Below are 71,860 nucleotides of genomic sequence, written 5' to 3'. Positions count from 1 at the left end.
GAAGACAAAAATCATAAAATAAAATAAATATCTAGGGCCACCTGGGTGGCTCAGTCGGGTAAGTGTCTGACTTTGACTCAGGTCATGATCTCAGGGTCCTGGGATTGAGCCTCACATCAGGCTGCCTTCTCAGTGAGGAATCTGCTTGCCCCTCTCCCTCTGCCTTTCCTCCCACTCATGCTCTGTCTTAAAAAATTAAATGTCTGAAGAAGTAAATCAATTTTCCATCAGAGATAAACAAGGGCCTCTTACACTTTCTGTGTTTGGAGGTCACCATCAGCCCTGGAGCTGTGGTGTTCTCAGGCCTAACTGCATCTGACAATCACCTGGGGAGCTTTTTAAACTCCCAATCCCCAGGATGTGGCCAGACCAATTAATTCAGGATCTCTCAGGAGAGACCCAAGCATCAATATTTCTGAAGTTCCCTGGGTAATTATAGTGTTCAGCCTAAGCTGAGGATTCCTCTCTGGAAGAAGGTCATCATGAAGATTTACCTTTTTCAACATCCTTTAAATTATTGTGTGTGTGTGTAGAGGTTCCTCATTGGTCAATTTTCCATAATTGCTGGGGAGAGCAGGAAAGATTAACAACTAATATTTGCATAATTAAAAGTGTTCTCATGCCAAAGGTCAAGGCTAAGAGCTTTTTATAAGCAAAAATCTATCACAAAACATGTAGATCCAACCATTTCCCCCTCATATTCTCATTTTTCTTTGAGGTTCCTCTAGTATACTGTGGGTGTTACAGTGAAGCCTCAAACCAGCGTCATCTTTCTGGTTTTGCATTGTGCATTGAGAGGCCTAGTTTTCTACATAGTTGCTATTTTTAGTTGAACTGTGAAAATCCAAGAAAAGCCCTGTAAAAGTGCACTGATTAATGTGGAGATGGTTTTGAGTGGTGTCGAGAGTGGGAATGGTGAGAACTTCAGGATGTAGGAAGACTAAAAACCAATTTATTGGGGCACCTGGGTGGCTCAGTCAGTTAAGCATCCAAATCTTGATTTCTGCTCAGGTCATGATCTCAGGGTCCTGGGATGGAGCCCGGCATCAGGCTCCATGCTCAGTGGGGAGTCTGAGGATTCTCTCTCTCTCTCTTTCTTCCCCTCCCCCTGCTTACACACACCCTCTAAAATAAATAAATAAATCTAAAAAAAACTTATAGTGCAAACTTTGATGGCCAAGATTTGGTTTAAATGTACTTTTCCCTAATTTTTTTTAAAAAAGCTCTGTGATAGCAAGGTTATGAGATTCCATTATATCATGCAATTATGGTCACTATTTTTGAGATTATACAATAGCATAATCTAGAGTAACCCCCTTTAATGCTGAAATTTCACTGAACACATCACTCACATGGCTTGAATGATATTAAATATAATGCAATACATGGTGAATTTGGAGGTAGCTTAAATTCTCCACATTTGCCATGTTCTCTGTTTTCTAAAGTCTTTTTCTTAAGTTTCATAAAGCAGTATCTACAAATGGTTTTATAAAATCAAATAGTACAGAATGTTATATAGTGAAAAGGCAGCCACAAATCCACAGTGTTCCTGTGGAAGGGCAACCACTCTTAGCAGTTTTCAGGGCCTGCTTCCAGAGACAGACTAGAAAGGAAATCGTTTTCAGCTCCATTTCCAAATCCAATCAAACTATCAACAGCCATCTGAGGAAACCGAGCAAAATATCAAGGCAATGATACCACATAGCAAGACAGCAAAAATAGACCTCCCATGCATCCTTCCTCTGAAAGCTACAGAAGGGTGTGCTCCATCAACAGAAGAGGGTAAACCAAACAGAAGGAAAACATTGACTCCAGGAAACAAGACCAGGATGCCAGCTGTGTAGCAAGCCTGGGGAGCAATCAGCCAGGCCCAACCAGGTCAAAAGAGTTCCAGAAGAGAAGGCTCCAGGACAGGTTACAGGAAAATTATCCACTACCTTTGGCCATTCGGAAAATAGAATTGACAGGCAGTTGAATGAGAAAGGAAGAATTTTTGGCGGCTACATATTTAAAAACTAAGCAAATTTAAAAAAAAGGATGAATATTCATTCCAGTGGGTATGAGGAACTTTCACATAAGAAAAAAAGATGTAACCACGGCCCACTACTTTTCCTAGCAGTTAATGATACTTACATGGTCATAGACAAACCAAATAGACTCTTACCTAGAGGGATAGGGTCCCTGGGTGATGGGCATTAATGAGGGCATGTGATGGGATGAGCACTGGGTGTTATATTCAACTGATCAATCACTGAATTCTACCCTGAAATTAATAATACACTACGTGTTAACTAACTTGAATTTAAATAAAACTAAAAACTAAAAACAGAATAATAATAATTAGTAGTAGTGAATAAATATTTATCAGAAATTGTGATATAATGAGAGGATGAGGGAGGTGAACAGTGGTAGGAGGTGTGAGGTGACTAAATCGTCATCCACAGTAATGAGAAGACGACAGAAAACGTCTAAGCAACATAGGATATGAGGTATAAGCATATTATCTAGAAATGTAGACGTAAATGCCCAAAGACATAGCAGCAGGGATCAAGTTTGCGGAGGGGAGAGCTTTAAAAAGCACCGGTACCTTTTTTACTCTGTGTACATGTATCACTTTGAAAAAATAATTGATTTTTTAAAGTCTGCCTGTATATGTAAATTTAAAAGTAGAAATGATACTCAACATTCCGATTTCAGAGCTACCGATTTCTATGGACTCAAGCACACAGCTCTTACTGATACACTTAGAAGAGCTAATTAATGAGGATGGGATATGTTATGATGAATCAACAAAATAAACTGAAATGTCACTGACTTCATATAGTAAAGCAAGTCATGATCCTGCCGAGTCTCAGTTAACTTCTTCAAATGCAAAAGGGAAAAAATATACTTGTTCAGGCCCACCCCAAAAGCTGTTGTGAAATTAAATGAGATTGTGTATGAAAGTGTTTTGTAATGGTAATTGATTTCCTGATTAATTGATTTTTAATTGATTATTTTACCAATTAGCTTATTTACCTATTAGCTTCTTTTTATATAACTCACCATGTTACAGCTTTGCTTTGAAAATAAGACAATAGATTAGGCAAATCAAATTGTGCCTGTGGCATCACCATTAATGTTTCCTCTTTCTGTGTAATGCTTTCGATGCAATCCGCACGATAATGAGATGACAATATCTATATTTTCCTCCTCGGTATAATAAACTAGGTAAAAAAGGATCCTCACATATAGGGACCATGTTTAACTGAAAGCTCTGTTTTTGTCCCCAACCTAACTGGTTGTGCTGTTGACTTATAAACACAGTCTAAAGATACAACAAGGGGTATTTATTCTCAGATGTTTTTTGTTTCTTTTTATTATGGAAAATGTCTAACATATGCTGTATGGGAAGCAGAATAATGGTCTCCCAAAGATGTCTACATCTTACTTCCTGGTACCCCTGACTATGGTAGGTTACATAGCAAAGGAGAATTAAGGTTGCAGATGGAATTGAGGTTGCTAATCAGCTGACCTTGAGATTGGGAAATCATCCTGGACTAAGCCAGTAGGTCCACTATCACCACAAGGGTCCTTAAAAGTAGAAAACATTTCCTGGCTTGTAAGACCCAGAAAGACAACAGCAGGAGAGGACTCCACTTGCCCCTGATGATTTGAAGATGGAGGAAAGGGGCCACAGCTTAGGAACATAGGCATTTTCTACAAGATGAAAAGGCAAGAAAATAGGTTCTCTCCTAAAGCCTCCAGAGAGGAATGCAGCCCCCCCTCCCGGTACCATGATCATAGCCCAGGGAGACCCATGTTGGACTTCTGACCTACAGAACCCATAACATAATAAATTTACATTGTTTTAGATCACTACGTTTGTAGTTATTACATTGAATGTAATGAACAAATTTGAGGACAAGTGACATCTTACAACATTGGGTTTTTCTAAACATGAATATGTGATGTCTGTCCATTCTTTAGTTTTTATTTTGTTCTCCCATTAAGATATATAATAATCTTCACAAAGTTCTTACATATTTTGATTAAATTAGACTCAATTAGCCTGGATTTTGTTGCTAAAGGACTCTCTTAAATCATTATCTTTTTTTTTTTTTGAAATCATTATCTTTTAAAACCTTTTTATTTTGGAATTGTTAGAGACTCACAAGGAGTTGCAAAAATAACACAGAGAGTTATTATTACTTTTTAAGTGGTTGTTGTTAGTATGGTACTGACTTATGTGTATTGACTCTATAGCCAGCAACCTCGATCAGCTGTTTATGATTTTACTAGTGTTTCTGAATATTATCTTCCGATATTCAATCATATTACCTGCAAATAATAAACATTTTATTTTTGCCATTTCAGTCCTTATCTCTTTTTCACTTGTTTTATTGTGCTCTCCAGATCCTGCAGTATAATGCTGGAAAAAAAAAAAAAAAACAGTAAAAGCAAGCCTCCTTGTCCTATTTCTTACTTAATTTTTTTTTATTTCTTACTTTATTTTTTTTTTTTAAATTTTTATTTATTTATGATAGTCACAGAGAGAGAGAGAGGCAGAGACACAGGCAGAGGGAGAAGCAGGCTCCATGCACCGGGAGCCCGACGTGGGATTCGATCCCGGGTCTCCAGGATCGCGCCCTGGGCCAAAGGCAGGCGCCAAACCGCTGCGCCACCCAGGGATCCCTTATTTCTTACTTTAAAGCAGGGTTTCTCAATCTCAAAACTATTGACAGTATATAGGAGGGTTAGCAGAATCCTTGGCCTCTACTCTCTAAAAGCTAGATGCCATCGCATAGCACCTGCCCCTGCAGGTTGTGACAATGAAAACTACCCCCAGGCATTGCCAAATGTCCCTGGAAAAGCGATATTCCCTCTGGTTCAGAAACATCCCCTAAAAGGTAGTACTGCTAACATTTCATCATTAAGTTTGATTTTTGCTGTAAGCTTTCTATAGGTATCAATTGGGGTTTATGGTTACAAATAACAGAAATTGACTCAAGCTAAACTTATCACAGAAGCAACAACAACAAAGAGATATCAGGTTCCTAATATAATCAATGAGAAGTCTCAACAACCAGACATGGAGAATGGATGCAAACCAAGGGAAATTATGTGGAATCCCAGGGCTCAGGGAATGTTCCAAGAACAGCCTAGTGAGGGGACTGGCCAGATGCTTCTGCACCTGCCACCATAGAGAGTCCCACACCAGTCCTGCTTCTTTGTGAAACCCATTTGCAATCAGGGTCACTGGCAGTGCATCCAATCAGCTGGGCTTAAGACTGAATGGCAGGGCTGGGGTGAGGGTGGGAAATATCAGCAGAATCTGGCCTTTGGAGCTTCTAGAGTAGGATATGGTACTAGATTCTCACTGAGGCTCACAGAAAGGAGATTCCCTAAATGTAGAAAGGGGATGCAGATGCTAGATAGCCTAAAAGTGTGTACAAATACTGAGTAAAAGATACCAATATGCACACAATTACCTTTATCAGGTTGAGGAAATACTGTTCAAATCCTGATTTGCTTTTTTTTTTGGTCTGTTTCACATGAGGGTTATAAGGGTTGATATGTCAGCCTAACTAGGCCAGAGTTCTCAATTATCCAATCAAACACTAACTGGGGGCACCTAAGCATCTCAGTTGGTTAAGTGTCTGCCTTCAGCTCAGGTTGCGATCCTGGGGAACCAGGATTGAGCCCCACATTGGGCTCCCTGCTCAGCAGTCAGTCTGCCTCTCCCTCTCCCTCTCCCTCTGCCCCTGCCCCAGCTCATTCTCTCTGTCTCTCCAAAATAAATAAATAAAATATTTGTTAAGGGCACTGAGATATTACTGTGGAGGTATTTTTCAGATGTAGTTAACACGTACAATCAGTTGACTTTAAGTAGGTTACTCTCAATGATTGTGGGTTGGCCTCACCCAATCAGTTGAAGACCTTAAGAGCAAACACCAAGGTGTCCGGTGAAGAAGAAATTCTCCCTCATGACTGCAACATCAGCTCCTGCCTGAGTTTCCATCCTGGCAACCTGCCCTGCAGATTTCAGACTTGCCAGCCTGCACAATCATGTAAACCAATTGCTTGAAATAAGCCTGTGTATGTGTGTGCATGTGTGTATTCTATCAATATACAGATTTGAGTAGAAATATACCCTGGAGAGAATGCTGTTCCTTTAGAGAATGGTGACTGATACAAAGGTATTTAATTTTATTGAATACTTTATCTGCATTTAATGAGAGAATCTTTCTTTTTTCCTTTGAGGCAGAGGAAGCTAGTTTTTCCCTACTATCTGTTCTTTTTCTTCGATAGCAATAAAATCACAGGAGACACATTGCCACTCATGACTTTCTCAAAATCCCTTGCAGCGAGATGTGGCCATGTGACTACATTCTGGCTAATGAGCTGTGATTTGAAGAAGTGTGTGTGATTTTCATGTCTTGCCCTTCAAGGGATGGGGACGGAGGATGGGAGCATGCTCTTTGCTTGACTACTCTTCCCTTCCTGCTAGCTGGAATATATCTTGAAGGGAGCAGCTGGAGCAGCCATCTGGATGACAAGATGGAAGCCATGTGTTGAAGGGGGTAAGGCAACAAGTGAGCTTGTGTGACTATTAATCATGAGCCACCATACCAGCTTTGGACCATCTGCCTAGAGTTCCATGTGAGACATAAAATTCTATCTTGTTAAAGTTGCTATTATTTTAGATCTTCCTGTTCCAAGAGTCAAAGTTACATCCCGTCAACGCAAATTACACCAACATACTTTTTTTTTTACCAACATACTTTATAACATTAAATACTCTCATATTTTTAACATACTTCAAATTCATTTCAGTAATGTTTTTTTTTTATTATTTTTACACCTATTTTTATAGGTGAAATTGGTCTATAATCTTCCTTTCTTTTACTGGGCCTGTCAAGCTTTAGTATCATGGTTGTACTAGCTTCTTAATGCTCATTGGAAAATGGGGTCCCCCTTTTTCTATTTTCTGGAATAATTTATACCATAAAAGTTGTTCAGTCTTGGAAGATAAACTATTTCCCATAAGTGCTTGATGAGGTCGCCCTATGATTTTTATAATTTTTATAATTGAGTCAGATGTTTACATATGGACATAATTCCATTTCTCCTCAGGTCAATTTTTGTAATTATTTTCCTAGAAAATTGGCTCATTTCTTAAATGTTTTCAAACATTTTGGCTCACCCTTTCTCTTTCAATATTACATTTTCTACTTAATCTATAGTTGGATTTCCTCTTTAAGATTTCATTTATTTTTTTAAAGATTTTATTTATTTATTCATGACAGACACACAGAGAGAGAGGCAGAGACACAGGCAGAGGGAGAAGCAGGCTACCTGTGGGGACCCTGATGTAGGACTCATTCCTGGGTCTCCAGGATCACACCCCAGGCCGAAGGCAGCGCTAAACCACTGGGCCACCAGGGCTGCCCCTTTTTAAGGTTTCTAATATGTCTGCTGCTTTGTTCTCTTTTTCTTAATCATTATACCGAAAGATATACCTCTTTATAAAAGCACTTTCAAAATGTCAAAATGTCTGAGTGTTTTGTACTTATCTGTATCATTTTAATTTTGTTGCTTTCTGCTCTAATACTTATTTTATTATTACAACTTTTCTGCAACTATTCTATTGTTATTTTTGTACCAAATGTTTAGATCATTTTCAGTCCCTCTTTTTAAATATATGCTTCTGGGATTACAATTTTCCTTCTTAGTCCTGTTTCAACCTCATCCAGGCCTCTACTAGCCCCTTTATGAGAACTTTCAAAAGTTGCTTTCTTTGGATGGACTCAACTTTCTGGATACAGAGCCTGGCTACTGGTGCTTTGGTTTGGAAGAGGAAGAGTTGTCCTTCATCTGGGCAGATGCCATTCAGCACTGTGGGGCACACTTGATGATAAAGCTTTAGTGTCCCAAGCTCCTGCCCAGGTCCCCTTGTACATAGCTGCAAACTGTTAGCCCTAGTCACATCCAGAAGTTTTAATAGATTAAATAAATTTGTATTCAGTCTCATTATTCAATGTGATATCCATTTTGGCCTCTTCGACACACAAATTCTTTAGGGGCATGTTTTTCAATTTCCAAATACATGATAGGAAGGAAGAGTGGTTTTTTGAGGCAGTCGGGTTTTTTTTACATTCATTTCTTTTTATATTGCACTATGGTCAGAAAATGTAGTCCATATAATGATCATTCTTTTGGTGTTTGTTAACATTTATTCCATGGCCTAAACTAGGTCAGTATTTATTAATGTTCCTTCTCCGTGAAAGAGAAAGAGAGCAAGAGACTTATTCCTCCCTTTGTCCACATGGGGCTTCATGAACATCCATTACCATGAGTTATTAATTGTATTTACTTTTCTCGGTTTATTTTTTTTCTGCTGATGAAGCAGCAGACTTATTACAAATTTCAAAGAGGAAACTCAACTATAGATTAAGTAATATTGAAAGAGAAAGTATGAGGCAAAATATTTGAAAACCTCTAAGAACTGAGACAGTCTTATTCTTGGTCCTCCCCCTTTGGACTCTGCTTCTGGTGCCAGATAAGTGCCCAGCTCACAATGTTCCTGCTCACATTCAGCATTTCCTGGGTTTTTCTCCCTGGACCCTCCTGCTCCTCCCAAGTGGCTGAATCTTAATAGGCTTCAGGTTAGATTTCACCTTCTGGAAAGCTTTATTGGTACCTCTAGATACACTCAGTGCCCTCTCTGTGTGCACCCGCTGAATCTAGCATGGAATTGATCACAGCCTTACCACACTGTACTGTGAAAGCCTGTCTACCAACTGTTTTCTTTAATAGAAAATAAGTTCCATGAGGGCAGGAACTCTGGCACACAATAAATATTCAACAAAAATTTGATACATGAATGTGTAGTAATCGTCACTCAGTAAAGTATTGGAAAACTCCTTGAAAATGCATACCTTTAACTCTGATTGAATTCTAGGTTTTAGGCAGTGAGGTTGGAGTTAGGACTCCAGGATTAGTTTCTAACTGTATGACTTTGGTGTGGACTGAATGTTTATGTCCATCCTTACCCATCACCCTACCACCTTCCCACTCTGCTCCAAATTATTATGCTAAAGCCCTAATCTCCACTTTGATAGTATCAGGAAGTAGGCCTTTTGAGGGGGTGTAATTAAGTTTATACGAGGTCATGAAAGAGGAGCCCTCATGAGAGGATCAGTGTTCTTATAAGAAGAGACACCAGAGAAGTGAGCGTGCTCTCTCTCTCTCTCTCTCTCTCCCATACAAAAACATAACCAGAAAGCATGCCTCACCAGGAACCAAATCTGCTGGCACTTTGATCTTGGACTTCCAGCCTCCAGCACTGTGAGAAATGAATTTCTATTGTTAAGCCCCCCAGTCTGATATTTTTGTTATGGCAGCCCTAGCAGACCAGTACACCAGGAAACAGGTGATTTGACTTAGAACAAGTGTCAATGGAGACGATGGAAAGAGATCTGAGGTCTTGGCCCTGAAGTGCTCCAAATGCTGGTTGACTAGGTTGAGAAGAGGAGGTTGACCCAGGAAAGGAGACAGGAAAGAGGGACCAGGTTGTGAGCTGAGAGGAAACACTGCAAGCTGTGTGGTCTTGGAAGCCAGAGGAGGGAGCCTGAAGAAGGCTGGGCCCAGCAGTGCAGGTGTAGGCTAGCCAGGAGAGAGGTGGTGCTTCCACCAGAACTCTTGCAGTGCTGCATAGAGTAGAGGGGAAATGGGAGCTGGGGAGGAGTGGTGGTGGGAAGGCTCCACTTTGGAGAGATTTTCCAATTAAGGAAAAATAGACAAAGGTGACAGTACTAGAAAAAGAGGGAGGTCTAGAAGGTTGTCTTTGAGTGGGAAGTGAGAGAATGTTTGTGTGCTGTGGGAATGTTCTAGAAGGGAGGGAGCAACTAAAGTTGCAGACGGGATATGAAGTAGTGAGTGGGGTCTGTAAGGGGAAGCAGAAACAACAAGTGAGGCAGGGCAGACCTGCCCATAGAGGGGACCACAGACACCTCACATTGTCACTGGTAGGAAGGCAGCCTGGCTGAAAGACCGGGAAGAGCAAGTCATGCATCCTTTGAAGACATTCCCTTCTCTGCCCACCACCAGGCACCCCAGGCTCCCGGACAGCCTTGCACCCCTTCCCTGGCCCCTCCAACTTCTGCTTTGTATCTGAGACAGGCTGCAAGAAGCAGGGGTAGATAGTGATTTCAGGTGTGCAGTACCACAAGAATTGTAGCAAATGTATGCTGAAGTCAAAGAAAAACTCATCTATTGTATTTTATTTCCATTAAATGACACTTTGAAAGATCAAGGATCCAATCTATACCTATATCTCAGAGATACGTTACCATGAAGATTCTAAAGCTCTTAATTCGCAAGGCCTGATTTCTTAAACTTGAACGATAGCTTTAAAAAAATATAAATGTACTGGAGAGGAAGAAAATTTAGAAGGATTCCCACCTCCTCATGTCTTGGGCATATGGTTCCCCCAGGATAGCTTACCCCTCACCACCCACCCAGACACTGGCCCCCTAAAAACTCTCCAAGAGTCAGACTCCTGTTTCTTTACTTCCAAAATACAGGAAAACAAGAAATCCACAACTCTTACGAAGAGAAGTATGTCAACATTGTCCAAAGTATTTTTCTAAAATCCAAGTCAAATTTTAAAACTATTTTCCCAAGCACAAAATATAGAAAAAAACAATGCAAAAAAGAGTTTATCACATCAATCTACAACCAACCAAGTATAATATGTCATTTTAATCTTAATTTTTATTAAAGGTAAATATTAATGAATCATAAATAAATACATATGCCCACTCCTGAAAAATGACATGAGTCTAATCCCCCTAAAATACAAAGAGACATTTTCAAATATCATTCAGTAACATATAAATTCACTTTTATTTCTTGTCTTTTAGGAAAAGCAAAATTTGACCACCGAGTCTCCTTGGTTAACATCAATAACTTCCAGTCATGGTGCATCTTCCTTGACGATTCATATGACCAGATGTAAAATAAGTAAATTCTCTCCCGACCTGATATTTTCCATAGCAGAATTTAATGAAGGGCCTCACTGCTTCTTTGCTTTATCTCTTTGGGGCCTAAAAGACAGATCCCTTGAGACAATGGACTTGGCATTGACCACCCAGGAGCAGGTGCGTGACAGGAGCTCTGGGCTAGGCTGTGGACATGCCACACTGACCATCCACATTCTGCATGTGTCAGGCACTCATCTCTTAAACCAGAGAATGGAGATAGTAGAATAAATGACAATGCAAAACAATGGGATTCCAAAAACCACATTTGGCTATAAAAGTGACTTGTCTACTTAAATCTTAAGTTGATAAGTCTGACACAGAAGGAATTTTTTTAAATTAAAATCTGATTTTTTGTTTGTCAGTATTGCAATTGGCAGATGCTAGGACATATTCCTGCTTCCTCCTCTCAAGTGCTCACAAGCCCTTCATGGCTCTTGGCCCCACACTGGGGGTGCACAGCTTCACTGCTCAGTTTCAGGGCCAATCTGAGAGCAAGGGGTCCTTTCCTGGTACTACTTGAAAAGCAGGAAAATTGAGAGGAGCTCATGCTTTTGAGTTCCCAGAGGCCACAAGCTACAAATCTTTCCAGCTATATTCAAAACAGAGAATACAATCACATTTCATATCCCAGAAACATAACTGAGAGTTTATTTCAAATGCATCTCAGCCTGTGATAAAGTTCCCTAGTGTTCACATACAGATTTTTGAGTCTTGTAGAACCAACAGAAATAAAAATAAATGACAATAACAATCTATAAAAAAAAAAAAAGCTTCAAAAATTGGTGTTGGAAGGGACCTGACAATTCACTTAATTCCTCTACTCCAGTGCACCACTCTACCTGAGGATATCCTTTGGGAAATTGCCTTAAAACCCATTAAGTGGGGATCCCTGGGTGGCTCAGCGGTTTAGCACCATCTTCAGCCTGGGGTGTGATCCTGGAGTCCTGGGATCGAGTCCCCCGTTGGGCTCCCGGCATGGAGCCTGCTTCTCCCTCCTCCTGTGTCTCTGCCTCTCTGTCTCTCTATGTCTATCATAAATAAATAAATCTTTAAAAAAAAACCATTAAGTAATTATTAGTATATCCTCTCTACCTCGCACCATGCCAGGGACTTAGAGCAAAGAGTAAGCCTGGAGAAGTTTACAGTCTCTGGGAAATAGCTAAAAACATAAGTCCTGATATGAAAACTACCAAAAAATAGTTCTTTAAAAAAAAATCATGAGTATGTCTGGGTGGTTCAGTCAGTTAAGCATCTGCCTTCAGCTCAGGTCATGATGTCAGGGTCCTGGGATCGAGTGTCTCATGGGGCTCCCTGCTCAGTGGGGAATCAGTTTCTCCTTCTGCCCCTCCCCACTGCTTATGACACCTCTCTCTCTCTCTCTCTCTCTCTCAAATAAATAAATAAATAATGTGCTATTTTTTAAAAAATCATGAGAAAACAAATATTTCCAAATGGAAGACATGGAGAAAAGATAAGCATCTTCTCATCTATTTTTAAAACTAGAAGGCACAGCATCTGTTATAGTAAAATGGGCTTGTTAATTATTTACCCTATCACAGAGCCATAGGATCTTAGTGTGGCCAGCCCACGAACCTCACCAAGGCCAGGCTGTCCCTTTCAGCTTGTGTATCAGGGCAGAGGAGTCTGGATGGCACTGCATGCAGTTCTGGCTTATAAGAAACACATCCATAAGTCACTAGGCTGCTCCATCTCTTTCACTGTTATTTCACTCTTTTTAAACATTTTGCTGAAAGTCGAGTCCAGGACAACCTCTAAACAATGTGACTGTGGATTGTCCCACAGTCTTTGTTTCCAAGACACCAGCACACACATGGCACATAGTATGTAACAGGCATGTGACCGATTGTACAGTGTTGACAAGTGACCTCTCAAGCTCCATGCTGCTGCCCCAAGGCTGAGGACACCAGGGGCACACCTGCTGTTGTACATCCCAACTAAGCAAACATCAGGTTGCTCTTTTATTGACCTTTCCAGACTCTTGGGGAGGGCAGATGGCACATGGAAACCAGCTGCCACAGAGCGTGGTGCCTCTACTTAGAGCCTCAGATCACGGCGTGTGCACACACACACACACACACACACACACACATTGGAGAGGCAGCATGTCTGGAATGTTGATAGATGACTTGTTTCACCAGGACTTCAGGTAGTGAGAGAGGTGGAACTGGGGGCTGGACTGGTCTGCAGGGTTCGTGGTCTAGAACCAGACACTTGTTTGGGGGAAGCCTAAGGGACTAGAACAGAATAGGTCAGAGGACTCAGTGACACAGGAGATTCTTGGGAATGCCACAGATGACAAAGGGCCAAGTTCCAGAAGGTCAAATAGGACCAGGAAGGAGCAGATGGAGATGTGCGTCAACACTCAGAAAAGAAGTGGTCCCCAGGCAGAGGGACAAGATGGCAGACCTTTTGGGTGGGTCCAGCCCTGGGTTCCCGTGGAAAACCTAGGATGCCCCATGGGAGGACTCACCAATCATGCCCTGGAGAAGGGTGACACACTGAAAGCCAAGGGATCAGGTTTCAGCCATGTCTGTCTAACATCCAAGGTGTTAATCTTGGCAACAATGGGGACCCCAAAACGTTGTTGTGAGGGTTCACTAGGACAGAACAGCTTCTGTGGAAATGGGTCACAACATCTGTCCACAAAGAAGGTGCTGAACAAATGCTGCTTCTTTAACTTGCCAAGAGAACTGATGCCCCAATCACCTTCTTGACATGTGTATTTACGCTAATTAGTTAAAGCTGTTTGCAAAACCCACCGCCAAGAACCTCAGCTTGACCTTCCTTCCTGACATCCTGGGGTTGGGGGTCACCAGTCTGACCTCTGCAATGGCCTGCAGCTCACGGACAAGAAAGCAGGTACCCAGAAGCAATCACTCAGCTCCCCTGGGTCTCTGAGTTTCCTAATTATGATCTGCTTCTTGAAAAAATTTCTCTAGATGTGAAGTGGAGGATGGGTTGGAAGGCAGCATGATTGGCTCCAGGAGACCAATGGGGAGGATGCAGCATGAGTCCACTTGAACGAAGAGGGTGGCTGGGAATGAGGTTCCAGGGGTGGACATGGAGAGAAGAGGCCAGGTCCACAGGAAGTGGCAACCATCAGACGTGCAGGGTGAAGTGAGCAAGAGGAAAGTTGCAAGGGTGACCCCTGGCCTGAACAGAATGGACATATGGGTAGTGGCAGCCTTTCCTGAGACCAAGAAGTTCCAATCTTGGAGACCAGGCTTGGGAGTCTGGTTGTAGCTGTGCTGCATTGCGTGCACCTTGGCGGTTCTCCAGAGGAGATGTTACTGGGTCTAGTGACTAGCGCTCAGGGAGAGGAGGCCTGACAGGTGTTGCTGGTTTGGATTTTTCTTTCCTCTCTTTTTACACAGAGGGCTATGAGGCTCCAATGGTGTGTCTTAAGAAAAGTAGGAAATAAGTACTTTTACTATAAAAAAAAAAAAAAGAGAGAGAGAGAGAGAGAGAGAGAGAAAAGCAGTATGACACAGTAGGTATGGTGTCAGGCTGAGCATCAGGAGGTCCCTCCAAGTGCTGAGCTGAAGCACCAACTGCAAATCTTGGTTTTCATGCATAAACAGAGGGGAATGGGACCGAGTTCCAAACCCTCTTTATGTCCATAAGCACAGAGATTCTTCTTGCATTTGAAACGGTTTTCTCACCTTTTATTCCAGGTGTCTGGAATAAGCGAGGACCTCGACCCACAGGCCATGTGCGCCCTGACAACAGGAAAGAAAACCTAGAGAATCATAGGGCTTCCAGGGTGAGAACCTGAGACACAAGTGACCTTGTCAGAGGAGACGGTCACCCCTGAGCACGCCAGGAAGTGAGAACAGCCCGAGTCTGCATCCTATATGAGACAGGATGTGTGGACGATGTTGAAAGTGGGCAAAGGTGTCTAAGAAAGAGTTCAATGCTCAACAGGAAGGAGGGACCAGAGGTTCATGAGAGCGAGGACAAAAGTGCCGTCTTTGCAAAGAGTCTGTGGCATCAGGATTCCCACCCAAATGACTGACGTGATTCATCTCAGATTCTCTGAGACAGGAGAGCAGGGGAAACAATTTTCAGCAATTTAATAAAGGGCAGGTATTGCAGTTTGTAAAATTAAGATGGTCTACAATTGCTGTCGCTGTCAAATTAGAATGATGTGTTCTGGGCAGCCCCTGTGGCACAGCGGTTTAGAGCCGCCTGCAGCCTGGGGTGTGATCCTGGAGACCAGGGATCGAGTCCCACGTCGGGCTCCCTGCGTGGAGCCTGCTTCTCTGTCTGCCTGTGTCTCTGCCTCTCTCTCCCTTTCTCTCTTTGTGTCTTTCATGAATAAATAAATAAAATCTTAAAAAAAAAAAAAAGAATGATGTGTTCCCCAGCACAGCACGTATGTAGCTTCTTACTTCAACCAGCATGTACTCAATTAAACTCCAGTCTTCCGTTACTAAACACGGTCCTTGAAATCTGTGCAACAGGTTTGTTGACCAGGGAAACTGCCTCCTGAGCCAGGGCTGGCTTTCAGCAACTAAGTCCCTTCAGTGGAGTCATAACAGACCCATGAGGTGCAGGAGTCCAGTGACACCCTTCCTGAGTAGCCCGTGGCCCGTCCACATTCCTCAGACGTGGGCTGGCCAGGTCCCCGGACACCAGGCAGGGGGCCCCACAGACGGAATTCACCCACCCAGCTCAAGAGAGCAGACATTGCTTTGTAGCTCTGGTTTTGAAAAATGACCCCCAATCCAGAGCATGGCCTTTATGTCTTGACGATGCCATGTATGCAGTTATTTATATTCAGAAAACAGTAGGCCTGAAAAGTCACGTTAGTGATTCTGTGTTTCCTGCAATTTGGCTTACCATCTTCATTCTCTTGGGACTAAAAGCTGGACACTGTTGGGGTGCCTGCGTGGCTCAGTCGGTTTAGTGTCCAATTCTTGATTTCAGCTCAGGTCAGGATCTCAGGGACGTGAAATCAAGTCCCACATCAGGTTCCACACTCAGCGAGGAATCTGCTTGAGATTCTCTCTCCCTCTCCCTCTGCCCCTCCCTCCTGTCTCTCTGTCTCTCAAACAAATAAATAAAATCTTTAAAAAATAGAAATAGGGATCCCTGGGTGGCTCAGCGGTTTGGCCCAGGGCACGATCCTGGAGACCCGGGATCAGTCCCGTGTCAGGCTCCCAGAATGGAGCCTGCTTCTCCCTCTGCCTGTGTCTCTGCTTCTCTGTGTGTGTGTGTGTGTGTCTATCATAACTAAATAAATAAATCTTTAAAAAAATAGAAATAAATAAAAGTTGGATGAAGTTGAGGAAAACAGGCAGATTTCTATAAGCATCAAAAGAGATGGAAGGGAGGTGTCAAGGGGTGTCAAGTGAGACTGGTTGGCATGTAGAAGCTGGAGGGCGGGCACATGGAGGGTATTATATATAGGGTGCCCCCTGCTTCCCAGTGTCTGAGGTCTTCCACTATCAAGAGAGGAGGGAGCGTGAGGTCAAGAAGCACTGCTGTAAAGCACTTCTAGGTTTTCAGGTCACAGTTTGCAGTAAAAGCACACTCTTCATTTACTGATTTGCTGGGAGCCGTGGTGTTAGCTGTGCTTTAGAATCCTCATCTTTTGAAACGAACTGGGGGGGGGTGGAAGGGGAGGTGGGCGGGGGGGGGGGGGGGTGACTGGGTGACGGGCACTGAGGGGGGCACTTGACGGGATGAGCACTGGGTGTTATTCTATATGTTGGCAAATTGAACACCAATAAAAAATAAATTTATAAAAAAAAAGAAGAAGAATCCTCTGCTTTCCAGACTAGGCTCTCCTGTTCACCTCTAAAACCACCTCCCATAAAGGCCATTTCAGTTCCATTCAACAAATATTTGTTGAGGATCTACTATGTGCCAGGACCTGTGCTAAAGATTTGAGGTGCAACTAGGGCGCCTGAATGGCTCAGTCAGTTAAGTGTGCGATTCTTGGTCTCAGCTCAGTTCTTGATCTCAGGGTCATGAGTTCAAGCCCTGTGTTCGGCTCCATGCTGGGTATGAAGCCTACTTGATTAAAAAAAAAAAAAGAAAGAGGGATCCCTGGGTGGCGCAGCGGTTTGGCACCTGCCTTTGGCCCAGGGCGCGATCCTGGAGACCCGGGATCGAATCCCACGTCGGGCTCCCGGTGCATGGAGCCTGCTTCTCCCTCTGCCTAGGTCTCTGCCTCTCTCTCTCTCTCTCTCTCTCTGTGACTATCATAAATAAATAAATAATTTTTTAAAGTTTAAAAAAAAAAAGAAAGAAAAAAAAGATTTACTGTGTCAATGAAGGAAACAAAAATCCATGCCTGCACAGAGCTCTCATTTAAGTGGGTCAAAATAAAACAATAAATGAAATATATTATAATAAATAGATGTTATATATTTTGTTAGAAATTGGTAAGTGCAATGGGTAAGGTAAGGGGATGTGGGGAGGGGCAAGGTAAGCCTCACCAAGAAGGTGATGTCTGACCCAAAGCTTCAAGGACCCAAAGGAGGGAGCCATGAGACTCTCTGAGGAAAGAGTAGTCCTGGCAGAGGGAACAACCAGTGCAAAGGCCTGCGGTTGGTGAAGCGTGTCTAGGCTGCTCCAGGAAGGCAAGGAAGCCAGTGCAGCTAGAAGGGTGGTGCTGCGCAAGAAGGCGAGGGCGGCAGGAAGGGGAGAGCACGGAGGGACAAGGTTAACAAACAGAAGCAGATAACGATATTAAAGACGTGGCTTTTACTCAGAGATGGGGAGCTCTGAGCAGACAAGTGAGATACTTTGATCCATATTTTTGAAGAGTGCTCTGTTTTGTGAGGAGACCCAAGGGGCACCGTGGTGGGAATGGAGACAGCACCCAAGAGCCGCCACAGGAACAGGAAGGCAGGTGCAAGGTGAGGGGCTTGGGCAGGTGGCAGCGGTGAGGTGGTGGGAAGAGGTCGGCTTCTGGAGACAATCTGAGGGTTGAGCCCCAAGCAAAGGAGAAGGCAAAGGAGCGGCCAGGAGGTGGGAGGGGAACCAAGAGCGCCAAGCATCCTGGAAGCTGGGGATGGAGCTCGGCCTGAAGCCAGAGAGACAAGAACCTGGCAATCCGTCGGGCAAGAACCCAGCCCAGACCAGCAACGCGGGTCCTCAGAGAGCTTGGTAAGAACCGGCTGCTGGAGGGGGCATTCAGAAAGAACGGGGGGAGAAATTTAAGACGACAACACATAGATCTCCCTTGGGGGGGCTGAACTGCAAAGGGAACGGAAACGGAGCAGTAGCTGCAGAGAAAAGGGGGTGTCGAGCAAAGGTTGTTGATGGGTTTTTTTCAGGTGGAAATGACAGCAGGCTTGTGTGCTTCTGGGGTGACCCAGCAGAGTGGGGGCCCGTGCGGGTGGTGGGAAGAGCTGGAATCAGGTGCAAACGCAGAGGGGCTGGTGCCACAGAGCCTAGTCCCAGAGCAAGGCCCGGAGCCGGGGCTCAGACCCTGGTGGGTGGGCATGTGGAGTGGCAGCCTGAGCCACCCACGCAATGATGCAATGAGCTCCTGCACCCCACTCAACACAGAGAGAGGCCCGGTGGACGGCCTGGGAGGGGGTCGCACCCTAAATGTACAACCTCTCAGCTGTGCCTGCAACCTCGAGCGAGCGGCTCTGGCCCTCTTGCCACTGGGGTTTCCTCATCTGTAAAGTGGGGCCATCGCTGGCACCCTTCCCCGTAGAGATGCTTCGAGCATTTAAGGATGTAATGCATGTCGTGCACTCATCACAGCACCTGGCAGATGGGGTTCACCATCAGTCATTCGTCCCTGGACACCCAAGAGTGAAGCCACCAGCCTGGCTCCAGTGGGTTCTGGTGCAAAGCTAAGGCTGAGTGTCATTGGAAAAGCATCACTTTGCCTCCCAATTCACACCGTCACAGAGCTTCTTACCCTTACGAGCAGACAAGGTGGCAACAGGAACACAGTCGGAGCTGGAACCCGCATCCCCCAACAGACCAGCTCTGGGGGCTCCGGCACTGATTTTACTCAGATGCCTCCAAAGGCTCGTTATAAATGTCTTCTTGTGTCTAGAGACATTTTTACCGGTTGAGTAGAGGCTTTCTGTCCGAGGATAGAAAAGGCTACAGAGGTGTACATATATCTTTTAAAAGAAATCATCCCAAGATTTGGGGCTGCCCACATCCCAAGAGTGACAGTGGGGCCTCTTTCACTGCCAGGGTAACAGAAGCGAGACTTCACAGGCCTTCCAGGGATGTGGCAATAAAATCCTGCCAGATCCCACCCAGATCCCTCTGTCCTACCAAAGGTTGGGCCCAAGGAACAAGCGGTGCTTACAACGTGGAAAGAGGGATCACAAGAGACCAACTCCAACCCAAAAGGAAAGGAAAGGACCCTACTGGGGAATCCTGGCCATTCCCACCGCCACAGGGCTGGAAGGACTACCCCACTGGGTCGGTCTCACTAGGATTAAGCTTGTCCCCCTGAATTTCTATAGGACCTGCTGGCCAACCACACCTACACCTGTGAACCAGCTGAAGCTTTGAAATACCTGTTCAAAAGACAGGTGGGAAAAAAATAAAATAAAATAAAATAATAAAATAAAATAAAATAATAAAATAAAATAAAAACCAAAGACAGGTGGAGAATGTGGTGATCGTGGTCCCCATCACCTCCCTGTCTTGCATCTGTGTCTCCCATACATTTGCTCCTTCGAGCTGCCCCACTCCCTGGACGACACCTGGTTTGCCCCTGCTGTGTAAAGGGTCCCGTTTAGTCTAAACATTTCCTGGGGTGACTCTGGATCTGTTCTCTTGTCCTTTCACACCTCTTTCGTCCTTGCTAGGTTAAAATTTAATGATAAATAAATAATTAATTTAAAATAAATAAATAAATAACCATGCCCCTTCTAGTCCTGGTGCATATATGTCTTCTCTGATAGTAATATGGTGTAAGCAGAATGTGGGAAATGGGGAGGAAAATCTTTTGTTCCAAATTACAAAAAAACATTGTCTCAGACTGCTGGGCATGTCATAAACAAGTCCATGGAGAGGCACGTAAAGATGTTTGTGGGGCTGCCCTACAGAGTGGTCCACAGTCCAAACCCACCTCATTTACAGAGCCAGTAAATCTCACACAAACCCAGTTCACATCCACCCAACAAAATGTTTTAATCCATCAGCCATCACCCAGTATACCAAGGTAGATCCCAGATTGCCCCCACATGACAGCTCTTGTGATCCTTGCCGGGGCCTGCACCTGTCATCTAACTGCCAAAAGAGCCTGCATACCTAATGCCATCAAAAGGTGTAGTTAAGCCCCCTTCATACCACCCGCAACATGACATAAGATCCAGGAGATATGGCCCTGGTGGCACAGTCACCCAGACCATCACACAGGGCCACAGGTAGATCCCACTCCTGATGATGGAGACCCGGATGATGACAAGCACTCCCTGTAGATGCCCCACAACCACTTACCTCCCCCAGCTCCCACCTCTCCCTCCCCAAGGCCTGTGTCTAGCTAACAAACAGTCTTCTTAGGACTGGCAGATGGGAAGGGGACACAAGTTCAATGTCTTGATACCAATAAGACTAGAGGCAAGTAGGCTGTGGGACATGTTGCACCTCACCTTGAAAATATTCAAAAATTCTCCAATAACCCTTATAACACTCAGCTGTCACCACAAAGGTCCAGGTGAGCTGTAGGACTGCTGAAAGCCAAAATCGTCACCTTGGTCGGATCCTTGATGGGACCAGCCAGGGAAATAACAACAACGCTATCACACAAAATGTCACAGCCACTGTGTCCACAGTGATGGCTGAAACTGGACAGGAGTTTAAGCTTATCTAAAATCATCAGATTCGGGGCACCTGGGTGGCTCAGTCGGTAAGTGCCTGCCTTCGGCTCAGGTCATGATCCCGGGTCTTGGGATCGAGCCCTGCATGGGGCTCCCTGCTCGGGGGGTGGACTCTGCTTCTCCCTCTCCCTCTGTGCTCTCTCTCAAATAAATAAATAAGATCTTTTTAAAAAATAAACAAAATAAAATAAAATCATTAGACTCTGGTTTCCATGGTTTTAGATCACCAATTAGCCTTAGACTATTTATTGGCTGAGCAAGGACAAGTAGGTACCATTGCAAATCCATCTTGTTTCTATGTTCATGTTCCTGGAGAGGTGGGACAATGGGCTAACATCATCCTCCAACAGGCCTCCTGGCTATATAATTTCAAGAACCCCACACCCAAACCATCTGGGATTTCATTAAGGAGTACCTGCCAGTGTCACCTGGTTCTTGCCTTGCGTTGGGCCCCAAGTGGCCATTTTACTGCTGTTTCTATTTGGGCCATGCTTCTTTAATTTACTTGTCGAATTCGTGTCCTCTGGACTACAACAGCCCCACATTCAGCTGATGTTCACACGGAGATTCAACCCATATCCACTGGGAACCGAGTTCCCACATCAGAATTAGATCTGATAGCAAGACGTTGCCATGACCTCCAATGATAGGCAGTGTCTACACCCTTGATGAGCAGATGGCCCAAGTACCATCTATCTATCGTCGTTGGCCCAAGTACCCCTTGATGATGTAGCTATAGGAGAGGAGACCTCCATCCATGTTCCCCCTGAGAAATCAGGAGGATGAAATCTCTCAGGGGGGACAAGAGATGATCTGGGACCACAGGAACAAGCCCCAGATGAACATCATCATGCACCACCGGGAGCACTTCCTGAACTGCTTTTCTTACAGAGCAGAACAAGGGTCTGACCCCACACGAGCCAGACTTAAAAACAGCCGTGGCCATTTCCTGTTGAGGTGGGAACACACAGAGGCTCCACAAACCTGAAAAACCTCAGCTGCAAAAACACGAGCGACTGGGTGGCCTGCCAATATCAGCCAATCAGGACGAGGCACTTTTATGTCCCTTAGGAGCATAAGGGCCAGGAGCGGGAACAGTGGTGGAAATGTTCCCAAACACCCCCTCTGCCCAGGGAAGCGAGGCTAATGGCTCTCTGTGGGTGCTGGGTCTCTTTCAGCTCAAGCTGTCACCCCAAAAAAGCCCTGCTGGTGCCATTGACTTTTGAGTCCCACCTCATTTCTATCGTCGTTGGCCCAAGTACCCAACTGGGGTCACAGAGCCATGCCTATGTTCATGGTCCCCTATGACTGAGCTACAGTCTGAAGAGAAGGCCAGATCCTGAGTCCACCACACCGAGCCCACCAAGCCCAGTGCACACAGGGACACACACACCAGACAGGATGCACACCCAGTGGACCCAGCCCCACTGCCAGTCCCACGAGCTCCCTCATCCTCAACACCCACCCACCATTGTCTTCCAAATCAGGGGTAGCCTTTCCACAGGACCAAGGGTCCCACAAAATCTAGATTTCAGAAAGTGAGCACAGTCCCTGATTCTGCCCCCTGGGAAGGAGGGTTTTCTGAACATGGCCCAGCATGCTCAGAGCAGCCAGGATAAGGAAACACATCTGCAGAGAAGCAGCAGATGATGAGGGATGTTGTTTAAGCTAATGTTGCCATGGCCATTTTGTGGCAAATACGTCCTCCTGGGCTCAGGTAGGAGCCTAGTCCAACACTGGTGGGTTACCCAGCCATGCGAGGCCTTCACTCTGAGCGCTGGTAAAGTCAAGTCAGGTAAAGTAAAAGGTAAGAACCAACCATTCCTGCAACCAGGAGCAGGGCAACTTTGCATGAAATCCCACAGCGGCCGAATGGGTAAAGGCTCCTGCCAAGCAGGACCTCGCTTCCACAGCCTACAGAACAGGCTTCTACAAGCCTCCAGGCAGAAGGAAATAGAAAGTGAGTCTCCACTCCACAAACTCACTTGTTCCTTGGCTGCCTGAGAAATTCAAAGATGAGTTTGGGTCAGGCATGGGCAGCATGCACAGGAAGACAGCCCCCCTTGGCCAGAGCTCATTTCAGCGCTCAGTGTCCGAGGGGTTCCTTGAAGGCATCTTGTCTTAAACACACCTGAGTTCCCAGAAAAGCTCCCAGAATCTTTCACAGGCCGAGCCTTGTGCCCAGCTGCCCTCCAGTGTGACCCTGGACCCCTGAATTGCAGAGCCGGGGTATTTGAGTAAACAGATGGTTCAGAGGAGATGGCATGCCCTCAGGGAGGTCAGCAGTGTGGCCAAGAAGTCTGCTCAATAGGTCAGGCTTTGTAGCCATTTCTAAGCTGAATCTATAAAAACAGAGTTTCTGTCTAGAGATGGCCATTTCTTAGGGGCTATGGCCAGGGCTGTGCTTGCTCTGCCATGAGCTGAGTGCCGAGCTGCTCACAGGGACTCAGTATCCCTGCTGGATCCATGCAGTGAGTGAAGGAGCTGGGGGCATGTTGCTTCACCCCAGTGACACCACTAAAAGTACAAGGACTGGGAGCTCAGGTGGAAGGGACTCTTGGAAAGGGATTGAAGGATGCCACCGTCCGGCTTCCCTCTGAACCCTCCTGGACTCTACTTCCCCGCCAAGGGAGGTGCGATGGAGGGGCAGGCCGAGTCAGGGGCTGCGCCTGGGTTCTGACAGCACTGGATTTTCATCCCTGCCTCATCGTTTGTTGGCTGGGGGGCCTGGGGACAAGGCCCTGCATTTCTGTAAGCTGCTGAGGCCTGGTGTGTAGGATGGGGATGGCGTCACCCGCCACTGCCTGTGGACACTGATCCTGGAAATGGGAAAAGGGAAGGCGTGCATCAAACGCTTAGCACAGTAGTGTAGGAACTCAAGAGATGGCATCTGTTATTGCTTGGGCACCACGTGGTTTCATTCAGGCCTACATGGTCGGTCAGACGTGCAGCGCTACAGGGCATCACCCTTACTGACTCTCCCTCCTCCCGCCTCGCTCTCTCCCTGCACCCCCCACGATCCTCAGCTGAAGATCTTCCAAAACTGTCACTGTGGGTTATCTCCAGCGTGTCCACATGTGCCGCGGGGCTCTCCTCAGACAGCTGGACACTCCTCTCCCAGAGAATTCTCCAGAGCCTGCCAGTAGCTCAGCATGTTGCGAGGCTTGACGAAATGGCAGGCCACAATCTTCTTAAAACGACACGTGGAAAAGGGTAACCCGTTTGGGAAAAAGGTCTGCTCGGAGTGAAGTTCCTCCAGCCTGATTTTCAGCTTGGCCAGGCAGAGTCCCACAAAGACGTCTTCGAGCTTAATGAACGGGACGCTGTCAGAGACGTTGTACACCTGACTTGCAACATCACTGGAAAACACATAGCCGGTGCCCGAGCAAAAGGGCGGGTACTTATCCCATGGGTATTCGTATTTACTGACAAACCACTTGTTGGCCTTGTCCCTAATGGGAAACTCGTTCAGTTTTAAGAAGCCGGTGAAAAACCGAGTGGTTCTGTTTTTCTTGAGAAGCAGCTCGGTCAGGTAGTAGACGTTGACAAACATGTCCGAGTCCGTCTTCATCACAAACGTCGCCTGAGGACAGAAGCGGTGGATCCACTCTATACCCATCATGGTCTTCAGGGTCAAATTGAAGTAAGCGTCCACAAAGTCCTTCTGGATAATGTCGCGATGCCGCTGGCTTTCCTGCGCCACCACTTTCGACAGGTCCTTACTGGCTGTGGCTCCCAGAAGGAAGAAGGTTTTTATTGGCCTCCCATGCACATTCTTTTCTTTGCCCCATGTGTTTCGGATGACCGTGCGAACAAACACCTGTTCGTGGGATGAGGTCACCAGCAGGACAAGGAAGGGGGGATCCTGCCTGCAGTTGATATCTGGAAGCTGGAGGAAGCTGCCTCTTTCTTTCTTGAAAACAAATGGCTGGCCTTTAAAGGGAATCAGACCGTACATGCTAAAATACAAACAGAGGGCTCCCAGGACCACCAGGGAGACGTACATCAATCGCATCTTCAGGTAAGCCATCTGAAAGGAACAAAGTGGAGTGGTCAGACCTCGAAAGAGGGAGAGCATGTTTAGCTTTGCCCTGGGAGGCCTAGATGGGGGGACACACCTGCGTCTCATGGCCCATGTTCTAGAGACTCTGCAGTCTCACTGCATACAGGGGTGGAGGGCTGTGATTCAACAGTGAGCATGATGCCCGACAGCGTCATTCACTCCACAGTATGAGATCGGAGCACAGGGCTCCAGGCCAGTCTGCCCTTCACCCTTGGGAGTCTCAGATTACTCCTCTGAAATATGGGGCCAGATCTCCCACTAGGTCGCTCCAGCTCTGCCCAAACCTGACTCCATAAGCTAGAGATACTGCAAGACTGGAAGCCCTGTGTTCATCTGCATTCTTCTCTGATCAAACCAAGCACCGTTTTATCACACCCAGGAAGAAGCAAGACCAATGTTCTGATCTTTACACTCATCCCCCTTATTTGTAGGAATCACTTACAAGATCCCCAGCAGATGCCTGAAGTCAAGCATATACCTTATATATACTGTTTTCTCCCATACACACATTCCTATGAGAATTTTTAGTTTTTAAGTTGGGCCCGGTAAGAGATTCACGACAATAACTAATAATAAAATAGAACAATTAAAAAATAAAAAATAAATAAAATAGAACAATTAAATTATAACAATAAACTGTAATAAAAGTCACACAAATGTGGTCTCTCTCTCTCAAAATTCCTTATTGTACTATACTCACCCTTGTTGTGAGGACGTGAGATGATAAAATGCCCATGTGATGAGATGAAGTGAGGTGGGTGACGCAGGCGTGAGACGTCGCGTCAGGCTACTCCTGACCTGACAATAGGTCAGAATGGGGACCATCTGCTTCTGGACCGTGGTTAACCACAGGTGACTGAAACCTTAGAACACAAAGCTTCAGATAAGGTGGGAATTCCATACCGTGGAACACTGTCCCTGCTGGCGGTGCTTATTTTATTTGAAGGGTTGCTTCTTTAAATCTCCTGATTCTTCCATTATGCGCCCACACATCTCTGTCATTCTCAGCAAATCCAGGACCATGGTAATGTTATAAAATTAAGAAAGCAAATAACTCACTTTCTCCTGGCTCTGATGAACCTCTAGTTTGGAAGCTAAACCACAAGGTAGATTCCAAGAGGAAACTTGCCAAAGAGCTGTCAGCAGATGCCGCTGGACACTGTCCAGTTCTGGATTCACTTCATTTACCCAAAATGATGATTCCCTTTCTCAAGAGTCACTATAAGGAAAAAAAAAAAAAACAAAAAGAATAGAGCCATTCAGATCAGCCATGCCTCACCAGCAGCACCTCACCGTTGGCTGTGCCAGCATGTTGCAGACCTATGTCACCACCTACCCAGGTGACCTTGAGGAGCATTTGGGTCCCACTCTAGTCCCACTTTTCTCTTCTGCAAAGTGGGTGCAATCAAGACAATTCCACCACATGGTGCACCTGTTAACAACAATAACAGCATGCAAATATTCAAGAAGTCTGTCAGGCCTGATGTGCTAGGACAGCACCCAGGGCTCTGGAAGGGGAACCAATGGAATCATAGGTCAGCCTCAGTCTAATGTCTTGTGCCAATAATTGACCTTCCTACATAACGGTCTGTGGCTAACGTTTACAGAATTTAACACAGGGAAGAGATCCACCAGTTCTCAACTTAGCATCCCGGTCTTCAAAATGTCATCCTGGGAGGAGCTCAGAGGGGCCATCAGGAGAAAAAAAACAACTAAGTGGAAGAAAGAAATCTGAAGGCAAAATAGGAACTTGAAATTTCATTCAGTTAGAATTCTGTTCCAAATACATTCACCACAAAAGTTGTGGAACAGTGATGGAAACTTCCAGGACCAGCTAACTCTCTGGAGGCCAACTTAGTCTGGCTCTGTTCTTCATGACCCCAAGAAGGTCTTGTCCAGCTGGAGCCCCACCTATTTCAGAGAAGTCGCTGTGGGAGGCAACTGGATGGCAAGAATGCGTCTGAGCCATGACTTGCAGGTTGCTGAGAATTCTATTTCCTTCCTTCTTATTTGTGGGAATATTTGCAGGGCCAGGATGTGTGGTTTATTCTGGCTGAGGAAGGGGTAAGGGGAATCAAACTGCATTTACCACCACAACAGATTTTTAAAAGAAACATAAAAATCAAGTCAAGAGAAATATAATGATATTTCTCTATTTTGCTTCCTTTCTCAGATAAGTTTGCTCTTCTTCAGTAGATCGCCTCACCAGTAAACCTTAAAATCTCATTCCCGTAGGACACCTTTTCTCAGGATCCTTCACATGGATCTCAATCCCCAGGGATGGATGCTCAGCTCACTGACTATTGGTCTCTCACTAGACACCAAACAGCACCTATGAGACAGAGCAAGTGGCATGGCCCAACCGGCCAAAGCTCCCTGGGGTCATTTATTTTCATGTGCAGTTGGAACACACTTCCTACCTGAGTGATGTGACCAAGAAGTTATACCTCATATCCCCATTTACACCTTTGATTGAGGCTCTATGTTGTGCTACAAGGACCCCCCTGAAGGGGCTTTGGGGAGGGCACCTAGCATCAATAAGGAACGGAGTGTAGAACAGTACATTTCTAGAAAAGGAAATATTGGGGATCCCTGGGTGGCTCAGCAGTTTAGCGCCTGCCTTTGGCCCAGGGTGTGATCCTGGAGTCCCAGGATCAAGCCCCACATCAGGCTCCCCACATGGGATCTGCTTCTCCCTCTGCCTGTGTCTCTCTCTGTATCTCTCTATCTCTCTCTCTTTCTCTCTCTCTGTCTCTCATGAATATATAAATAAGATCTTTAAAAAAAAAAAGAAAGAAAGAAAAGGAAGTATTTATCCCCAGGTTCTGTCCCTCAAAGTTTGGCTAAGAGGCAGGAACCCTTAGCATAAAGCAGCTCTATGGACATAGCCATGAATAGGCAACTATCTCTGCTATGGAAGCCCCACCTTCACAACACACCTGGCCAGCCTGTGTAGCGTACCCACCCAATCAGGAATGGAACAACAGTTTATTTAGCAGATTCTGGATACCAGGCTTTGCTCTTCCAATCTACAGGCAATAGACACAGACACAGAGCCTCGGAACCGGAGTAGATAAGTATTGTGCATGAATTATAGATCAAGGCAAGCCAGAAGGTGGCAGGCCCCTTCTTATCTCTCCTCTGCTTCCCCGCCCTCCCCAGGAACCTGTGCAGGTGTTACTTCAGTTCTAGGCTGGGGTCACTGTGTGCTCCTTCTGGGCCAGAGTGCCCAGGGGGCCAGAAGCATGCCATCCTAATACTCGAGGCTGTGCATAGATTAGACACTGGACACTTCAGAATTACAGTGGAATAGCACAAAGCTAGAGGCTGTCTGTGAGGAGCCTGGAAGTCAGTGTCTTAACTCCATCAAACAGGCGGTCCCTTCCCAGGCCAGGTGGGTAGGACTCCTGACCTAAGGCTACAGGGCCTGAAGTCAAAGGGATTAGAAGTCCACCTCCCCAAGGGCTAGAAAGCCAAAGTCAGTCTGCAAAGTTAAGTTTAATGAGGCTGGGGGGAGGGGGTGGGGCGGTGGCAGGGACAGGAGAGAACATCCTGGATCTGAAAAAAGGATGATGAATGTAACCTCATAAAATACCATCAAGAGACTTCAAAAGCAAGCCACAGAAAGGGAGAACATATGTGCCATACATATATCTGAAAAAGGACTATCAGTCAGAATATATTGAGAACTTCTATAGATCAATGAGGAAAGCACAAAAACAAAACAAAACACAAAAAAAAAAACCCACAATCTTAAAAACTGAGTTGTAATTCTCCAAAGAAGACATACAAATGGCCAATAGACACATAAAAAATGCTCAACATCACTTGGCATCAGGGACATACAAATCAAAACCACAATGAGATACCACTTCAGACAGTCAGAACAGCTAAAATTAACAAGTTAGGAAATGACAGATGTTGGGAAGGTTGCAAAGAAAGATGAAGCCTCTTACACTGTTGATGGGAATGCAAGCTGGTGCAGCCACTCTGGAAAACAGCATAGAAGTTCCTCAAACCTAAAAATAGAGCTACCTTATGACCCAGCAATTGCACTACTAGGTATTTACCCAAAAGATACAAACATAGTGATCCAAAGGGAGACCTGCAACCCAATCTTTATAGCATCAATGTCCACAGTAACCAAAGTATGGAAAGAGTCCAGATGCCCATCAACAGATGAATGGATAAAGAAGATGTGGTATTACACACACACACACACACACACACAATGGACTACTACTCAGCCATCAAAAAATGAAATCTTACCATTTTCAATGATGTGGATGGAACTAGAGGTTGTTATGCTAAGCTAAATAAGTCAGTCAGAAAAAGACAATTATATGATTTCACTCATATTTGGAATTTAAGAAACAAAGCAGAAGATTAAAGAAAAATAAAAAATGTTTATTTTTTTATTAAAAAAAATAAAATTTTATTTTTGTAAATAAAAAGAAAGGGAGGGAAAAATAAAATCAGAGAAAATCAGAGAGGGAAACAAACCATAAGAGACTCTTTAACTCTAGGAAACAAACTGAGGGTCATTGTAGAGAAGGTGGGTGGGGAATGGGGTAACTGAGTGACAGGCATGAAGGAGGGCACGTGATGAGATGAGCACTGGGTGTTATATACAACTGATGAATCACTAAACTCTACCCCTGAAACTAATAATACACTATATGTTCAAAGTAATTGAATTTAAATTAAAAATAAAATGAATTGTGAACAGATATTTCACAAAAGAAGATATTTAAATGGCCAAAACCCAAGAAAAGACATCACTAATCATCAGGGAAATGCAAATAAAACCACAATAAAGAACCACTACCATCCATGAAGATGACTAAAAGGAAGTGAGATGTTGGAAAGCCCTATTTATTTGGCAGCATCTACTGTGCGGAAAGCTATATGATCTGACTCAGCAAACCACACCTGAGCTCACACCCAACAGAAATGATGTGTGGCCAAGAACGTGCAGAGCACATTGCTGCCCATAATAACCAAAACCTGTGCTCTCTGTCTGGGTCCAACCAAGAGGGAGAAAGCACACAGTAATTCAAAGGGACCACTATAAAGTTCCTCTACAGAGAAAGGGGAACCCTCTTACACTGTTGGTGGGAACTCAAGCTGGCACAGCCACTCTGGAAAACAGTGTGGAGGTTCCTCAGAAAAGTTGAAAATAGAGCTACTCTACCACCCAGAAATTACACTACTGGGTATTTACCCCAAAGGTACAAATGGATCACCCCTTTGGTGATCCAAAGGGGCACCTGCACCCCAATGTTTATAGCAGAAATGCCCACAATAGCCAAATTGTGGAAAGAGCTCACCAACACATAAATGGATAAAGATGTGGTCTATATATACAATGGACTACTACTCAGCCATCAAAAAAATGAAATTTTGCCATTTGCAATGATGTGGATGGAACTAGAGAATATTATGCTAAGTGAAATAAGTCAACCAGAGAAAGATAATTATCATATGATCTCACTCACATGTGGAATTTAAGAAACAAAACAGAATCATAGGGAAAGAGAGAGAAAAATGATACAAGATGAAACCAAAGAGGGAGACAAATCATAAGAGACTCTTTATCATAGGAAACAAATTGAGGGTTGCTGGAGGGGAGGGAGTGGGGATTGGAGTAACTGAGTGATGGGCATGAAGGAGGGCACCAGATGGGATGAGCACTGGGTGTTATATAAGACTAATGAATCACTGAACTCTACCTCTGAAACCATTAATACATTGTATGTTATTTAGTTGAATTTATATAAAATTTTAAAAAAAGAATCATTCCTCTAACAAGGGATCTGAGTGATGACCAATTATCAATAAACAAAGAGATCTCTAAGAACAGAGGAACAGCAGATATAAGGAGCAGCACTGCCTCTGGTGCTTAAGATGAAAACTCAAGGAAAGTCCCCAAATCCAGGCCAGAAATGCAGACCTCTGTGACGAGGACACAGTCTGGTCCACTGACAGGAAAGAAGTCACTATGGGCCCAGAGCCATTTTCAAGATTAGTCAAAAAAGAGCGACTTTAGAGCCAAGAGGTAATACATTAATAAATGACATGAAAGTAAACAAGAAATTTCCATCAATAGTAGAGTGGGTCAATGAAATGTTACATAGCCGTTAAAAAATACAAACTTTTGATATACCCACTATGTATTAATCTGACAGATGTTATGTTGAATGAAAGGAGCCAGACACATGAAAGAGTATGTCCTTCATGATTCCATTGATAAGAAGTTCAAAACCTGGCAAAATATATCAATGATAATAGAAGTCAGAATAGAAATTAGCTTTGGTGGAGGGATTATTAACCAGGAAAGGGCACAACTACCCTTCTGGAGAGTTGGCCATATTTATTTTTGATCTGGATGGTGGTTACATATGTAAAAATTCATTGAGCCGTACTACCAAGATTTGTGTACTTTGCTGTATGTTATTCACATTAATAGTTTCTTTTTTAAATATTTTATTTATTTATTTATTTATTCATGAGACACAGAAAGAGAGAGAGAGAGAGAGACGCAGAGATACAGGCAGAGGGAGAAGCAGGCTCCATGCCAGGAGCCCAATGTGGGACTAGATCCTGGGACTCCAGGACCATGCCCTGGGCTGAAGGCAGGCACTAAACCACTGAGCCACCCAGGGATCGCCCACGTTAATAGTTTTGAATAATTTCCAATAAAAATAAATCTCTGAAAAGGTGATATCTTCTGTAAAATAGGCTGAATTGATTTACCACAAAGTCTGATTTTTTTCACAGTGCATTTCATGGGCCAGTGCATCACATCACAAAAACATTTTGTGTCTGGGTCTTAATTTAGAATGATGACTGAATAACAACCCAAACAAGTCAATGTTATTGAAAGAAAAACATCAGTGTTGGGGCACCTGGGTGCTCAGTGGCTGAGCGTCTGTCTTCGGCTCGGGTCATGATCCCAAGATCCTGGGATCGAGTCCTGCATAGGGCTCCCAACAGGGACGACAGGGATCCTACCTCTCTCTCTGCCTGTGTCTCTGCCTCTCTCTATGTATCTCTCATGAATAAATAAATTAAATTAAAAAAAAAAAGAAAGAAAACATCAATGTTACTTATAGTTCTCTTAGAAACAAGAGACCTGGCTTGTCATTCTGGGCCATAGGAGGGTCACAGGTTTTGGTCAGGAAACAGAAACAAGAGCAACAGACAGGTCCAGGTCATGGCTTTTATTGAGTATTTTTATGGAAAAGGTGACACATGGCAGGTGAACAGATGAGGACAGGCTAGTTTGAGTAATTCTGGCAACTGGCTGTCATGTGGCCCCTAGGCACCTGGTACCTGGCCCTGGGACCATTAAGGCAGAGGAATCACGTCTCCTGAGGAAATAGGGCCAGAGGAAGTGTGGCTCTGGATGGGTTCGTTTGCATATTAAACACCAGGTCCTCGCTGGGCCCTTTCTTATTTCTAAGAATGGGCTCACCCTGGGAGGGGCAGTCCCTCCCCAGACAGAAATAAGGTGTCGAAACATAATATATAGAAAATTAAGAACAGGATTAATATGACTCTGGGAAACAAAGTCGGACTAGCTTTTTCTGAAAACTCTAAAATGTTGACGTCTACTTTACCATTATCAGTTGGCCAGATAAGGAAGACAGTCTCCCCGACCCCCGATCTAAGTGTGAGTTTTCTACGATGATTCTGCAATATTGCATTCATGGTCAAATCAGTACCTACCCCACTTTCTGTTGTAAGTCAGCTCAAGAGGCTACAGAGCAGATTTTAGAAGACCCTTTTTGTTAACTTCAGGTAGCCTGCTGGGATGGAAAGATGGGGGAATTTGAAAAAAGATCTTGTTCACATTTGGCTCCGTCAACACAGTGGTATAAATTGGCACCAGGGTACTTCTGCGCAGCAGACCTGTGTCTTTGTCTCCAATTGAGATCATAATGTCTGCCTCACAGTGTGGCCGGAAAGCACTATATGCAGGGCAATAATTATTTCTGTCCTGGTTCTAATCAAAGTGTGCCTTTTCGTAGTATCGATTCATAATTCGACTCTTCTCTTCAAGCTCCACCTTGCTAGAGGTATTTGGCCCAGTTCCTGGTCACAGACAAGTGGGTCATAGACACCCCACGTGCTGTCCACAGGGTGACCCAAACCCAAAGAAGAGTGGACAGAGTGGTCTAGAAGGTTCCTGAAGAGCCTTACTCTTGGCGGGCTGCTCCCAAACATATGGGATTACCAAGGACATCAACGATGTTGAAATACATTTATCAAAAATCATTTTTAAAGTGTGCCAGAGTAATATATGCCCCTCCTTATGACTGCATCTCACAACAACTTCTGGCTCCGGGTCTGACAACTATCTTAGTTTTGAAGACAGCAAGAGCTGTGCCCCTGTTTGGAAATGTCTACAATTCCTATCATGTGATGTGAAAATATTGGTGATTTCTTTCAGAGACAAAGTCACAGGTTCTACTGTGTGTGGATCAGTGTCTGTTATGGGCTGATTTGTGTCCCCCTCAAATTGGTGTCCTGGAGACCTAACCCCTAGTCTCTCAGAATATGACCCCATTTGGAGATAGGGTCTTTACCAAGTTACAATAAGGTCATTAGGGTGGGCCATAATCCAGTTATGACTGGTGTCCTTATAAAAAAGTGGTATTGGGCAGCCCTGGTGGCTCAGCAGTTTAGCGCCTGCCTTCAGCCCAGGGCCTGATCCTGGAGACCCGGGATCGAGTCCCATGTCAGGCTCCCTGCATGGAGCCTGCTTCTCCCTCTGCCTGTGTCTCTGCCTCTCTCTCTCTCTCTCTCTCTCTCTGTATCTCTCATTAATAAATAAATTTTTTAAAAAATTCTTTTAAAAAAGGGGGGGTATTTAGACACAAACACACAGGGAGAATGTCATGGGAAGATGTAGGCAGAGATTGGGTGATGCTTCTACAAGCCTAGGAAAGTCAAGACGGCCGGCACACACCAGAAGCCAGGAGAGGGGCCTGGAGCAGGTTCTCCCTCACAGCCTCAGAAGGAACCAACCCTGCCCACACCTTGATCTCAGACTTCCAGCCTCCAGCGCTGTGAGACAATACATTTCCATTGTTTTAAGCCACCCACCTGGGGTACACTGTTACGGCAGCCCCAGGAAACCAATATGGTGCCCACATTCATGATGGAAGAAAGTGCTACATTTCAGTTGGAGGTTTGTGAAAATAAGAACATAGGGTTTTTTCCCATCGTAGGTGTTGGATCCCAAGTAATTAGTTCTTCTCTGGTCCTCAGGGTCCCACGCAGCCCGTGGCAGACAGGCTCAAACCCCCGAGTGACGAGGGTCACACTCAGAACTACAGCAGTGTGGCACCTGGAGGGAAGCCAGGACAGTGGAAGTGGGAAGCACTGGGGGAGATGGGTGGCCCCCACATTACCAGTCACTCTGAGAAGGTTCTCATGCCCATGGTTGTTTCTCTCTGGTCTTGCTATCTGGCACGGCCACAGCTGTCCCAGGGCCAGGAGGTCAGGCTGAGGTCGAGCAGTGTGGAACATCTGCGAGCTGCACCCTTTCACCACTTTTTTGGATAAAGTGTACTTTTTAACTATATTTTCTAAATGGTGATAGTGGCTCACAATGTTAAAATTGTTTCCTATTTAATAAAATGAACCATAATTCTATTTCAGCCCTGCTCCCATTTACAAACTGTTTTAGCACCTTCCTGGCTCCTGCAGTGGCTCAGCAGAGGCCCACCAGGAGGAGGCGGTGGCCATGGACTCTCCCACCAGCCGCCCACCCGCCGTGGGGCATCTGCGAGCCAGTGGCCCAGGCCCGCACACGCAGGTGTTCAGAGAGGGCTCCTCTCTGGTGAGAAGGGCACTCAAGTGTCCCACCCCAGTGCAGAACGGTATCTCTCTGCCTTTCACATCATCTCATGAGCCCAACCAGAAGCTGTGAACAGAAACCCCATTTATCATCCGCCTCTCACTGGGCAGTGGCTGCGGGCCAGCATGGCCTCAGGGGGCATCCTGTGCCTGTCTTTCCAGGCTGGTCAATGAAGACAGGACCCTATCCTGTTGGAAGCACTCTCGGCATAGCCCATGGCTGTCACAAGGGAGTGAGCACTGTGTCCTCACCCCAGGCCCTTTTGCTGCCTCAGCCTCCCGAGAGGCTCCCCTGTGGCAAGTAGGGGTCCAGGTTCCATGAAGAAGACAGACCTGGAAGGCCTTAGGGCCCACAGCACGAGCAGAACAACAGCTAGCAGAGTGTGAGAGGAACCCTCTCCTGACCAGGCGCCCGTCAGGGTCCTCCAATTCCTTTCCCAATGAGATCTCAACCTTCAGACATCCGCCCAATTTTAGCTAGAACCCTGCTAGGTTGGTTTGGCCAGAACCTGACCCCTGATGTTTCCTCCTAGGAATCTCTCAAGGGCTTCCCCCACCCCAGCACCACCACCCCCATCTCTCTGCTCCTCAGCTGTACTTCCTACTTGTCTGTGCCCTATTGGGAGTTGAAGCCAGCTCTATCCCAGGGTCTCTCCTCCACTGCAATAATTCCAGACTGAAACCTGGTTTGCTGCTTTATCTGTTGTACAGCTCTGGTTTTTCTTTGACAGGGCAGAGGAGAGAACAGAGGTATGCTGGACAGAGGCAGGGAATCTGGAAAGGCCTGGTGGGTTCCAGAAACAGGATGATGTACACTGGGAGGGCAGCTGGAGACCAGGTAGGGCGGGCCCCAGGTCTGGCCTTTTCTGAGGACACCAGGGAGTTCATAGTCCTTCGCGAGGCCTTATTCACTGAGGAGTCTGGGGTCTGATGGGGCCTCCCTCTCCTACCCATAGTACGACAGAGAAGCTTCCCACTAACTTCGATTATAGCTGCTCCAGTCTGAGGAGCTAGAGCACACAGTTCATACCAATGATCACTGGTCCCAGAGTTGATGAATTTAGAGTCTTAGGGAGGCATTTTCAGGATTGACATTTTAGGCAACCAAATACCACAGACCGGGTGGCTTGAACAACAGACATTTCTCACTCAGAGCTCTGGAGGCGGAAGTCGGAGATCAGGCTGCCAGCATGGTTGGGTTCTGGTGAGAGCCACCCTCTTTGCTCACAAAAGCCAATTTCTCACTGTGTCCCCACATGGCAGAGGGAAGAGAGAGGATGAAAAGAGGGAGGGAAGGAGAGAGGGAATGTGCACAAGGGCTCTCTTGTGTTTTGGGTCTCCTCTTTACAAACACACTAATCCCACCACACAAGCCCCACACTCATGACCTCATCTAAATTTAATTATCTCCCCAAAGCCTCACCTCCAAATGCCACCACATACATCTGAATCTGGAGGGAGGTATAATTCAGTCCATAGCAAGGATAATCTCCAAACATTTACTGAGCACCTACACTATGTGAAAGGCAGGGTGCTGGTCACTGTGAGTAGTCCTGGGGTCTCCTCCGACTCCCTGGGTCATCTTCAGTTACATGAACATACTACCCAGAGGCAAGGGTTAGCCTCCCAGGCTTTCTGCTGTGCTTCCCAGTGGGAAGCACCATTTCTAGACCCTCCTGACTCATTCTCTTCTAACACAGACATGATAACTGCACCTGGCCTGGTGACTTGGACTCTGAAACAGAGAGGTAGAGACATAAATGTGCTTTGGGGGAAGGGGAGGCGTTCAGAGGCACTCCTGCAATCCCCTTGCTCTGCAATCTACCCCCTGCTGAAGCTTTCTCTATTAAGAAAAAAAATGCTTAACTTGCAGCTCTCAAACCTTCAAAAACTGAAAGCACAACTCAAGGTTTTTAAAATCCAGATTTCTTTAAACCTCCACAGCATTCTTTTCTCAATGGCCCAAATAACACTCAACAATCATACAGGACAGTTTTATCCACAGTGTCAGAAGGAACAACAACAACAAAATGATGACCATAGATTTAGGAAGGCCAATCTACAGTGGGCTTTTTTTTTTTTTTTTTTTTTTTTAATTTATGATAGTCACAGAGAGAGAGAGAGAGAGAGAGAGGCAGAGACACAGGCAGAGGGAGAAGCAGGCTCCATGCACCAGGAGCCCGATGTGGGATTCGATCCGGAGTCTCCAGGATCGCACCCTGGGCCAAAGGTAGGCTCCAAACCGCTGCGCCACCCAGGGATCCCTACAGTGGGCTTTTTAAATAAATAAGCAAGCTTTGGATTATTTCAGTAAGCTAAGACCTGGGACTTTTCTTCTAAACAAAAATTAAAACAAATTAATAACATAGCAGAAAGGATACAGCAGAATGTTATTAATGGGGTTGCTGATTATTCTGTGCAATCAACTATGTCAAAAAATCCAGAAAATTTGGAAAAGCTCTTTGATTGCCTGGGTCTGATGAAATATAAGAGGGATAGCATCTTTAACAGCATATAAAACACTCTGAAAACAAATACAAGAGATTTCTCTCAAGGAGCAGCTTCTCCCCAATTATTCCTCACGCCTGTGGCCCAAATGGTAGAGCCATAGACTCTAGGCTGCTTGAGGGCCCTTCCTCCAGAATTCTAGAGGGACAGGAATTCGGCACGCAAACCATAGAACAGGAAAAGGAAGAAAAATAATTCAAACCAGTGAGTGTGACCATTCTGGAAATATGGCCTGCCCGGATTTCAGTTTACATGAAGTGCCCCAAACAAGAAGCAGTGGAAGCAACAGGCAGCGTTTGGGCTGGACTTGAGCTGCACGCAATGTGTCTTCATGGCTTAAAATTTCATTTCTCGACCAACATGTTTAGCTGATCTTTCAGATGAGGACTCAAAGAGCTACTTATCAATCAGCCCATGCCCTGCACAATCTGTTCCAATCCACCTCCATGCCTCTACCCTCAGGCCACACCTGTTCCCTTCAGCCCCATGAACAGACCTGTTTCTTCCCTTCTGTGCAAATGGCTCTCCCGCTGTGCTTTCTGGCTTTCTCCACCTGTGACCCCCGACCTCCACCCCTGCCATGCCATTTCTGCTCAGCTAACTCTAGCTCACCCCTGACCCTGACCAATTCCTCAGCAAAGCCATTCCTTCATTTACTACTCATGGCACCCCCATATGGTATTTAATCAATTTCATTAATGGGTCATACTTTATTATTTCTTTGTGCAAACTTTGGCTAGCATTCCCACTGCTTGATAACCCCAGCACAGAGTAAGAACCATCTTCCACATTTTTGACCATTGTAGCGCCTGCCAACACACAATATTTGCCACATACGACCCCAAAGGAAAGTTCTGAATGAATCAGTGAGAAGATGCCCATGTCTCCGAAAGCCAAATCATGCTTTTTGCAACATGGAGACATTTTCTTACCTGAAAACAAACCTTCACTTTATAGGACATCTCCTTGGGATGAATTTTTTTTCACCAAATATTTCAGTGCCTTAGGTATTTTTGTTTTATGTACATTTCATAAGACTTCAATTATTTCCCAGAAGAAATAGAACCTGGCTTACTTCAACAGAAGAAGAAATACTGAGAGTTTCACCCCCTACTGCTCACACTGGGGAGGCTGAGGGGGTCACCAGCAGCAGCGTGTGGAGCGTCGTTAGGGGGTTCAGACATAACTTCACATGCTTTCTCATGGAAGGAAACAAAAGCTGTGCTGAGAAGAAAGATGGGAACTAATAGCACATTAGTCACATTAATTTGCCTACTGGTCCTGGGAGGTAGTCAGATGCGGAGGAGGATGCAAGATAATTTTCATTGAGAAAACAGTGCATATACACAATAATAAACCATGGCTCTCCAGACGCAAAAGTCAAGAGCATTACACAATTTGCCAACATGGCAATAAGGACTCTCCAGTGCAACTGACCCTCCACCGAACACCCTCCTGACCCAAACACCTTCAATCTCCAAGGCACACGAAGGTCGCCCTCAACCTGCTACTTCCTCTGATTATGGGAAAACTTTCTTTCCATGAATTTTGTCACTCATGGCTACCTCTCAACCCTGACAGACGACAGGGAAGAAGAAGACAACAAAAATCTATCAACGAGCAAAAAGCTGAATCCAAGCATCAGCAGTTGGGTCAGGACAGGCAGGCCCACCCTTGAGGCTTCTACTATTGTTAATGCCACTGTGACCATTTGTCTTCTGCTAGGATGCCCTTTGGACCAGGGTCCTTTGATTTCACTGCAGGAGGTGGAGCCGAAGATTCTGGTTTCACAGTGGATGCTCTGTAACAGGTGGGCAATTTCTACCTCAAGGTGATGAACTACGTTCTTAGGCCTGTCGTTTTATTCCTACACAATGATCAGATAACTTCCTCCAGCATATCTTACTTGTTGATTATCTTCTGGAAGGATTCCACTGATAACCCACAATGAGGAAATGAACTTTGTTTTTCTAATAGAAATACGATAAAACTTCCTGACTTTGCTTGCTGGGCTCAAGATTACTTGGCCTGGCCTGAAGCAGATGCCTCTGCCCAGGCTCTGGCAAAATTTTGAGGCCATGGCACTTGGAAAAGAATCTCATAGATGAAGGAAGATGAAGTCCCCCTTTTCACGATTCAAGCACTGACACCTACACAGTCGCCAAGAGACTTCACTCAACCTTCCAGGACTGTTCAACCCAGACTTTCATTTACAAATATGAGCCATGAAGGGTAAACCAGTCGCTATTTGAGAGAAATTAGCACATGGAAGGGAGATTGGGCAAATATCTTAGTAGTCTTCTTAAGAAAGCAAAATTTTTCCTTGACATGCTAGAAACAAATTTCACAATTACCATTTGTATATAAATATCCTCTGGTTACAAATACTCTTACCAATTCAAGACATCTCCATAGCAGAGAAAGTGAATGTCAGTATACAAAATAACTATTTCACTAGTTGAAAACTGACCTTTTCTCAAAATAGTGAACTTGAGAAAACCTTACTGCAGTGGTGACAAGTAACGCTGAGTCACACCTACTTTTTAGGATTCCCTATTACCAAGGGACCAAGGTGCAAGACAGCTGGTCAAGGCAAAGTCTCACGCCCCTCATGTGATGCAGAGACATTTGTCTACATCTGCTTCCTGCTCAAGACGAATCATGGCAACCACTGCCCTGCTCTCTGACTTAAATCACTCAGCCTTCTAATAAAAGAGCTCAATAGTCACATCCTACTGGGAATCTTTGGAACAGGAATGATGGAATATGGAGTTGCTCTGCTACACCCCCCAGAGCTCCAGGTACCTCAAGGCCTAACGCAGTGGTTAAGAAATAGTAGGAGGCATACAAATATTTGGTGAATAAATGATCTGAAGTGACTACCTGGGCAGTGTCTATGACCATAAAACAAAAAGACTCCTCTTTCACTAGATCAATAAGCTCCAATGCTCAGCTCATTTCTATCTCTCCAAGTGTATCCACACTTAGACCTCCATCCCCATCTGTGTTCTGGGATTCGGGCTTCAGGTCTGGGGGAACTATGAATTTTGTCCTCATCACTTCTAATGACAATAAATAATAAAAAGCAATGCAAATGGTGGTGGTTTTTCTCTTAAGATGACAATCTGCTCTAAGTATGACTGTAAAACAAAAATTCACTCCAAAAAAATGTTTAAAGAACCTTATTTCAATCACCAGACATCTTCTGTCAGCCTCTTGTTTTCTTTCCCTTCCAAATCAAGCTTCAGCAATAAACAGTTTATACTCACCCCTTGTACTGCTTCACCCACCACTTAATTAATTATCTTCAATCCACTGCAAACTGCTTCCACTCCCACTGCTTATCTGAATGCACTCTGCAAAGATGACCAACAGTCTGGTTTGAGTCAGGAAAGACTTAGATTGCGGATACTTATAATCTATTTCTCTACCCTGATCTACCAAGAATATTGTCTTTACCAGCCTGTTCCTTACACAGAGTTTGGGCAGAAGATGAGGGAAGAATTGAGAAATGCTCGAAACGGTAGAGAGTGACTAGAGGAACAGAAAAGAATCAACATGGAAAAAATAAAAATTAAAAATAAAAAAAAAAAGAATCAACATGGAGGATAAGAAGTGCTAGTGTAAAAGAAGGAGCGGCAGGGGCTAGATCAGAGAAACATTTCAAAAATTTAGAGGAAGGGAACAAGGGATCTCAGAAAGTGACAGATACAGAGTGGGAGTAACAAGAATTGAAAATTTTGCCAGGCATTGTGAATGCAGTCATCTTTGGTGTGTCCTTTCAAAGATCTCAGTAAAGGTTCAAATTGCCTTTTGGATATCAAACTGGTGATACATACATATCAGAAAAGACTTTGAAAGTATAATGTCAAGACTGAGCCACAGGGCACAGTGGCTTTTTTGGCTTTATCTTCCATGACCTACTGTGATGTCAGGTGCTTCTGTCCAAGCTTTTCTTCTTGTAACTTCCATACTCTTCGGCTTCTATGGGGTACCCATCATCTCTACTCCAACCTCCCTGATTTTTCTCTGTGGCTCTCCTTTGTTGACTCCTTTTCTTCATCCTGCCCCTAAAATTCAGGTGTGCCCCTGACCCTCTCTTCTGTTTGATACAACCCCGCTCATCCACTCCCATGGCTATACACAAAATAATCCCCAAAGCCATACTGTCCTTCACACTTTTTGCCTAACTCCAAATCCAACTACAACTGGACATCTCACAGACATCTCAAGTTTCACTCTTCTGAAACTGAAGGGCCTTGGAATCCACTCAGTGACACAAGCACCAGACCCATGGCCATTTACAGTTTTATCTCACAGACTCTAGACTTAACCACCTGCACTCTAGCCTCCATGCTATCAATCAGAAGAACATTCCCCAAACCAAAAGTCCAATAGCATTGCTTTTCAGTGGCAGTCCATCACAGCGCACCCTACACCTCTACCACAAAATGGCTTGAAGTTCCGTGAATGTACCATTTTGTCTCACACAGCCTATCTAATAAAGTCCTTTGAATCCCTTCACGTCCAGCTCAAACTTTTCCCCTACAGAGAAGGAAGCTTGATCACTTCCCAGTGAAGAGGCTTGACCAATTCCCTTCTCAGCACCACAGTTCCTTGTACCTACCTTTACTACAACTCTGCCAACCACAGCTATTTTTTTAAATAGCTCTCTCCAACTTTAAGCGATTTGAGACAAGAAAAAAAAATTTTCATGTTTATTTAAATCTCAATATCTTATAACACACCTTTGACATAATAGATGCTCAGTAAATATTCACTGAACATGTAAATATTTACTCTTATGAGTTTGACTGTGTTTCTCTCTGCCAAATTCATATGCTGAAGTCCTAATCCCCAGGACCTCAGAATATGACCTTGTTTAGAAGTAGGGTCATTGCAAATGTAATAAGATGCAGCCATGCCAGGGTAGGATAGGCCCTTAATCTAGTATGACTGGTGCCCCTCTGAAAAGAAATATGGACACACACACACACACACACACACACACACAGAGAGAACACCATGTAAGATGAAGGCAGAGATCAGGGTGATGCTTCCCAAGCCAAGGAACATCAAGGACTGATATCAAACCACCAGAAACTGGTGGAGAGGCCTGGAGCAGATTTTCTCTTGTGGCCCTCAGACCCCACCCTCCACAACTTGACCTCAGACTTCTGGTCTCCAGAGTGTGAGGCAATAAACCTCTCTTGTTTAAGCCCTGTAGCCTGCGGTACCTTGTTAAGGCAGCCCTAGGACACTTATACATTTACTAAAGAATAAATGGATAAAATGACTCAAAGCCATTATTACCTGAATATCTGCAGTGTGCTTTTAGCGTGCTTTGCCAAGCAGCAAACACAATAGCAGTGTTAGACAGAGTTCCGCCCACGAGCAAGGAGTCCTGTCAGGGTGTTCCTCCTCTCTCTGTGAAGACATTGAAAGGGAAAACGGTTTTTTCCACATAATTTTTCCCCACTAGATTTTGTTTCTGTTTGGAGAAAACTCAACAGGGAGGAATAGTTATCAAAGACAAATGGTTACATTAAAAAAGACTTAAAAAAATAAAAATAAAAAAATAAAAAAGACTCAAGAACAGCTCGGTGGAGGCTCTCTGTCCATTCAGCTGTGTCCTGCCCTTCCTTTGGTATTTGTGCCTCATCCTGCCTCCTGGGCCCCCCCTTTCCTCCTTGGGCCCCCTCTAGGCAATCACAGCTCTTCAGTGCATCTATGAAAACCATGTTCCCAGAGACAGAAAAAGAAAATGTTAACATGCAAACATCATCTCTAGTCAAATGCCACTCACCCCCTCGTGTCTTTTGGTTCTTCTCCTTGAAAACCCAGCATGGATGCCATGGATCAATAGGAGAGGCCAGAAATGTGTGAGAGAGAAATTTCACTGACCTAAATAACCCATGCTCAAATGCTGACTGAGTCACTGTCATGTGTGTGTGTCGGGGAGTGTGGCTAAGATTGTCACAGGGAATATTAACAGAACCAGGACCCAGATGCTCAGGAAATCCCCCCTGTGACACCTGAGTTTCTTGTGGGATCTGCTTCCAGTTCACTCACATTCCCTGTGCTCCAAATCTGGCTGAAAGTACATAGCTTTCCCTAAAGATAATTCTGGCAGGAAAACCACAGATTTTAATGTGAAATGATTCACAGTGAAAATATGACACTTTTTTAAAGTTCATTAAAATTGTTAAACATTGGTGGGTTTGTTAGAGAGTCGTCCTGTTCCACTTAACAACACCTCCTCATTTTTTCACTGGTATCTGGCTCTGGGTGCTGGTTGTTACACAACGAGTAGGGACTACTTTTCTATAAAAAAAACAAAACTGCCCCCAAGAGTTTTATTGAGAATATATATTCTATTTTAATAATAAAGAGAAACAAAACACATCAGTTAGAGAAACAGGAACTCAAATTTTGAATAAAATAAGTGAATTACAAGATTTTCAAATCCTACTCATTTTCATTTTAAACCAGTATTTCCATTATTACAACTACATGTACTTCTGAATAGCAATGCAACTGTATACAGACTTAAGAGGAAAACAGTAGGCTATCATCCTAACCATAAAGCAATAAAGGAATTAACATTAAGTTTAATCAAGATTATACTTAGAAATAAAGAAAATTGACTAAGAGGTCAAAGGAGAAATTAAATGTGTAATAACAAAGTACTATAAAATGAAACAAACGAGACCACCACATATCATTCCTTAGGATGTGTTCAAAGTTGCTTTCAGAGGCAAACGCATAGCCTTAAGCATTTTCATTATTAAAGAAAAGAAAATTTTTAAAAACTAAGCTCTCGGGCAGCCCCAGTGGCCCAGCGGTTTAGCGCCGCCTTCAGTCCGGGGTGTGATCCTGGAGACCCAGGATCGAGTCCCACATGTCAGGCTTCCTGCATGGAACCTGCTTCTCCCTTTGCCTGTGTCTCTGCCTCTCTCTCTCTCTCTCTCTCTCTCTCTCTGTCATGAATAAATAAATAAAATCTTAAAAAAAAAAACTAAGCTCTCAAAGAATTTAGAAAATAAAAATTACAGAAAAGAGCAGGGATGATAAAACCAAAACCAGTACTGAATTAATTCAAATATTAAAACAAAATATTACTAAGAAATATGCACATATCCTCTCTTTAAAATGGACTAAGCCCTTGTATATCCAATAAAGGGAAAGGTGGCAGAAAAAAATACAATGAAAAATGAGAAAATAAGATATTGAGAGTCCTATGTTTGGAACCCAGGGAACTGATCAAATCTTAAGTCAATCACTTGCTAGTTATGAGACTCTGAGGATATTTACCTTACTAAGGCTCCATTTTCTCTATATATGAGAAATGCAAAACTTGTAAAATTAGAAAGTAGTGCTAACTACTTCCTAAAGTTTTTGTGAAAAGCAAGTAAATACTTCACAGTTCCCAAGAACTAGTAAGCACTCAGGCAACACTCTAGATCATTCCTAAGGCTTATATGATGCTAGTTTGTTTGATTCATAAATCCCTACAATCTCATCTTAACTTTTCCCAGGATATAATCATTTGATGTAGTCCACTGTACATGATGACATTTGCAATTCCATCTTCAAAATAATGCAATTCATAGAAATTGGTAAAAATACAAATTCTTACATTTGAAGTGGAATTCACATGGTTGTTAATGAGCTGGCGAGGGGGCAGCTGATGTGCAATGATCTGACAAGAGTCAAATGTCCTCCAAAACATATGTCCCTACAGCACAGTTGTGTGCTGCAAGAAGCCTCCTACTAAAATGTAGAGAACTGACCTGTTTAGATCTGACTGCAGAAAGCAAAGATTAAAATGGCAAGAGTGAGACAATGTCTGGGAACAGAGTAATGAAGAGCAAAGAAGAGAATTTAGAAAACATGAGTCAGGAGGGGGGAAATGGAGGTAGAAAGGGTTCAACTGGATACATAGGAGAAAAACCACATTAATGTCCCAACACTAGCTAACAAGAACAACTCCTGCATGCCAGCAACTGTTCTGAGTGCTTTTCATATGATTACTCACAAGTTGTCCCCACACATTTACAAGATGGGCTCCAATGTTCCTTTTGAAAGGAAACCCGTAGAAGTCACCAGCCTGGGTTGTGGAGTGAGTTAATGGTCAAAGTCAGCATCTACAGCCAAGCTAAGGTGCCCCAGGACCCACAGTCCTCAGTCCTACATCTGCTTCTCACTCCCCTTCTCAGAGCCACAGAGAGTGCCCCAGGGACCAAAGATATCTAAAGAAGGAAGGGCCATCATCAGTGTCAATCCTATAGAAGACTGTGGGGTCAGAAGCTTCCAAACTTCCACAATGCAGCTTCAGTGGAGTAACTGTGGCTAAAATCAGGCAGCAGATGCCAATCCTTCAGGAAGAAAAGGAAGGCAATGGGGGAAGGGAGCTTAAACAAAACTACCCATACCAGAAGCCAACAGCTAAAGAGATGAGGGTCCAAAACATGGATGGGAAGGAATGGAGCCAGTTGGTCCAACCAGAAAACAGGACAAGCAAGATGGTGATAAATGATGGTTGATGGAGAAATACAAGGAGGAGAGCACGGCAGAAAAGAAATTAATGCTGCCAACATCTTTCCCAGAAGTAAGGTTTAGGACAGTAAGAGAGTCTTATCTGTTAACATCATCAAAACTACAAAACTTATCAAAACTTAGCATCAACAACAACAAAAACTGATCAAAAATCAGGCAATGGACTTGAATAGGCAGTCCCCCACAAAAGATATTCAGATGGACAACAGATGCATGAAAAGATGCTCAGACATCACTCATTATCAGGGAAATGCAAATCAAAACCACAATGAGATACCACTTCATACCTGCTAGGATGGCTATCACAAAAATAAATTTTAAAGAATTAACAAGTCCTGGCAAGCTTGTGGAGAAACTGGAGCCCACTCTTGTGCTGGTGGGAATGTAAAAATGATGCAGGACTCTGGGAATGTAAAAATGGTGGGAATGTAAAAATGATGCAGGACTCTGGGAAACAGTATGGCAATTCGTCAAAGAATGAAACATGGAATTACTATAAGGTACAGTAACCCCACTTCTGGGTACCATCTAAAAAAGAAACAGGGAAAAAAATTTAAAAAAAAAGAAAAAAGAAAGCAGGGACTTAAAAAGTTATTTGTACACCCATGATCATGAACAGCAGCATTCACAACAGTCTGAAGGTGAAAATAACCCAAAAGTCCATTAAGAGATGAATGGATAAAGAAAATGTGGTCTATCCAGACAGTGGAATGGTTTTCAGCCTTAAAAGGAAGTACTTTCTGATACTTGCTACAAACATGGATGAACCTTGAAGACACATCGCTAAATGAAATAAGCCCATCATAAAAGGACAGACACTGTATGATTCCATTTATAAGAGGTCCCTAGCATAGTCAGATGTATAGAATCAGAAAGTAGAATGGTGGTCGCCAGGGCCAGGGGGACTGTGGGTTTCCTTTTGGCATGATAAAGGTGTTCTGCATTAGACATTAGGGATGGTAGGAAAATATTGTAAATGTACTAAATGTCATGGAATTGTAACTAATGTGGCCAACATAATTTATGTATATTTTACCACCATAGTAAAAAGAAAACAAGGGGTTCATTGAATTGCAAGTTTTGTGAGTAAAATTTATATTGGTATTGAACTCTGGTAAAAATTGTTCAAAAAATAAAAATAAAAACTGTTCATAAAATCTCAAAAAAGGAAAAAAAGAATCAAGGTTGAAGGGAAACCGAGATCAGAGCTAGAAGGCATATGGAGGCCTTTCTATCACTGTAGGGCAAGTTTTCCCAAACCGTGCCCACCAGACACCAAGAGGACCTGTGTGTGTTTGGGGGCAATGCTTAGGGGTGGGAGAGAAGTTGATTGCAAGTTGGGGGACCAATGGATTAAACAAAATTAGACAGGCTTCTTCACTGCAAGACTTTTTGGAAACTTTACGAAGTTAACGTTCAGAGTAAATTTCAAAAAGAAGTTTCATAGGCAGGTAGCCCAAATTTCTTTGATCTCAGAACAGTTTGTGAGGAACACATCCCACAGACTAATGAAGAAACCAAACAGATAAAGAAAAGATTGACCAAGTGGGGTTATAGCTGGGTCAACAGCAGGAGAGGTGGGTCAGCAGGTGAGAGCCACAGACTCTATGAATCTGAGTAAGTAGGAACCAGCCACATGAAAAATGCCTTTCCGGGATGCCTGGGTGGCTCAGGGGTTGGGTGCCTGCCTTCAGCTCAGGTCGTGGTCCTGGGATCCAGAATCAAGTCCCACATCAGGCTCCCTGTGAGGAGCTTGCTTCTCCCTCTGCCTGTGTCTCTGCCTCTCTCTCTCTCTCTCTCTCTCTCTCTCTCTCTCTCTCGGTGTCTCTCATGAATAAATAAATAAAATATTTTTTAAAAAATGCCATTCCAACCTCATAATTCAGCTTCTCTAACCATTTAAACCTCCCCTATTATGCTTGGCATTATCAGTTTTCATTAGCCTGAAAAAGCTCCTCCACATCTTACCTGATGGAATCACGTGCGCAAACCACCTTGCTTTGGCATGCCACACTGTGCTGCAGATGACCCAAAAAAGAGATTCAATGAGACAAGTGTTAATAGCATGTGTTAGAAGTCAGGAAAAAGTGCCCATCAGTCAATGGACATTATAGACATAAGTGCTACAATGTAAATCTAAAACAGGAAGCAGAAGTCTGTCAAAGAATAATGGAGACGATTACTCACTTTGCATATAGTTTAGTTATTTTTCATATAAATTATTTTCTCCCTTGGGAGAGTCAGCTGGAAAAGTGACTCTTAGAAACAAAACCATGATTCACAAGAGAGTCAGGATGGAAAGAAAAAGCTACAGTCCTAGATGATAAATCTTACTTGCTCATTTTGGCGGGTCACCTGATTAGTTAATAACTAGCAAAGAGGGAAATTCAGCATTGTGTCCTTGAGAAAGCCAAATAAGTATCAAAAAATTTCAATTTCAGTTATTTATGGGTTCTCCAGGAAACTCTGAGAGTGCACTAAGGAGCACTGGTGACAGGCTGTACCTATGACATGTTGACCACCACCCTTCCATCCACTTTAGTAAGGCTAGCCCTCTACCACTTATTTGCTTCTTTCAAATTTCTCAGTTCCTTAATCCATGTCTAACTATAATAGGCACATGTTTCTCTACAAAGCTATCAAACACCTGGGCACTATGCCAGGCTTCATACAAAACTGGGGCACTGGGTGGCTCAGTCAGTTAAGCATCTGCCTTCAACTCAGGTCATGATCCCAGGGTCCTGGAACTGAGCCCCTTATCCGGCTCCCTGTTCAGTAGGGAGCCTGCTTCTGTCTCACCATCTGCAAGCCCCCCTGCTTGTACTCTCTTGCTCATTCTCTCTCTCTCAAATAAATAAAATCTTTGAAAAGAATAAGAACTAGGATACTGAACGCCTACTCTGACCTACTGCTCATTGCTTGAATAATATTATCAACTAATATTGCTTAAATGTGTAATAGGCTATCAAGGCATTTGTTTCTCTATTTTGTCCACACTAACATAAAACAGTTCAAACTGGCCACAAATAGACAAGCAACATTCAAATGAAAAGCACAACTCTTGGCATATTCCTTGAAAGTGGTAGCCAGGGGGAAAAACACTAATTCTGTAAAAAAAAAAAAAAAAAAAAAAAACGATTTTGCATGTACATTTAACTGGGGTGGTAAAATTAGTGGAAAGGTAAGGAACTGAAATTCATAAACATCTTATTTTTATTCAGCTCCCTTCCCAAGCCAGAGAAAAGTGAACAGAGGTATAAATAGGAAACCTCAAGGAAATGAGGGAAATGGCCCTCTAGAGTAAAATAAGGTCAAATCTCTACAGCTGCCTTTCCAACTTCCAAAGGGTGAAGAAAGGCCCAACAGAAAGGAGAATTATTACCACCCCCAAAGATAATTGCCTCCAATAGAGCCAGAACTTATCAAAAGTCAAAGGAGATGTAGCAGACAGGTTAAGTGGGTCAACTTAATACTGTAAGAGTTCCTGAAGAAAAGAATAATGGGAATAGCTGAGAAGAAATATCAGCTGAGAATCTTTCAGAATGCAAGATGGGAGTCCTCAAATCAAAACTGCAGCCTGAATATCCATCATCATAGATGAAGGTCAGTCTACACCTCAACACAACCTAGTGAAACTGCAGAACATCAAAGGCAAGTAGAAAGTCTCAAAGGCTACCAGAGAAAGACAAACTATCCACAAAAGCCTGACAATCAGATACACAGAAATCTCCCATGACTGATAATATGTCAGAAGATAATGCAGTGTTACCTTCAAAACACCAGAGGGAAATAATTGCCCATCTCAAATTTTATACCTAGTTAAAATAACATGAAAGAGTGAAGTCATAATTAAAACATTTTCAAACACACAAATAGGAATTTTATCGCCATATAGCCTCACTAAAAGAATTATTAATGGATGCACTTCAGCAAGCTATACAAACCCAGGCCTATATCAAGGAATACAGGACACAACAATGAGAAATTGACCAAATATGTGGTTAAATTTAATTTATGTCTGTAACAATAAAATTTTTCATTTTTAAAAAGTTAAAGCCAAACACTAGGCAACATTTATAAAGGAGAGAGACCATTTGACAATTAAAGTTTACTAAGATCCTTGTCAAGACAGGGAGGTTGATAGAAATACTGAAAATCTTTAAATTATTTATGGTTAAAACACATGACTCAAAATTAAGGATAATCACTAAAAGAGTGGAAATACAGTCTGTAGCTTGAAAACCAACACAGGGTTGGGACTGGGAACCCAACAAAGTTTACTTATTCAACAGGAAACAAATAATAAAGATAACTAAAGAATAAACTTAGTAAAGAGAAAACACAGGAGATAATAAAATTAAGTACAAGTACTTCAGAAATCATAAATAGATTAAATTCACTTATTCAAAAACAGAATTTATCAGATTGCCACAAAAAAAAAATCTGTCCATGAGCAGATTCAAATGACATACCCTAAGTAAAGATACAAAGCCAAGCAGGAAAGACACCTGCAAGAATCAAGGTCAGAGGAAGCCCTAGTGCAGCCACGTGAAGCAGAAGAGAATTCAGGCCAAAAGCATCCATACAACACAGCAGCTCACCGTGTGATTTTATGATATAGATCCTTGAAAAACATGTAAACTTGTTGCAGCATAGTCTCAAAACATATAACAGGAAACCTGACAGTATTATAAAGATAAATTGTATTTTCATACATCTTCTCAGAAAATAACACAAGCAAACCAAAAACAAATGATAATAATGATCTGATGAAGAAACTGATAAACTCTATTCAATAAGTAGGGAAATAGGGAATAAATAAATCAGCAGATTCTCTATAATGTTTCATGTAGATAACTGTATTTGACATTTTGGTTATTTGTGTCTCCCCAGCATATGAGAGGGTTTCACTTCCTAAACTTTCGAAGTTAGACTCAGCCATCTGACTTTTTCAGGCCAGTGCAATAGGAGCTGAAGTGCTAAAGGCTGAGAGACTTCACTGCAGATGCTTGATTCTCTAGCTCTCTTTGCACTGCTTGGGTGAGTAAACGTTGATACAAACATGCCATACGATCCAAGCAGCGTTAAATGATAAATCAGTATATAAAGGACAGCTGCCTCTAAAAGTAGCTTGAATTGGCAATACACTTTGCCTATGTGAAAACAGACTTACAGCATTAAGATCTGAGATTTGCAGGTTGTTTCTATGGCATAATCTAGGCTATTTGATCTGACACAATATTGTCTGCAAATAAGAACAACTTCGTTTCTTTTCTGGTCTTATTGCACAGCTAGAAGCTCAAGTACCATGTTGAATATAAAGCACTGATAATGACACCCTTGTTTTGCTCTTGACTTTAATAATTCTTTTAAGGCTTACCATTAATATGATGGTAGGCATTTCAATAAATGTCTCGGACAAATTAAGAAAGCTCCCTGCTTTGTCAGGAACTAGTGCTGAAATTTATTGATTCTTTTATTTTGGGCTGCATCGTTTGAGGTAATCATGTATTTTTCCCTCCTTTAACTTACTGATGTCATATATTAATAAAAACCTGATGTGTTATTTAGGAACTTTCCATTTGTGTTTAGAAGCAACACTATTTTTTTAAGATTTTATTTATTTATTCATGAGAGAGAGAGAGAGAGAGAGAGAGAGAGGGAGAGGCAGAGACCCAGGCAGAGAGAGAAGCAGGCTCCATGCAGAGAGCCTGATGGGACTCAATCCCGGGTCTCCAGGATCACACCTGGGGCCAAAGGCGGTGCTAAACCACTGGGCCACCCGGGCTGCCCTAGAAGCAACACTATTAATTATTTTATTTTCTTTTAGTGCGGCCATCTGAAGTTGAGAATTTTTCTGTTTCTTATAATAGCTTGCACAATGAAAGGGTTGCTTTTTGTTGTTCCCTTAAAATTTAGTGAAGTTCATCTCTAAATCTTTCTAGGGTTATTGTCTTTTAGGATGGGATCAGGTATAATTCTGATTATAAATTCAGTGTGTTTCAGATGCCTGGGTGGCTCAGCGGTTTGGTGCCTGCCTTTGGCCCAGGGCGTGGCCCTGGAGTCTCGGGATGGAGCCCACGTCCGGCTCCCTGCATGGAGCCTGCTTCTCCCACTGCCTGTGTTTCTGCCTCTCTCTCTCTCTCTCTGTCTCTCATGAATAAAAAAATAAAATTTTTAAAATAATAAATAAATAAATAAATAAATAAATAAATAAATTCAGTGTGTTTCATTGTTATTTTTTATTCAGGACCTAGTTCTTCTTCAGTGAACTTTGTTATTTTTACAAAATGATCTATGTTTTGAAAGGTAACAGCACAAAATTGTTTTTAATATTCTATTACGATTTAAAATTGTCATTTCTCAGGGCACCTGGCTGGCTCAGTCATTTGACCATCGACTCTTGATTTCGACTCAGGTCATGATCTCAGGGTCATGTCAGGCTTCATGCTCAGTAGGGGGTCTGTCTGAGATCCTCTGTCCCTCTCCCTTTGCCCCTTCTTCCTTTGCTCATGCTTGCTCTCTCTCTCTCAAAAAAAAAAAAAAATTAAAAATAAAAGTGTTGTCTCTCCATGGTTGTGCACCTTATTTATTTTTAATACAATTTATTTATGCTCTTTTCTCTTTTTCGTTAAATCTTGCTGGGCTTTATGTCCCTGGTTTTTCTAACAAATAGTTTTTGAGTCTGCAAACACTGCTGTCTGCTTTATTCTCTATTTCACTCATTGCTACTCGTATCCTCATTTTTCCTTTCCTAGCCTTTTAAAGGTTAACTTTGTCTTTTGTCTAACTTCTTGAATTACACACCTAATATATTTTAAATCCTAACTCAGTTGTATGTTTGAAATACTTCATAATTTGAAAAAAAATTTAATGCTTTCAAGCTACATTCTGAATTTGGAGGCAATCTAAAACCCAAGCGTACCCTGAAAGCAACTCTTCATACAATTACAGGATGCACAAAGAGAATCTAAACCCAGCAATCACAATTAGCCACAATTCCAGCTCCGCCTCCTTTGTATCCTCAGGCAACAGCAAAGCAGATAAAACATGATATCCAGAACACAAATTAAAGCTCCAAGCAGAAAAGAAATAATTCTCACATAAGGAGAAAAGCAACCAAGGATAATTCATTCACATTATATCTGAAGGTAGAGCAGAACCTGCCCTTCTTAAATATAATTGATGTAAAGAGAAACAGCAAACAGGCATAACACCACAGAAAAGAAAGGACAGCAAAGGGAAGGAAATGTGGGAAAGACAAATGAAGAAGCCAGTCTAGAGAAAAATATATTCCCAGCAGTGAGTTACAAGTTCTCACATGGGTCCCGGTGATACTCAGTGAACGCCGGGGAAATATCCCTGGATGGGTTGATATGTCTCCATCCCTGGCTCCATCTCCAGATGGAACATGTTTGGCCTTGAGGTTGATTTGGAATATTTCATTAGAAACTGGATTGAAAAAAAAAAAAAAAAGAAAGAAACTGGATTGATTAGTACTATCAACAATGATTTTAAAAGTTAAAAAAATAAAAATAAAAATAAATAAAAAAATAAAAGTTGTCAGCACATGGGCTGCCTGGGTGGCTCAGTTGGTTGGGCATCTGCCTTCGGCTCAGGTCATGATCACAGGGTCCTGGGATCAAGTCCCACATCAGGCTCCCTGCTCAGTGGGGAGTCTGCTTCTCCCCATCCCTATGCTTCTCCCCATCCCTATGCTTCTCCCCACCGCTTGCTTGTGTTCTTTCTCTCTCCCTCTGTCTCAAACTAATTTAAAAATCTTGGACAGCCCGGGTGGCTCAGCGGTTTAGCGCTGCCTTCAGCCCAGGTCGCGATCCTGGAGACCCAGGATGGAGTCCTGTGTCGGGCTCCCTGCATTGAACCTGCTTCTCCCTCTGCAAATGCTGCCTCTCTCTCTCTCTCATGAATAAATAAATAAAATATTTTTAAAAATAAAAAAAATATTTTTTTAAAAACCTGTCAGTGTAATACCATGCACTTTAAGCTTTAAAAACGTTGACCACAGTCCAAGCTACCAAAAAGGAAAAAAAAAAAAAAGCTTTTTACAATTTTACAATAAATGATCTGCGGCTATAAGACATTAAGAACATGAAATCAGCAAAACAAGAACAAAAGCATGAGACGACAATGGGAAAAAAGAGTAAAAAAGGAACCTGCAGAGCTCAGGAACCATATGGAGAGCCAAAGCTCCACAACAAAACAAACAAATAAGGGACAAATAGTAAGAAACAGGGCAGACAGCTGTCAACTTCAATAGGAATGCCCAGGAATGGCTTCAGATAATTGCAGAGAGTCAGAAGTTCAATAAAAGGGTCAGGGACCAAAATTTAGACAACAAATGAAATACCGTGCCCCTGTCATTGGTCACTGTATTCCAGCAATTTTGCTGTTTCACAAAGCTGCTCGGGCACTTTTTTTGGCAATTCTCTTTAAAACCAAGGTTTATTTTTTTTTTAATTCAATAAAAGAAAACTAATTTTGTTGCTTTATCTTCATGCCTCATTCTTGACCCAAAACAATCTTATTCATCATGGTAAAGTGCTCAGCACAAAATGAGCAAATAACAATAACAGTAAAATATAATGGCTGCTTGTGTAGCTCTTAATTACATCCTGGCACTGTTCTAAAGCTTTATCCATATAGAGCCATTTAATCCTCCTACCTCTCCCAACTATGAAATAAGCACTATTAGCTCGGATTTCAATGGAGGAAACTGAGGCACAGAGAAATTAAGGAACATGCCCAGGGTCACACAACAAGTGGTTGGCAGAGCTGGGACCGTGAACCTGGGCATCAGGCTTCGGAGCCCAAGCTCTTCATCTCTACATGAGTATTTACTGAATAAGTAAATGGATGATCAGCTACTTTATTTTCTGAATTCGGTCCCAAATAACTTCTGGTGAAAATTCTGGTTGATTTGTTTTCAAAATGAGTCTCATTACCTGACACCCAAATCTCCTGATCCTGGATTTCCACTGAAGGCCATGTGGGTTGCCAAGATCTCCATAAGTCATCTCGGCCATCCTCTCCTCTGGCCTCTTCAGACACAGACTCAGACATCTCTCGCTGCCTTCAGGCAGAGAAAAGTCATCAGAAGAGGACCACTGGAGACCAGTCACAGAGCTTGAAGGAACCCTGTCCTCAGGCCAGCAGCAAAGGAGAAGAGCCTGGAATTAAGGGTGCTGGGAAGAGCCCTCACCCTTTTGAGGGGCTTTCCTAGGGACAGAAAGAGGAGAAGCAGAAGCGGGGGTGGGGGGAGGAGGTAAGGTGGGGAGAATATTACAGGAGGTCACAAGCCTGGGGTCCCTCAAGGGCATCAGTAAGAGAGAGAAGCAGAAACAAGGCTCCTGGAAGCTCCTGACTGTGGACAGTTATCCCTGTGGACAGGGATGTGGTAGTTCAAGGTGTGTTGGGTTCACATCCCCATCAGCATCCTGGTCATCTGCAGAGAGGCTGACAAGGACCAAGCAGGGTTTCACAGCCACTGGAACCAGGATTCAGGATCAGGATCTAATCCCGGTAGAAAACCAAGTAGAAACTTGATCCAAAGCCCTGTTAAATGGACAGGCATCCTGGAGATGCAAAAGGTTCCCCTGAGGCCCCAGAGCCCCAAGGCCAACTCCGAGCTCAGGAAGGCAGCGATGGAGCCCCTGCAACCCTTCCAGGATTGGTCTGGCCTAATCTGCAGCTGCTAGTGCCAGTCTGGCAAGCCCAAGGAAGGAGAGCCGCCCACTGATGTCCTCTGATGAAAGGATGAAGATTATCATCTGCTCGAGGAAGCTTGGTCAGGTGTGGAGACTCTCATAAAATCAGATATCAATAGTAGTCCTTGTTTCTTCAAAGTACCTACTTGGAAATAATACAAAAGAAATGGTACCCATGTTCTGGAAGGAACTTTGTGAAGACAACACTGTCCTTGTCAATGTTTTGAGATGACAACTTAGTGAAATACCGTTATGATCTGAGTTGCATTTGCAGAAGCTTAATGTCAGTAGGCCACAAAAGTTTGCTTTTTTAATTAACCTAACAAAGGAACTATAAAAGATGAGTTGACTTGAAAAGGGGAAAAATAAGGGGTGCCTGGGTGGCTCAGTGGTTGAGCATCTGCCTTTGGTTCAGGTTGTGATCCCGGGGTCCTGGGATCAAGTCCCACATTAGGCTCCCCACAAAGAGTCTGCTTCTCCCTCTGCCTATGTCTCTGTCTCTGTCTCTCTCTGTCATTCATGAATAAATAAATAAAGCCATTTTAAAAAGAAAGAAAAGGGAAAAATGCAAGACAGAAAACAGGTCTTAAAACATATGCAGCCATTCCTTAAAAGAAGAGATAGATACCAATTTTTTTTTAACCTACTGCACATTACACCTGCAGGACTTATTTATCCCATAACCAGAAGTTTGTACCTTTTGATGCCCTGTACCCATTTTCCCCACCTGCTCTCACCCTGCCTCTGGCAACCACCAGAACATTCTCTTCCCTCTATGAGTTCAGTTTAGGGGTGGTTTTTTTTTAGATTCCACATATAAGTGAGAGCACTTGTCTTTCTCTTTCTGATTCATTCCACTAAGAGGAAGATATTAAATACTTTCTCTGAAATAATTTGCATATTACATGCACCTGTTTAAGAAGAAACATCATAAAAGATGTGCACATACAAGACTATATAACTTCACTAAAATATTTTATCACATGCAAAGATGAGCAGAATCAGTACACATTTACCCACAAATGTGACTCTAGGAATTTCCACCTATAAAATAGTCTACAGCCATCCCCACCCCCAGCACTCACAGGAATATGACACCTCCCCAGATGCCTATCTTCATTAATTCACCTCCTGCACCTCATGAAATAAGGGCAGAAACAGCAAATGAGGGAGATGCGGTTGCAGTGATGTTAATATTTACAACAGGCAAATACATAACAGGGACTTTTGTAAGTTTGTCATGCTAACATAGAGGAAGGGTGAAAAATAACTTCACGACATCCGATTACTGCAGACTTAGAAAGGGGTTTCTATTGGAGGCTGTATTAATCCCCAAGTCAGACACCTAAACAGAAAAAAAAAAAAAAAGTAAAACCAATAGGATTTAAAAAAAAAGTCAGATGCAATATTTACTGCACACATTTAGCCTGCATGACACACACACATGCATGCACATGACTGACACAGATATTATGAGAAAGACTCATTATAAAATCTTAAAGCATCTCTCTCCACTTAGAAATGACCTAAAGAGATATCCTTCTAGTCCTTTCCACAAGGCCAAAACCGCTACTACGGCTTCTTCATGAAGAGACAGACACCCTTTGCAACCTCCCACCTATCAGCGCTCCATAAACCCCACTGCAGGGAAATGCCTGCGCAGACTGCTAGGGGTTGGGCTTTGTTCCTCAGAAGGAGTTATTGATTTTAAGGGAAAGATCTTTCTTTTTTTTTCTTAAGATTTTTATTTTATTTATTCATGAGAGACAGAAAGAGAGAGAGAGGCAGAGACACAGGCAGAGGGAGAAGCAGGCTCCATGCATGAAGCCTGACATGGGACTCGATCCCCGGTCTCCAGGATCAGGCCCTGGGCTGAAGGCAGCACTAAACTGCTGAACCACCCAGGCTGCCCAGGGTAAGATGTTTCTATCCTGTTAATTCTCCCATCCTATGTTTGCACCATGCCCACCCCGTAACACCACTTCCTCAAGTGTGTGTGGTATGAGTAGAGATGATACTTTGTAAATGAATATACTATCAATAGCAAAGATAATAATAATGACCCAATTAAAAACTGGGCAAAGGACCTGAATGGACATTTTTCCAAGGACATCCACATGGCCAACAGGTACATGAAATGATGCTCAACATCATTCATCGTCAGGGAAATGTAAGTCAAAACCACAGTAACAATAACCTCACACCTGTTAGGATGTCTATTATCAAAAAGACAAGAGAGAACAAGTGTTGGCCAGGAAGTGGGGAGGAGAAGGAGACCCTGGTGCAAACTAGCACAGCTACTATGGAAAACAGTAAGGAGGAAAGTAAACCTGAAAGATATGATCCAGCAATCCTAGTATATAATCCAAAGGAAACAAAAACATTATCTCAGAGCCCGTGTAGTCCCTTGTTCACGGCGGCAATAGTCACAATATCCAAGGTACAGAAACAACCTAAGTGTCTGCAGACAGATAAACAAATACAGAAAACAACTGACTGCTACTGAATCTTTAAAAAAAAAGAAGAAGAAGAAGAAGAAGAAGGAACTCCTGCCAATTGTAACTACATGAATCAATTTGGAGGGCAACATGCTAAGTGAATAAAAAGAGCCAAAGACGATAATGCACGATATCATTTATATGCAAAATTTCACAAAAAAAAAAAAAAAAGTGGAACTCACAGAGTAGGAAAGTGGTTGCCAGGGGCTAGGGGATGGAGGCAACAGGGAGAGGTTCTGAGGATGTATGTATAATACCATGAGCATAATTGATAGCACTGTGTCATGCAGTTAAATGTGCTGGGATCCAATTTAAATGCTCTCAACAAAACAAAACAAAACCCAGCAAGGTAAATTAAAAAAACAAAAACAAAAACAAAACAAAAAAAAAAAAAAAAACACTGTTAGACCAAGTTTGATGAAATCTGGTCTGTAACCATCTTCTTTTCCTTCATTTAAAAAGGAACAGGACAAGCCCAGAGAACCCGCGCTCCTCCTCCGTGCAGGGCGGCAAAAGCGCCCCAGCGGCCCGGAGCCACATGACCTGGCCCCGCGCCCCCGCCTGCCCCGCAGGGCCCGCTCCCCCCGCACACGCTGGGTCCTCATCTGGAGCCCCCTCGCTTGCCCACTTCTCGGACCCCGCGTGACCCCGCACCTGTCGGTCCCCCACCTCCCGGACCCCCGCGTGGCCCCGCGTCCTCACCTGTCGGTCCCCCATCTCCCACCTCTGGGACCCCCGCGTGCCCCCGCGCCCTCACCTGTCGGTCCCCCATCTCCCACCTCCCGGACCCCCCGCGTGCCCCCGCGTCCTCACCTGTCGGTCCCCCATCTCTGGGACCCCCGCGTGCCCCCGCGTCCTCACCTGTCGGTCCCCCATCTCCCATCTCTGGGACCCCCGCGTGCCCCCGCGCCCTCACCTGTCGGTCCCCCATCTCCCACCTCCCGGACCCCCCGCGTGCCCCCGCGTCCTCACCTGTCGGTCCCCCATCTCTGGGACCCCCGCGTGCCCCCGCGTCCTCACCTGTCGGTCCCCCATCTCCCATCTCTGGGACCCCCGCGTGCCCCCGCGCCCTCACCTGTCGGTCCCCCATCTCCCACCTCCGGGACCCCCGCGTGCCCCCGCGTCCTCACCTGTCGGTCCCCCATCTCCCACCTCCGGGACCCCCGCGTGCCCCCGCACCCGCACCTGTCGGTCCCCCATCTCCGGGACCCCCGCGTCCTCACCTGTCGGTCCCCCATCTCCCACCTCCCGGACCCCCGCGTGCCCCCGCGCCCTCACCTGTCGGTCCCCCACCTCCCACCTCCGGGACCCCCGCGCCCGGTCCCCCCGCGGCCGCCCCTCCCGAGCTCACCGTGCGCCCCGCGCTGCCCGCGCTCCCCGCGCCCCCCCGGCCCGGCGGGCTGCAGCCGCAGTGAGCTCACAGCCGCATCGCGGCGACACGGGGAGGCGCGCGGCCGGTCGTCGCCGGCGCCGGGTCCAGGCCGAGGGCGGCTGCCCCTCCGCTCGGCATTGAGGAGGCGGGAGGAGGGGCGCGGCGAGGCGCACGGGAAATCTGATAGGTGAGGCGGCGGGCGGCGGGCGGGGGGCGGGGGGCGGGGCGCGGAGGCGGGGGGCGGGGGGCGCCCGGATCCCCTCCCCCTGCAGCCGGGCGCGGGTCTCGGCGAGCGGAGCTGTCTGCGGGGGGTCCGCCTCGACAGCCCCGGGGGAAGAGCATCCTTCGCGAGGCACCAGACATTCCAGATGGTGGAATTTGCTCCTATCCCCTTAGGCCCCTGCCTTGAGTTTACCCTCCTGGCCTCCCAGGGGACGGTCCCAAAGTTAACTTCGAGAACACTCTGTGCAGGGAAGGCAGTGCTGGCCCTGTGCTTCTCAAACCCCAAAATGCCTCTAGAAAGAATACCTTCCCCCCTTTCAGAAGAGAGAGGCTATTTCCGTCTCCAGTAGTTTGATTAGCAGCAATGAGCCAAGGTCAGCTAAGGGAACGGGGAGTTTGGGGGGCTGTTTAATCCTTAGGACGCCAAATGAAGTAGGTACTGCTCGCATTCCCATTTCACGGATAAGGCCCAGAGAAACTAAGGACTGGGGAAAGGTGAGCGGATGACAGGAGAGATAGATGTGGTGCTGGCGTTGAGACCCCCGTGTTCCCTGGCAGGAAAAATAAAAAAAAAATATATATATATATTTATGTACAGAAATATACATGTATTTTTTAAGAGTCAGGGACATACCATTTTTAAAAATATTTACAGCATTCTTTTTATTGAAACAAGAGCAATGAAAGTCCCTGAAAAATGGATGACACTCTGGTCCGTGAAGCCCAGAGTTTGTTTGGCCCAGGACATTCGAGAAGTGTTGGAAACTGGCATGCCGTGTGGTGCAGCGGGCCACAGGGATGACGGGACTCTAGCAAAGAGGCTCAGACAGCCTACCTCTAACACCGGATCCAGAATCATCTTCACACGGAAAGGAGGTAACGTGCAGGTCAGGGAGACATAGCACGCGTCACCTCATTCAGCGGTTGTCAGCCCCAGCTGCACAGTGACATCCCAGCCCCTGCCCAGACCAAAGAAATCCGACTTCTTTTCCTTTAATCTCATGTCTGCAATAGATTCAGGGCAATGCCACATCGCCAACCCCCACCCCCAGCGTGACCCTCCTTGCACAAAGATAAAGCAAGCTGACATTGGGGAGAGGGGTGAAGGAGACCCCAGAAATATTCAGTGAGGTGGAGTGCCAGAGCTTCAAAGGTCAGTATCCTTTTGGAATTTCTGAGACAAAAGGCCCCCCAGGAAGGAGCCAGGAGCGGCTGAGCTGTGGGTTGGAGGGAGGGCCCCCTGTGAAGAGGCTGATGAGTAAGAACATAGTAGCAGTGTAGCACCAGCACCAGCCTGGGTGACTAAACTCCCCCGCGCTTCTGCGCTGCTCCCGGCTTTTGTACAGCAGTTTCCTGGGGTAACCAAATGGACCGGGTGCACCCAGAGCTGAGCGCTGCTCACCAGCGCAACCCGGCAGGGTGCACCTCGGGAGCCCTTAGGGGCCCTGGGCACCAGCCCAGAGAGAGAACGAGGTGAAACCTGTCTTCACACATACCCCTGCCCCTTCCCTGAATCCCTTCCCCATCTCCCCCCCTCTCCTGTCACCAGGCCTCTGCGTGGCAGCTGTCAGTAAGAGCCACAGACACCTTAGCTCAGCAGGCTCATCGGACTCCCTTCTGGCTTCCTGGGGGCCTGTGACACAGGGCAGGTGTTTTTGAATCCGGATGAAGGGAGCAAGGGAGATGCGCCACCCAGAGAAAGAAGCCAGGGGAGGACGGCGGATGGGGACACTGTTCCAGGTGAGACCAGAATGGTGAAAAGAACGCACCTTCCAGGCAGAGGGAGGGCCCTGAGACAGGAATACGCCTGCCCAGGGCTCCGTATTACTGTGTGGAAGTGGGCTAATAGCACAGGGCAGACCGGGTAGGTCAGTGCACACAAATCGTATCGCCTTGGACGCACCTGTCAGGGACCCAGAAGCACCATCTCATGGGCCGGAGCTCACAGGTGAGGCTCCGACACTGGCCTTTGCTAAGCTACGAGACCTTAGCAAAGGCCTTGCTCTGTCCCCTTCGCCCTGGGGTGGGCCTCACCTGTGAACCATGCAGAGGGCTCCCCTGGAGGCACGATTTAGATTTAGCTGCTCCCCACACCCACCCACACCCTCCCCAGAGTGGGGTGGGGGTGGGGGAACCTGTGACTGCCAGCCCAACGTCCAGTCATCCAGCTTGCTGAGACCCACATCAGGGATTCACACCCTCAGCATAGACATTGGGGGTCAGCCGGTTCTTTCTTTTCTTTTTAAGATTTTATTTATTTATTCATGAGAGAGAGAGAGAGAGTGAGGCAGAGACACAGGCAGAGGGAGAGGCAGGCTCCACAAGGAGAGCCTGACGTGGGTCTCGATCCCAGGTCTCCAGGATGACACCCTGGGCTGAAGGCGGCGCTAAACCGCTGAGCCACCCGGGCTGCCCCTAGCAGCTTCGTTCTTGTGGGGACTGTTCTGTGTGTTGTAAAATGTTCAGCAGGATCCCTGGTCTCTACCCGCTAGATGCTAGGAGTGCACACACACACCTATGCATATGCACACGTGTGCACACACACACACAGAGTTGTCCTCACATGTCCTGAAGGGAGCAAAATTGCAAGCAGTTGAGAACAGCCACTCTCACAGGAACGCATGGGACCCGGTGCCCCACGAACAGCTTCAGAACACACATTTCTTAGCGGCGTCCCATGCAAAAGGGCCAATTCGCAGCCTGCACATTGCGCTACACAGTGCGGCCCCCAGCAGTCCCCCGCAGGAGTCCACTTCCCCCGGTCACTCCAGCCTGCTCATGCTCCTGCAACAGGCTGCGCGCGTCCCCCAGGCAGGATCTGTAGCCTCCTCTTCCTTCTGTCTGGAACGCCCCTCTCCCAGATGCTCATGGGACCCTCGCTGGCTTCCCCCCCCCCCTCCCCCCCACCCCCGGCTCTCTGCTCCACTGCCCTCTCTGAGCACTGAGGCACAGCCCCTCCCGCCCTCATCACTCCGCAGCCGTCACCCTCCCTGGTCCTGCTTCGCTCCCTGGCGTCGCAGAGTCTTGTCTCTCTGTGTGTGCCCTGTCTCCCGTCCCAGAATGGGACTTCACTGCCTCCCCAGCAGAGGGCCCAGCACAGAGAGGATGCTTGAGAACTTGTTGGATAAGTAAGTGGGGGGCTGGACAGACACGTGTGCAGTGGCTGTGGAGAACGGGAAGGCAGAGAGGTCCTATGTCCTCGGGTTGGGCCTCTGGAATTGTGAGAGCAGAGAAGGATCCTTCCCCTCTTGTGGGCCAGTCAGTGGTGACAGGTGGAGGGGGTGTTGGCCTACCTCTCACAGGCCAGTCAGTGGTGACAGGTGACAGGTGGAGGGGGTGTTGGCCTACCTCTCACTCATCTCAGAGAAGTTAGAGCCGCTGCCAGCACTTCTGATTAAAGAGCCGGGGTGGAACCAGCATGCATGCCTGCATGGTGGCTGAGACAGTCCCAAGGACCCTCATGCAAATTAACACACCCATCAGAGGTTCCTCGAGCCTGGCAAATGGCATTCCCAGGGAAGCCACTGTACTAATTAGAATTACATTTTTCAGGTCCAAAGGAGCTTAATGAAACATTAAACAAGTCTCCCGGAGCAGGGGAAAGGGCTGTAGGAACTGAGATCCAGGGCTCGGGAGGAAGTGGCTGCTGCTTGGAGTCTGGGGTCCCCGCTGGCTCTGTGGCTGCCCCAGCAGGGGACACCCAACCCACATGGCCTGCCAAAGCCAACCCACCTGGGCTGACCGCACTCCCCCCCAAGAGCCTGACTGTTCCCTCTCCACCAGGTGGGGGCTGCAGGGTGTAATCGTAATCCCCACCCCTCAGAGGGGGGCTAGGGGCTACTGGCCCACAAGGCTTGGCCCACAAGGCTGTGGCCTGTCACATCTTCAGGTTGGGACGCACATGGCCCCTCAATCACACCTTCCCAGCCAGTGAAGGGATCCACATTCAGAGTGCCGCTACAAAGGGCAGTTGACATTGGTAAAAAACAAGCAAACAAACAAAAACTTATCAGGTTAGGGGGTTAGGGAGGAAGGCTGAGTTCGCATGGCCCTGACCACCTCTGGAAAAATAGAGCCCTCCGGCCATCAGGCGACAGCCAAAGTGTAGTGAACAGTATACAAACCTGCTTCGGTAAGCTTTGTGTTACTTACTTTATGATAGGTATTTTATCTTATTTCAGGATTATTCCAGAATAATGCAATCTCATGGCACATTAAAAAACCCGAGGATTCTTAGAGAATGACCACTGATATTCAGCTGTTCATACTCCGTCCTCGGCACAATGCACCATTATCCACAGGGCCTTATGCTGCCCCTGCCTCCCCGGGGAGTGCTGGAGCCTAGACCCCTAACCGGATTCCGAAGTCTAACAACAGATGCTCATCTTGAATCTTTAAGGACGGAAGTTCCAGGCCAGGGAGGAGGTGGAGAGGTAAGAACACAAAAAGCCTGGTCGCCTGGTGGTGCCAACCTTCTCTCTGTAAGTGGCGCCATCGGTTGGTGGCGGTGACGACACGGTTGTCATAAGGGTTAAGTAAGATAGTGCAGCCACCGACTGGGCACCCAAGCTCTCGTTTTTAGAACACTCGATCCTAAAAAAAAAAAAAAAAATAGAACACTCAATTCTAAGATAGTTTTTGTTTGTTTATTTGTTTAATTCCATGTCCTGTCACCAGAGTGTGAAGCCACACCCTTACCTGAGCCTTGCCTTCGGAATATTTGCCAGCCCCCCAGGAAACTCGTTCTTTTAAAGAGAGAGAGAGACATGATATGATTTATGTTTTTATTTATTTTTATTTTTTTAAGATTTTATTTATTTGAGAGAGGCAGAGAGAGCACAAGCCAGGGGCAGGGGGCAGAGGGAGAGGGAGAAGCAGACTCCCTGCTCAGCAGGGAGCACCATGCAGGACTCGATCCCAGGACAAGGGGCTCCGTCCCAGGACCTCGAGATCATGACCCGAGCTGAAGGCAGATGCTTAACTGACTGGGCCATCCAGGCGCCCCAGGAAACCCATTCTTTAGAGGTAGCTATCACCCTTGTCAGAGAAGCTGTCTGTGGGCTGCTAAACGATTTTTTGACAGACTGTAGATCAACTTCGTGCTCAACGGATTTTCTATGATGGAGGAGATCTTCACGTACCCTGAGCTCAGCAGACAGCTCCCGGAGAAAACCCTTGGAAGAGAGAGGGTTGAGTCCCCATGGCCATTTTTGCAAAACAGGACATTCATCCCAAATCTAAACACTCTGGAGCACACTGATTGTCCCTTGAGGAGGGTGCAAAACAAAAAAGCACTGTCTTTCTCCTTCAGGCACAGCCAGTGGCAGAAGAAGACCAACTTTTCAGTAAGTGACCATGTTAGGAGTTAGACCTGGACAGGAGTGTTAGCGGAAGTCTAACAAAGTGTGGTGGGAGCAGTTGATGCTTCTAACCAGGGGTTGAACTTAGTCTGTTGTGTTCCATCTTTTTCTAACATTAGAAACTCTTTTTTTTTTCAAATGCAATGTGTGTGGCCCTCCAATGCCCGGGCGCAGAAGTGAGCTAGATCAGGGCTGCTCTGTTGGGTGATGGGGCCCCACCACCTAGGGACTCCCCCTTCCTTCCATCGCCCCAGGTATACCATGTTATGCCCAGGACTGTGCCCCATGATGCCTCCACATGTCTACACAGGAGGATGAGTGTGTCCTTCCAGTGCTAACACCATGGTTAATGGAACCACAGTAGCAAACAGAGGAAGCCAAGGCAGGTCAGGTACTGGCAGCTTCTAATGATTTGCTCCAGGCCCTTCTGCTTCTCTTCAGGGCTCCTACCTTCTAGGTAACTACCTCCCTTTTGCCCACCGGTGGCTGTGCCAGGGTGGGGCGAGGAAACGGAACACTAATCTCAGGGTGCTTTTGGTGGGCCTTCTTCCATAGAGTGGAAGCACACTAGAACCAAAAATCACTCTCCCCAGACACTCCAGCTCCCGGAGCACTCTTGATGCAAGCAGTCTCACTCAAGCTTCTAATAACCCCACCAGGCAAGCCCAGTGGGGACTTGCAGTGTGGGCTTCAAAGCCACTTACCAGCCCGGTCACCCCAGGGTCCCACATCCACGATGGAGGTGTCAGGAAGGCGCTTTGAATTGTGTCTGGCATGCAGTGGGCCCTCCATACGTGCCAGCTCTGATGGTTGGGTAAATGACCCAGGAGCACATCTCTAAAAATGGGGAGGAGGCAGATGTCCAGGACCCAAGCCTCAGATTCCACCCTTGGACACCCTCTCCCCCCCCCCCCCACCCCCCCGCCACCAGCCCTGCTATTCCAGGATCCTTTGTGCGGTTGCTCCAGTGCCCACAGAGGCACATTCGATCTCCAAAAATAAGAAGTGCCAGCAGTGCTTGGTGAATGAGCAAATAATACTGTGGTGTCAAGGCTCTGTTTTGCAGAATTCCTCATAATTAGTTTTACTGTGTAAAGCCTGGGAGGAAGAATTGATCATAGTCCATTTAGGGAAACTCACTTAGCCATCTCTTGTAGAAGTAGAATTATTGTGAGTTATTAGGAAAGCTGTATGCCAATCATTATTCTAAATGTTTTTTTTAATTTTTTTTTTTATTTATTTATGATAGTCACACAGAGAGAGAGAAGAGACAGAGACATAGGCAGAAGGAGAAGCAGGCTCCATGCACCAGGGAGCCCGACGTGGGATTCGATCCCGGGTCTCCAGGATCGCACCCTGGGCCAAAGGCAGGCGCCAAACCGCTGCGCCACCCAGGGATCCCTATTCTAGATGTTTGTCATGTGTTAGCTCATTTATTTCTCACGACAGCTTTGTGAGGTAGGTGCTAGTAGATCCCCACTTTACGATGAGAATATTGAACCACAGAGAGGCCAAATAATTGGCCCATGTGAAACAACCTCTTACCAACAAGAAATAACCTAAAATTATAATGTGTGTCCATTAGTTTCATTAGCCTATCCCCATTCCTCCCTCTGCTTTTTATCACAAATGTTATGGATTTAGAGTTAGGAGGAAAAATTAAGGAGGCAGTGCTTCTCACTCTAGTCTACATGAATGGCTGAGGTTAGCACAGACTTGTTTCGAGGGAAACCTATTAATCCATCATTAGCCCCTGGGTTGGAAGTTAGATGAGATACCTTTTAAAAAAGAGATAAGGAAACAATTATCCTGTTTTTGCCTGAGGCAAAACATCCAGGAATAGGGTAGAGAGCAATATAAATAAATAAATAAATAAATAAATAAATAAATAAATAAATAAATAAATAAACAAACAAACAAAAAAGGAAAAGAGAATTCCTACAAAAGTGGGTAAGATCCTCTCAAGATCCCAGAACAGTCCTGTCGTCCATCACCCGTGGTTCTAGAACTCGGTTCTTCCTTTCTCATGACTCAAGAACATGACTCTTAAGGTTCTCATGGTTTATGTCAGGGCAGCATTTACAAAAGTCTGCCTCCTGGACATTAAAAATGTATTTAAAAAACAAAAAAATAGGTTCCAGGGTGTCATTACCCTGGAAAGGTATGATAGGATAGGACACATAGGATAATTGTTTCCTTATCTCTTTTTAAAAGGTATCTCATCTAACTTCCAACCCAGGGGCTAAAATGATGGATTAATGGGTTTCCTTTGAAACAAGTCTGTGCTAACCTCTGCCATTCATGTAGACTAGAGTGAGAAGCACTGCCTCCTTAATTTTTCCCCCTAACTCTAAATCCATAACATTTGTGATAAAAATCAGAGGGAGGAATGGAGTAGCCTAATGAAAGTAATGGACATACATTAGAATTTTAGGTTATTTCTCACTGGTAAGAGGTTGTCTCACATGGGCCAACTAACTCTGGAAGACCCTGTCTATACAGTTCCTCTCCCCAGTTTTATTGAGATATAATTGTCACATAACTTTGATAGGTGCAAGGTGCCTGGGTGGCTCCATGGTTGAGCATCTGCCTTTGGCTCAGGCCATGATCCTGGGGTCCTGGGATCGAGTCCCATGTCAGGCTCCCTGCTCAGCAGAGAGCCTACCTCTTCCTCTCACTCTGCCCCACCCCCCAGCTTGTATGCGTTCTTGTTCTCTCTCCATCTCTCAAATAAAGTAATAAAATCTTTTTTAAAAAACCATTGTATAGGTGTAAGGTGTACAATGATCTGATACGCCCATATATTATGAAACCTGCTTACCACAATCAATTGAGTAAACATTCATCACCTCACATAATTACCGTTTTATTTGCTTGTGATGAGAACTTTTAGGATCTACTCTTTTAGCGACTTTCAATATACAAAACAGTGTTGGTAATTATGCTCCTCATGTGTATGTTATTACACAGTTTTTTTAGCCAGGACTTCTCAGAGCCTTTATCACGGATTGCAGATTTTCAAGAGGGACATAAGGAATGCAACCTTTTCCAAACTTAACCAAATAACACAACCCATTTTCCAAAGAGGCTGATGTTTCAACTTTGGTCCCCACGTTGGGTAAAAAACGGTCTGAACGGTCTAAAGCAAAATAAATCAATGGAAAATAAATAATGATGTGATGGCACCTGTTATTTCTGCTATGATCTGACCACGTGACAATGAAGTTCATGAACACGGAGAGGAAGCTTGTTGGGGAGGAGGGAACTGGAGTCTCTGACATTTGTGGGGCTGGACCAACTCTCCTCAAAGCCCACCAGGCAGAGATTAACTACTACACTTGGAAACAAAATTGAGTGCTTTAAAAGCCAAGTGTTTGTGTCATTTGTTTGTTTTCAGGGACTGCATCTCTCTCTCCCCAGAACCAGGAGTACATCCTTTTTGCAGCACTCCCCGACCTCTCTTGCCCTGATGCAGCCAGGGAAGGATGGCCTTCTCACATGCCTCCTCCGAGAAAAAGTGAGTAGAGGAAGCCCTAGATCTATGCATGTGGATGAGACCCAGCCCCTGGTCAATGGCCTGGCTCCTGTTTCTAGAATGCCCAGGCATGAGAATGCCAACACAAGCCAAAATTCCTTCCACGAACAGAGATGTGTAGACGGGCTTCCCCCTCCCGGCCACACTGCACCTCACCTGGCGGCATCTCCTGGGAGCCCAGGGGTGCTGGGGTTGCTTGGACCACGGCTCTGCCTCTCTCTAAATTTCCCTCACCTCTTTGTTCTCCAACAACTGCCAAGGCTCATGAGACCGGGAAGCAGGTGGGGTGAGGGGTGGGAAGCAGAGAAAGCAGACACATGCATCTGAGGTCTTTCCATCCGTGAGGGAAGGGACCGATGAGGCAGGCCATCATTGCTGAGCCAGTAGGCTTCCCCCCCACAGCCATCCGGACCCCCCCATGACCGTGTCTCTGGGTCTACAGTGTTACCCTCCAGCCTGACACCCAGGTCAAAAGTCTGAGCCCCCTTGTCTCTCCCTCACAAAACCCAATCCATTCTCCCTGAGCTCGCCCTGTGAGCCCCGCTCCTCCTCCTACCCCAATCCAGGCCCCACCATCTAGTGGTTTTAAAGTCACTCGGTGACCATCCTCTCCCCTGAGCTCCACTATTAGAAGAATGTGACCTCACCAAATCAGGCCCTTGCTTGAAAACTGTGGTTGCCGGACGCCTGGGTGGCTCAGTGTTTGAGCATCTGCCATCGGCTCAGGTCATGATCCTGGGGTCCCAGGATCGAGTCCCATGTTGGACTCCCCACAAGAGAGCGTCTCTGCCTCTATTGTCTCTCATGAATAAATAAATAAAATGTTTAAAAACAAAAAAAGAAAAGAGGGGATCTCTGGGTGGCTCAGCGGTTTAGTGCCTGCCTTTGGCCCAGGGCGCGATCCTGGAGTCCCAGGATCGAATCCCGCGTCAGTCTCCTGGCATGGAGCCTGCTTCTCCCTCTGCCTGTGTCTCTGCCTCTCTCTCTCTCTGTCTATCATGAATAAATAAATAAAATCTTTTAGAAAAGAAAAGAAAAAGAAAAAAAAGAAAAGAAAAGAAAAGAAAAGAAAAGAAAAGAAAAGAAAAGAAAAGAAAAGAAATTATGGTTGCTCCTGGACAGATGTGCCCCACACTGAAAGACCATTTATAACTTGGCCCCCACTCTTTACCCAGCCTCAATACCAGCCACGAGGTGCACGGCCCCTCTCACCAGCCATGCCCACGGTCTGTCATTTGTGACACAGCACTCTGGCATGATTCATCACCCTCCTGCCCACTCTTCCCTCCCCCGGGTCCCTAGAAGACTCTTACTTAGCCATCAAAACCCACGTCTAATGCACCTTCTCTCCCCAGCTCAAAGTCATTGGTTTTATGTCCCTGAACCTCGAGTATGGTGAGCGGGTAAGTGTCAAATCGTGCCCAAGTAGACACGGAGGAAATCCTGTCTGCCTTGCTGTGACCCCTCCCCCAGAAGCCCGCCCTTTGCATCACACAGATGCAGGAGGAGGAAAAGGCGGCAGCTCTTTTTACTCCTGGACACAGCCAGTGGTCAGCCATTCGGGCGAAAATATGGAAGAGCTGCATTGAAAACTAGAGCATTATTTGCAGAAGCAGCGGCATAGAAGGCCGTGTGCTGGGACACCAGACAGGTGCATTCCCATAAGAGGCCATGCCCAGCAGTGCCAAGGACAGCAGTGATGTCCCTGGAGAGTCAGGGGCAGCTGGACTGGGGACACGAGGAGGGGAGAGGATCCTGGGATGGGGGCCCAGGATGGACCCCCTTTGTCCCCTGTGTCTCCCTTTGTCATTTTGACTCTGGTCACACTCCATGATCGGGGGAGGGTGGGATTTTTTTTGTTGTTCATTCTTCCACTTACTTCAAGCCCTGGTCATAGTGAAAGGACTTCGGGAAATTCCGTGATCCCGTACACTATTAGTTCTTACTTATTTGCTCTAAAGCGATAGCATCATACAATTAATATTTTGACGATGCATCCTGGCGGGAGCTGCAAACAAACAAACTGAGGCCCCCTTACGTAATCCGAGCTCCGCTTCCAGAACTATAAACAGGACGTTTTCATGGAAATGAAAATTGTACATTTTCAATTTCAAATTGAAAATGTCCAATTTTCATTTCATCTTGATAGAATTATCGTCAGCCACAAACGGGCTCCCTCGTATGAGAAAGCGCAGTGTCATGCTGCTAGTGAATAAAATTCTGGAAGAAATTGAACCACTGGTGTTAAATCAACAAATTTGGAAACTGAAGAAACAGTTTTATGTGTTTAAATGAAGGGAGGGCAAAACTCTGCGGGAGCCACAGGCGTCTGTCACGGACAGAGGTTCAAGTAATTCACCCCGGGTCTCAACAGGCAGACGGTAGCTCGTATTTTCCACCTCAAAAGTTTTAATCTCAGAAAAGAGCTCATAAAAAAGACACATCGCTAATCTTATTTTATAGTGTTAGAAAATTGTTTAAGCATTCGGTGCCTAAGTGAAACCCTATAAATTTCACTACGCCTATATTTTTAGTGATCATGATAACTGTTTTAAATTGGTGAAATCGGTAAAAGAAATTGTTGCTTACTAATTCACACAGCCCAACTCTTCCCTGTAGGTTCTCCAGAACCAGCAAGGCCAGGACCCTGGTGTCCAGTCCATATAGGACCTGCCCCAAGAGCTCTTGAAAACACTGGAGACAAGATTGTTTTTTGTTTTTTGTTGTTGTTGTTGTTGTTGTTTGGGGGTTTTTTTTTATTGTTTTGTTTTTGTTTTTGTTTTTGACAAGAATGTTTTTAACTGGGCCTCCTCTGCCATCACCCGGAGCTCACACCTCAGGTTACCTGCCTCTGTTGGATTCAAATTGATCCAAATTAAAATCCCTGCTACAAATTCCTCCTGGCTTTGCCATCTCAGTCAGTCATTGCCCCAAACCTACGGGGCATTATGAATAAACATTGTAAAAATGGAAAGTGGTGGTTGCAAACTAGATTTCTTTATTCATTCCTTTGTTCAACACGGATCTATGGGGCGTTACTGTATGTCAGGCACAGTGCTAGACACTAAAATAGAAACAAATGGTGCATCCTGGTGCATCCTTCAGGAAGAAATGGTCCCAGCCCATGGAGGGTTCACAGTGTAACAAGGGAAAGAAGCGTGTAGGGTCACAATTCTCAAGAGCACGATGAGTGTCAGGAAGGAAGTAGCCTGAGGGAACACTCCCAACACCACCAAATCCAGTTTCTAAACCAGGTTGTCTCACCTCCCGGCCAGCAAAGCAAACTGC

The 71,860-nt window shown here is 45.1% G+C and overlaps 1 protein-coding gene and 1 long non-coding RNA gene across 9 annotated transcripts; one reads left to right on the top strand and one right to left on the bottom strand.

The window, feature by feature from the left end:
• Positions 1-21,079: 21,079 nt before the first annotated feature.
• B3GALT5 (beta-1,3-galactosyltransferase 5) lies at positions 21,080-59,527 on the bottom strand. 5 transcript variants are annotated; one of them, XM_038581521.1, is made up of 6 exons: positions 59,435-59,527; positions 42,615-42,728; positions 40,571-40,657; positions 25,986-26,145; positions 25,627-25,789; positions 21,080-24,893 (listed from the first exon to the last, which is right to left on the bottom strand). In XM_038581521.1, the coding sequence occupies exons 5-6, from the start codon at positions 25,660-25,662 to the stop codon at positions 23,958-23,960; spliced, it is 972 nt and encodes a 323-aa protein (XP_038437449.1). In that variant the 5' UTR covers positions 25,663-25,789; positions 25,986-26,145; positions 40,571-40,657; positions 42,615-42,728; positions 59,435-59,527; the 3' UTR covers positions 21,080-23,957. The 5 variants fall into 5 exon arrangements, with proteins under 5 accessions (XP_038437449.1, XP_038437451.1, XP_038437450.1 ...); XM_038581523.1 differs by lacking the exon at positions 59,435-59,527 and adding an exon at positions 54,824-54,843; XM_038581522.1 differs by lacking the exon at positions 59,435-59,527 and adding an exon at positions 47,829-47,849.
• On the top strand, positions 59,513-71,492 carry LOC111093482. Of its 4 annotated transcripts, none has more exons than XR_005382408.1 (5): positions 59,513-59,642; positions 60,333-60,830; positions 61,227-61,417; positions 68,435-68,554; positions 71,192-71,492. It is a non-coding gene; the product is annotated as an uncharacterized LOC111093482 (long non-coding RNA). The 4 variants fall into 4 exon arrangements; XR_005382409.1 differs by lacking the exon at positions 71,192-71,492 and adding an exon at positions 69,928-69,977 and having other exon boundaries at positions 60,354-60,830; XR_005382407.1 differs by lacking the exon at positions 71,192-71,492 and adding an exon at positions 69,928-69,977.
• Positions 71,493-71,860: the final 368 nt, after the last annotated feature.

Source organism: Canis lupus, chromosome 31 (assembly GCF_011100685.1).
Source record: "Canis lupus familiaris isolate Mischka breed German Shepherd chromosome 31, alternate assembly UU_Cfam_GSD_1.0, whole genome shotgun sequence".
NCBI classification, from domain to species: domain Eukaryota; kingdom Metazoa; phylum Chordata; class Mammalia; order Carnivora; family Canidae; genus Canis; species Canis lupus.
The sequence above is the reverse complement of the archived record's forward strand: the minus strand, read 5'-3'. Positions and strand labels throughout refer to the sequence as shown.

What these genes read in the sequence shown, in the direction of transcription:
- B3GALT5 (XM_038581524.1), bottom strand. Translation starts at nt 25,662, where the DNA reads ATGGGCATTTTATCATCTCACGTCCTCACAACAAGG. An exon ending in CTCACGTCCTCACAACAAGG is followed by an intron (nt 24,894 to 25,626) that starts GTGAGTATAGTA and finishes TGTTCCTTTCAG; the next exon opens with ATGGCTTACCTGAAGATGCG.